A 60,948-nucleotide genomic window follows, 5' to 3' on the forward strand; every position below is an offset into this window, starting at 1 on the left:
GAAACATATTGGGAGAGTGTTAATTTCCTATAATTTGTCAAAATGAAGAAATCAGAAATAACGCAAATTCTTATTGTCTTAAAAATATTTTTGTCTGTGCCTATTGGTAGTCATAATAATCAAAATATGGTGGATTATATGGTTGAGAAAATCTCTTGTCAAATAAGGGTTTTTTCCCCACTGTTTAAAGGTAAGGACTTATTTAATAATAACTTTATGAAAAGCAATAATTGGAGATGACAATAAAGAAGATTGAGATTGAAGAGAACATGGGATTTTAGAAATAATAATAGAATATGTATCTCTTAAAATAAATTTATAAAAATTTTGGGTTTTTATAATATGTTTTAGAACATAATGTCAATTTGGTAATAGAAAATTATTAATGAATTCTTGAGGATTGGTAATGTGCTGTAATTTAGATTCAATGGGAAATACTGAATGCCAATGAGTTTTGAAAATAACAAGAGTTGTAAAAAACTGAGATAATAGTAGAGGATTGATAATATGAGAATAAGTAGAAGAAGAAGTAGAAACAATTTTTGAATATATTGTTAATTTTGGAGAAGTAATGGTGAGAATGAATTATAAGATGGTCTGATGTTTTATCGTAATGTTTTCGATACCGTGTAATGTTTTGGAGTGGCAAAATGACAATGTGAAGGATAAGAAAGAGATGGCGGTCTGGCATAGGAAGATTTAAACTTTACTCTAGACTTTGAGGATGACATAATTTTTTCTGTAAGATTTATCGAGATAGAAAATAAAGAAGAGAATTATATTCTCCTTTAATATGTTTAATATCAAAATAAAAAATATTTAAAATAACTTGTCATTTAGTAAATATTTATATAGCAGCCATATTTTTCACATCTTTAATAAAAACTTCATTGATTGATTTACAATCTATTCTAAATAAAAACTTTTGATTCAACAAATCGTTTTAAAATTTGAAAATACATAATACAATAGCTAAAATATGTTTTTTAATAGTATTATAATTCTTTTGAGCATGATTCCAACATCCTTAATGAAATTTAATAATTTGTTCGGACTTATTTGATAATTTTTGTTTCATAATTCATCTATAACTAAGATTAGAGACATCTATTTTAACCATTTTAAAAATATGAGGAGATGAAAGTCATAAGTATGATAATTTATTTACATAAGCTTTTATCTGTTTTATAATATTTGTATGCTTTTCTATTCATGACAGTGGATTCTTTTTTAATATTTTAAATAATAACTTGTATAATAGTTTGAGAAATTGATAAAAATCTACAACCTAATTAAGACTTCTTAAAAATTTTTGTAATTGTTACTTATCTTTTATTTCATCAAAAAATTTATTAGCAAATTTTATTGCTCTACTAATTGGTGTAATGGTTCCTTGATAGATATCATGTCAAAGAAATCTAATTTTATTCTGGAATAATTTTATTTTTGATGTTGAGACAACTAATCCGCTTTGTTTAATAGTTTGAGCAAAAGTGTTTAAATGTTTATAATGTTGTTCAATAGATGATGAAAAAATTAATACATTATATATGTAAACTATTGAAAAATGAGTAAATGGATTAAATATTTCATTCATAATATTTGGAAATTCATTAAGGGCATTTTTTAATCTGAATAGTATAATATTCCATTCATAATGCCCAAATGGGACTGTAAATACCGTTTTATATCTATCTGACTTAGCAATTTGGATTTGTCAAAATTCACTTTTCATATCAAATTTTGAAAATATAGTAGCATCATAAAGTCGAGATAATAAATCTTTTTTATTGAAAATAGGGTGTCTTATCCATTATAATACTTTATTTATTGACTTATAATTTATGACTAATCTAAGAACACTTCTTTCTAATTCTGCTTATTTCTAAACATAGAAAGTAACACAACTTTACGGTGATTTAATTTTTCTAATTAATCATTTTAATAACAAATTATTAATTTATTTTTTTACAAAATTCTAATAATTCATTTTTCATTTGAATTGGCCTAACTTTAGTAGGAATATTCTTTTTAGAGAAATTTTTTTCATAGGTTAATTCAACTATGTGTTGTTTTTTATTCCAAAAAGCATTAGGTAAATTAGAGCATATTTCTTTTTCAATTATAATTTTAAAATTATTAATTTTTTGAATTAATAATGGATTTTTTAATTGTTCTTCCATTCTTTTGTATTTTAATTCTTGTTTTAGAAATTTTATATGTATCCCTTTTCTTTGAATTTTATTCTTAGTTAAAAGATTAATTTCTTTAACCAATAAAACTTCTTTTAAAGCATTAATTTCTTTTGAAATTGGAGGAAATAGAAATTTAAATTGAATTTCTTTACCTAATATTTTTGTATAAATTCTTTCTCCTATTACAAAGAAATGACAGAGTAAGGCAAGTAAATGATTTCCTAATATTATTCTGGTATTGATATTTTTTATAAAATAAATGTTATTTTAAAGCAAATTCTATTATTGCAAATGTGTGCATTTGATAGTTCATAATTTATGTTTAATTTTACTCTATTAATTTGAGATAATATCTCTTTTATTTTTTTATAATATTTAAAATGTATTATTCCTTCTTGTATACAGTTTAAATCTGCTCATGTATCTAATAAAACAATTGTTGTAAAATAAAATTATTTGTTAATAAATATAGTTACTTCAATATACTATTTTTGAAATTTTATTTTATTAAAAATATTAATAAAATTATCTTGTTATTCTTTAATAACTATTGGTGAGTTTTCTCATTGTTCTTTTCTAGGAGAATTATTATTATTTTCAATTTTTAGTAGAATAATTTCTTATATCAATTGTTCATATGGAACTTCTAATTTATTATTAGAGGGTTTGAGATTTCTAATTTTTTTTATTTCATTAATTTATTTTTGTAGATATTTTAAAGTATTTTTTTTCTTTTTGTTTTAAATCTATTTACTATTTATGAGAAATTATATCATGAAGGTGTTGAGTTAGGTGCTAAAGTAGTTTGTTTAATAAAAGTATCTTTTAATTTTTTTTAAATATTATTTTCTTTCGTGTGGATTACTAATTTTATCTATTAGTTCTAATATAATATTTTCATATGTTGATAATACATTAATGGTTTTACAAATACAATTATTTTGATCTAAACAATCACAAATATGTACATCATTCTCTTCTAATTCACTACCAGAAGATTGTTATGAGGGATTTGATTATTTTAATTGATAAAGTTCTTATTCTTTTTTAAGAGTTTTTATTTTCTTCACTTAAATATATTATTAAAATATTTAATAATTTTTCTTTTATTGTTTTAGGTAAATCTAATTCATTAATTTGTTTTTTAACATTACAATTTGATGAATAATGTCTAACTTTTTCACATTTATAACAAGCTATTTGTTTTTCTATTCATTTTTTTGTATTTTTTACAGGTTTATTATATATTTGTTTATTATATTTTTGTTTATCTTTTGTTTTTTTATAAGGTCTTTTATATTTTTGTTTTTAATTTAGGTAATTTTTATAATTTATTTTTACTTTTTTATTTCTTCTAGATGGAGGTAATAATGGAGTATAATCAAATTATTTACAAAATGTACCTAATTCTTTCTTAGCAAATTTATTTTCTTTATCCATTTTCTTTTTTAATATTAAATTATTACACAAAATTAGACCAGTTATGTTAATAGTAGTTATTATATCACCATATATGATATTAATAAAATCAATAGTATCATCTGGTTTTACTAATAATTCTAGTACATTTTGGGTGAAGTAATATGGAAGCCTGGCTATGAACTTTTTCTTCTAGTATGGTTATTAACAATAATTTTTTATCATAACTTTAGTTAGAAATACATTTTTTATACCATCTAAAATAAGATAATTGAGGACATCTTAAATTGATTAATAAACCACTAGTTCTTTCTTTAAATTGAATAAGATCACAACAAAATGTTTGGTTAGTATAAATATTAAAGTATTAACAACATCTTTTATAGATTGATCATCTTCTGTTTTAATTTATTGTATATTTTGATCATGTTTATACTGGTTTAATATTCTTATTCTTTATTATTATTATGAAAGATAATGATCCCACTAGTACTTTAATTTGCCAGTAAAATCTGTAACCATAATATATACTACTTGATTATCTGTTCTTCTACTAGTTTTATAAACATTAGCTACCATAATCATTTCTTGAAAATTGTTTAATATTTCGTATTCAGATAATTCATTTATATTTCATTCATATAATACATTTACTGAAAAACATATCTTACTAAATGTTCACTTTCTTGGAATTGCATGTCCTATGGGGCCTCAGATATCAATTATAAGAAATAGAAACATGATGTTTAGAGTCTCTAACAGAGAAGGTATTAAAGTGATTATTTCTAATTTTATTTAATTGTAAATTTTTAAATTGATTTTCAATATTACTGATTTCAGAATCAGATAAATCATGTAAGTCTGTTTTACTTAATACATTAATATGAGATTATTTAGAAGTGGATATAGTATTAATACTTAATCTTTCTAGTTTATTATAGATTTGTTCTAATAAATCATCTTTAGTTTTAGAAAAATTAAATTTTAAATGAGACGGAATTTGATGGGGAATAAATAAATGAATTTCTTTTGTTTCCTTGATGGAAGTATTAATAGGAGATATTTGATTTTCATTTTTTTCTAATTGTTTACTCATAGTTTTTAAATATAAATTAGTATAATTATTTTTTTGGATTATATTATCAGTATTTTTACTTTATGATATAGAATTAAATTTCTTTATTGATGATGTTAATACTTGATTAATCCTTTGGTTATACTTAATAGCTTCAAAAGAGGGTATTCTTCGTAAACAATTTGATTATTATATTCTTTAGTACGTTGATTGGTAGATCTATTTATGGTTGATAATTTATTTTATTTATATATTTCAAATCATGTGAAGAAAGGTATATTAATTTGTATAATTCTAAATAATCATAATATTTCGTTTGGATATAATATCTTTATAATTTTGTGAAAGTAGAGAAAATTGTTAATCTTTTTTGTTTATTTATTTTTCATATAATATTTTTTTAGATAATCTTTATTAATTTTAAATTCTTCTTTACTTAGGGTGAATATTTGAGTATCATATCTAACTACTTGTGAATGTGTTGGATAAGAAGGTTCTTTACTTTGTTGAAGATTTTGAGAGGTGGATGCTATATTACGATGATTAACAGTATATATTGGTGTATCAATAATATTTTCAGGAATAATTTCCACGATTTGGATATCCAGATTTTGAGATCTAATATCAAAATTTTGAGATCGATTTTCTAGCAACTGAAGTAAGGATAGATCTGAGTGTATGATAAATAGAAGGTACTAGTGAAGAACAATGTGATTGTGATAATAATCTCCTAAAAGGTTAAAAGGTAATTTGGACTGTTCCGTCTATTTTTTTATCTATGTAATTTAAATCATTTTTAGAATTATTTTCTATTTTGGGTAATGTAATAATATTTTCTAACTGTTATTTATTATGGAGTGTAATTTGATTCCAATTTATTTGTTTACTAAAATTTGGTATGCTAGATTGTAATAATAATGTGTAGCATTTTGGACTAGTAATAAAAACTTGTATCTCTAATGTTGTTTTCATCAGTTTATAATAAATTCTATATAGTATAGTTAAATGATGTATTCCTGTCATCATATGATAACTATTTATTTTAATGTTTAATGTTATAGCATGTAAAATATTAGTATCAAATAATAAAAGTGAATAATTAGAATAACAATTAAAATAAACTGGATCTTGAAAAAGAATAGACTCTACCATTCCAAGCAATGAATCATGAGAATTATAATGTCTTCCGTCTCTTAGACAGAGTAATACTGAAACATTTAATCCGTTTCTAGTGAGTGGTTTTATAGCCACTTGTACTAATCCAATACGTATAAAAAAATATTTTTGTTTTTTATGATGTTTAATAACTTTTTTTGTTAATAATTGTAATAATTCATAATCATTATTTAGACTGATAGTTTTTTCTATTGTTTTAAGGTTATAATTAGTAAGAAATGATAATTTAAAAAAGAAAGTAGATTATTTGTATATTTGATTCTTAAGAACATTAGGAATAGTCCAGTCTTGTAAATTTCTTTTTTATGTCTGTGATGACCCGCCTTTAAGTGTATTTTCGCTGAAGTATTTGTTTTTATTTAATTAATATACTAGTTATTTTATTTTAATGTATTTGCGTTTTTAAAATTGGGTTTTAATTTAATTTAATTTATTTGAGGTTGTGTTTTATTTCTTTAAGTTGTTTAGTGGTTTTAATCTTTTTGGCGGTTTGTTTCGTTTTCCCGGAGTGAGGATTGGACCTCATCTCTTTTCACATCTTTTTCCCTTTTTCTCTTTTTCCCTTTTTTCTTTTTCCCTTCTTTTTCCTTTTTTCCTTCTTTTCTTTTTCTTCTTTTTCTTTTTCTCTCTCCTCTCTCCCCGATTCGGACCCCCCCGAGCTCTCTCTCTCTCTCTCTCCTCCCTCTCCCTCACGCCGGCGCCACCTTCTCTCTACCCTACCGCCGCCGTCCGGCCACCAACCGGACCCCCACCGGTCCCATTCTCTTCCTCTCCCTCCGGTGCACCACCCCTCCAAAACCCACCCCCAACCGGCCGGCCATTTGGCCGGAAAAAGCTTCCAAAGGGCGCACGGATTTCACTCCGATCCGCCGCCGTCGCTCCACCTCCGGCCACCATTTCTTCACCACTTCATCACCAGCCTCTTGCCGTCCTAACCCACCCATTTCCGGCCTCCAACGACCACCGGAGCAGCTCCCATGAGCTTGTTTTCCGATTTGCCATTTTCGGCCATTTCCGGCCATTCCGCCGCCACCCACGGCCGTCCGTCACTTCCAATAGCTTCACAACCACCTCTAGACCATTCCCTATCAATCCCGTGTCCTAATTTGTCCCCGTTCAAAAGTGGGTTTTTCAGACCCACGGCCACAGTGAATTTTCACTGTGACGTTGCTGTTTTTCCGCCGTTTGCAACGCCGCTTGTTTTCTAAAATTGCCATATAGCGCTGTAAGTATTTTCCAAACCCTATTTTCAGATTTTAATATATATTGCTCATTCATTTATTTACTGTTGTTGGTTGTTGATTCCGGACTGAGTCCGAGGAGTTTCGGGGGTCGGATGGATGGAGGACGGAGTTGTCTGTTTTATTGATTTATGTTGGTTGGTTATTTTATTATGCATTGTTATGGCATTACATGGTGCATGCACGTGTGTTTGTGGGATTTGTGTGAAAAGCCTGTGTATTGGCGTGAGTGGTTTTACGGGTGCGTGTGTATCACGAGCCCAAGCCGGGATGGGTTATTATCTCGGTGGAGCTCCTCTGGTCACTCGGGAGCGGAATAAACTGAGTGATGTCCCCTGAGTTGTCGAGAGAGATGACGGGAGCGGGGCTAGGGGATGCTTGGCTACGAACGCGCCGGGCGCGGAACCAGGCATCGCCTTACTCACCGACTCCGTGGCCCTTCGCTGGCGAGGGCTAGAGGATGCTTGGCTACGCACGCGCGGGGCGCGGAACTGGGCATCGCTCGTTAGGTGTCATATGCGTAGTGGTACTCTACGGTGTGACACTGGAGCCAGGGTGTGCGGATGACCCCTAGGGGAGGTCATGGTGCATACGGTTAAAATTGGATAATGGTTTATGAGGCCAAATGGGACTTTTGGCGTGGGCCAGATGGACTTCTGGCGAGGTTTTGGGCCGGATGGACTTCCGGCGAGATATTGGGCCAAATGGACCTTTGGCGGCCAAATGTGGCTTTTGGCGTGTTTTTCGGAAAGGATATGTTTTTGGGCCAAATGGGTTTTTGGCGTGTGTGGAAAACTGGTGTTTTTGGGCTTTGTGCATTGGGCATGTTTCATGCATCTTGTTTGAGTTATATGTGTTTTTATCTGGTAGTGTTTGGGTTTACTTACCTGCGGTACCATTCGTGGTTCCGTAGCTTTTGGTGCAGAGTTGGAGGACGAAGAGGAGGAGGCTGAGCCCGAGGATGCGGCTCCGCCGGGTTGCTGATGCTATCTTTATATTTGTTTAAAACTGTATTCGTGTTTTGTAATATTTATCTATGTATGTTTTAAACAGCTTGTATTAAGTTAAGAAAAGAAATTCTGGTACTTAGTTATGACTTTCTTTATCTGCTGCGTGTTTATCTGTACACATCTGTTGCCTTGCACACACACTCGGCACCCGTCGAGGGGATGGTGACCCGGGTTGTCACCATCCGGACGTCTCAATTTCCCCGTGTTTGGGCGTGGGGATTTGGGGGCGTCACAGGTGGTATCAGAGCGGTTTGGCTCTGGGTAAAACCACATGTCCCGTAGGTAGTACCAGAATGTTTTTAAAGTTGTGTTTTAAAAAAAAAAAAAATTATGTTAAGTATTGTTATGTTATTTGTTTTATTTGTGTGAGCTTGTTTGTTTGTTTTTGTTTATTTAGTCATGTTTTGTCATGCTGGTTTCTTTTATTTCTTGCTGCGTAGTGCTGTTTTTGTTTTGTTGGTTTTATGATGGTTTTATTTGTTTTCTTAAAGGAGGATCAAGAGTAGCGTTGTGACAGGAATATGGGGAGACCAGGGAGACCAAAGAAAAATACTCAGGAACCACAGGATAATACCTCCAGGGATGACTCCATAGCCGAAGCAATTCGGCAGATGACGGAGTTTATGCAACAGAGTGCGAGGTCTCAACAGGCAGGGCTTTGGCCACCACAAGGACCTTGGCCACCACAAGGGGGTCCTTGGCCACCATCAGGAGGGCCTTGTCCACCATCAGGAGGGCCCTACCCACCGTCAGGAGAGCCTTGTCCGCAACAAGGAGGGTATTGGCCACAACCAGGAGGTCCCTGGCCATATCAGGGAGGGCCTTGGATGTATCAAGGAGGGTCCAGTAGCATGGTGCAAGCCGGATGCACCTATGAGCGCTTCTTGGCGCATAGGACCCCACACTTCACTGGGAATGAGGATCCACTTCAGGCTGGAAAATGGATCAAAGATCTGGAGAAGACTTTTGAGGTGTGTGGGTGCACTGAGGCACAGCAAGTACTCTACGCCAGCTATCTCTTGCAAGGTATCGCTTCTGATTGGTGGGATACCAGGAGGGTGATGTTGGAATCTGAACTGGGATCTTTCGCTGCGGTGACCTGGCAGCGTTTTAAGAAGGAGTTCAATGACCGCTTCTTTCCCGCATCAGTAAGGAAGCAAAAGGCAAGAGAGTTCTCCAATCTGGTCCAAGGGAGCGCAACAGTGGAACAATACGCCCGGAGGTTTATAGAACTTGAGCGATTTGCTCCTCATCTTGTTGCCACTAAGGAGATGCGAGCAGATCGTTTTCAGGAAGGGCTACGCCCTGATATACGCCGTATGGTGGTCAGCCTTCGAATATCCACTTTTCAGGAGTTAGTGGATGTGGCCACCCTTGTAGAGCGGGAAAATAATCTGTGTATGGGCTCCCCTCCAGGCCATAAGAGGCGGAGTGTTTCTGGTGAAGGGAGCAGCTCGGGTTCGCCTCAGAAGTTTGTTCAACGGACCGGAACTCGATCTCAAGCATCCACCTCAAGTGTTCGCATGGGAGGACGTATGCCTGTTTGTGGAGCTTGTAATAGAGCTCATGAGGGCGAGTGTCGCACGAGTAGCGGACCCCAGTGTTATCGGTGCGGCCAAGTGGGACATATTGCTCGGGATTGCCCCGTCAGAGTTCAAGGAAGCCGTGGAGGTAGACACGGTGGAAGAACCAACCCGAGACAAGCAGTGCAAGCCCGAGTTTATGCAGTCACACCCGGAGAGGTGGATGATGAGGCACCAGCGACCCATGATGCTGGAGTAATCACAGGTATGGATTAATTTAATTTTTTTAAGTTGGATTTAGCTTTTGGTGCTTTTGGTTTCTTCGTTGTGTTTTTTTTGGATTTCATGGGTTGTGTGTTTGGTTCAGGAAGAGTTCGTTTGTATGAGTTTTATGCTTGTACTTTGTTTGATTCTGGTGCTTCACGATCGTTTGTGTCTTCCACGTTTGCTCGGGTGTGTAACTTGGTCACGGAACCGTTGCCGAAGGCTATGGTAGTGGCGCTACCCGATGGCGAGATGGTGTGGTGTTCCAAGGTTGCGTTGGGATGCCCGTTAAATTTTGAGGGAAGGTTTTTGGATGCTGATCTGGTGGTATTCAAGCTGTTGGGTTTTGATATCATCCTCGGGATGGATTGGCTATACCGATATTCTGCGACTATTAATTGCAGAAGTCGGACAATTAGCTTTCAGCTTCCGGATGGTGATTGTCTGGAATTTGCGGGGAGTAGATTAAAAGAAAAGCCGATGATTATATCGGCGATACAGGCAAGAAGAGAGATTGCATGGGGAGCGGATGCATTCTTGGTTCAGATGGTGTCCACGCCGTCTGAGAAGAAGTCCTTGGCAGACATTCCAGTTGTGGAAGAGTTCCCCGATGTATTTGTGGATGACTTGCCCGGACTACCCCCTGTTCGAGAGATGGAGTTTGTCATAGATTTGGAACCTGGAGCGGCTCCTGTGCATAAAGCTCCTTATCGCATGGCACCGGCTGAATTGAAAGAGTTGAAGACTCAGTTGCAAGAACTGGTAGAGAAGGGATTTATTTAGCCTAGTACGTCGCCGTGGGGTGCTCCAGTTTTATTTGTTAACAAGAAAGATGGAACCCTTCGTATGTGCATTGACTATCGGGAGTTGAACAAAGTGACCATCAAAAATAAATATCCTCTCCCGCGGATAGATGATTTATTTGACCAACTTCAAGGAGCAGCCGTGTTCTCTAAGATTGATCTGAGGTCGGGATACTACCAGCTGAGAATCAGAGAGCAGGATGTGCCGAAAACTGCCTTCAGGTCGAGGTATGGACACTATGAATTTAAGGTGATGCCGTTTGGGTTAGCTAATGCCCCTGCTGCTTTCATGGATTTAATGAATCGGGTGTTCCAACCTTATCTGGATTCCTTCGTGGTAGTATTTATTGATGATATACTGATTTATTCCCGAGATATTGAAGAGCATGTGTATCATCTTAGTCTGGTACTTGAGAAATTGAGAGAACACCAGCTATACGCCAAGCTCAGCAAGTGTGAGTTCTGGTTAGAAGAAGTTAAATTTCTTGGGCATGTAATTTCCCGGGGCGGAGTGGCAGTTGATCCCAGTAAGGTAGAAGCCATTTTGTCATGGCCACGCCCGACTACAGTGCGCGAGATCCGGAGTTTCTTGGGGCTTGCCGGATACTACCGAAGATTTGTTGAAGGTTTTCCTCGCTTATCCGGACCTCTCACAGCTTTGACTCGGAAGAATACAGAATTTGTGTGGTCGGAGAAGTGTGAGAGAAGCTTCCAGGAATTGAAGAACAGGCTGACAACGGCACCTGTGTTAGCACTCCCAGAATCGCATAAGCCATTCGTAGTCTTCAGTGATGCGTCCAAGTTTGGTTTGGGTTGTGTCCTTATGCAGGAAGGACGGGTTGTAGCCTATGCATCTCGTCAGCTAAAGGACCATGAGAAGAATTACCCGACGCACGATCTAGAATTGGCTGCGATTGTTTTTGCACTCAAGATCTGACGGCATTTCTTGTATGGGGAAGCTTGTGAGGTATTTACTGATCATAAGAGCTTGAAGCATTTGTTTTCCCAGAAAAATCTGAATATGAGGCAAAGGCGTTGGCTGGAGCTAATCAGTGACTATCAGTGTGAGATCAAATACCACCCGGGGAAGGCTAATATAGTTGCTGATGCTTTGAGCCGGAAGTCTCATTTGGAAGATGAAGCTGAACCGTCGGAAATGGATTCGTTACTTTATGGGATGAGAAGGCTCCTTATAGAGAGTTCACAGCAAGTGGAGATTTTGTCTTCAGTTCTTGACATTCAGGTAACAGATTTTGAAGAATTGAAAGCTCTCCAAAGAAAGGATCCGAAGCTGCTGAACATCAGGAAAAGAGTCCGAAAATCTCGAGGGCCGTTGCACTATAGCATGGATAGTGATGGGATACTTCGGTTCCGAGATCGCAGAGTGATCCCAAAGGACTCAGATTTCAAGGAATGGATCATGGCGGAAGCTCATGCGGCCCCGTATTCAGTTCATCCCGGCAGTACAAAGATGTATCGAGACTTGAAGAAAACTTACTGGTGGGATGGAATGAAGAGGGACGTTGCCTTATATGTGGAGAAATGCCACACGTGTCGTCAGGTAAAGGCCGAGCATCAGAGACCTGTAGGTATGCTCCAACCCCTCCCTATTCCTGAGTGGAAATGGGATGATATCACGATGGATTTCGTAGTGGGTTTGCCGAGAACACCTAGCGGGAAGAATTCTGTTTGGGTGATTGTGGATCGGTTAACGAAGAGTGTTCATTTTCTGCCTGTTAACAACACTGACTCTTTGGGTAAGTTGACCCGTTTGTATGTCAAGGAGATAGTGAGGCTACACGGCATACCAAAGAGTATAGTGTCGGATCGGGACCCGAGGTTCACATCGCAGTTCTGGAAGAGTTTGCAGGCAGCTTTGGGTACCAAGTTGAAGTTCAGCACTGCTTATCACCAGCAGACAGACGGCCAGTCAGAGCGCACCATACAGACCCTGGAAGACATGTTGCGAGCATGTGCCCTGGAATTCCAAGGGAGTTGGGAAAATCATTTGCCGCTCATTGAGTTTGCCTACAATAACAGCTACCATGCGACCATTCAGATGGCTCCCTATGAAGCTCTTTATGGGAGGAAGTGTAGGTCGCCCATGTGTTGGGATGAAGTTGGGGAGAGTAGGGTAATTGGACCCGAAATAATTCAGGAAATGCAAAGCCAAGTCCGGATCATCAGAGAAAAAATGGCGGCAGCTCAGAGTCGCCAGAAAAGCTACGTTGATACCAGGAGGAGAGAATTGTCATTTGAAGTTGGTGATTGGGTTTATCTTAAAGTCTCTCCCATGAGAGGTGTTAAGCGTTTTGGTAAGAAGAGGAAACTAGATCCGAGGTACGTCGGCCCTTTTCAGATTCTGGAGAGAGTAGGGTCCGTCGCCTACAGAGTTGCTTTGCCAGATTATTTTGGGGATGTTCATGATGTCTTCCACGTATCATCCCTGAAGAAGAGCTTTGGGCAGCAAGAGCCACGTTTCGTCGACCCAGCAGGTATTCAGTTGCAACCGGATCTCACTTACGAAGTTGTTCCGTCGCAGATTTTGGATTGGAAGGAGCAACAGTTGAGGTCCAAGACGGTACCTTTAGTTAAAGTGGCTTGGGGAGATCCGTTAGCTCAAGACTTCTCTTGGGAGCGAGCAGCGGACATGAGGGAGCAGTACCCGTATCTGTTTGAATGATGAAGGTATGTATTTTAATCTTGATCTCATTTGGTTTATGAGCGTTTATGTGGCTTGTTGTAAGTTGGTGGTTGATTTGCAATTTCGAGGACGAAATTGTTTTTAAGGAGGGGAGGATGTGATGACCCGCCTTTAAGTGTATTTTCGCTGAAGTATTTGTTTTTATTTAATTAATATACTAGTTATTTTATTTTAATGTATTTGCGTTTTTAAAATTGGGTTTTAATTTAATTTAATTTATTTGAGGTTGTGTTTTATTTCTTTAAGTTGTTTAGTGGTTTTAATCTTTTTGGCGGTTTGTTTCGTTTTCCCGGAGTGAGGATTGGACCTCATCTCTTTTCACATCTTTTTCCCTTTTTCTCTTTTTCCCTTTTTTCTTTTTCCCTTCTTTTTCCTTTTTTCCTTCTTTTCTTTTTCTTCTTTTTCTTTTTCTCTCTCCTCTCTCCCCGATTCGGACCCCCCCGAGCTCTCTCTCTCTCTCTCTCTCTCCTCCCTCTCCCTCACGCCGGCGCCACCTTCTCTCTACCCTACCGCCGCCGTCCGGCCACCAACCGGACCCCCACCGGTCCCATTCTCTTCCTCTCCCTCCGGTGCACCACCCCTCCAAAACCCACCCCCAACCGGCCGGCCATTTGGCCGGAAAAAGCTTCCAAAGGGCGCACGGATTTCACTCCGATCCGCCGCCGTCGCTCCACCTCCGGCCACCATTTCTTCACCACTTCATCACCAGCCTCTTGCCGTCCTAACCCACCCATTTCCGGCCTCCAACGACCACCGGAGCAGCTCCCACGAGCTTGTTTTCCGATTTGCCATTTTCGGCCATTTCCGGCCATTCCGCCGCCACCCACGGCCGTCCGTCACTTCCAATAGCTTCATAACCACCTCTAGACCATTCCCTATCAATCCCGTGTCCTAGTTTGTCCCCGTTCAAAAGTGAGTTTTTCAGACCCACGACCACAGTGAATTTTCACTGTGACGTTGCTGTTTTTCCGCCGTTTGCAACGCCGCTTGTTTTCTAAAATTGCCATATAGCGCTGTAAGTATTTTCCAAACCCTATTTTCAGATTTTAATATATATTGCTCATTCATTTATTTACTGTTGTTGGTTGTTGATTCCGGACTGAGTCCGAGGAGTTTCGGGGGTCGGATGGATGGAGGACGGAGTTGTCTGTTTTATTGATTTATGTTGGTTGGTTATTTTATTATGCATTGTTATGGCATTACATGGTGCATGCACGTGTGTTTGTGGGATTTGTGTGAAAAGCCTGTGTATTGGCGTGAGTGGTTTTACGGGTGCGTGTGTATCACGAGCCCAAGCCGGGATGGGTTATTATCTCGGTGGAGCTCCTCTGGTCACTCGGGAGCGGAATAAACTGAGTGATGTCCCCTGAGTTGTCGAGAGAGATGACGGGAGCGGGGCTAGGGGATGCTTGGCTACGAACGCGCCGGGCGCGGAACCGGGCATCGCCCTACTCACCGACTCCGTGGCCCTTCGCTGGCGAGGGCTAGAGGATGCTTGGCTACGCACGCGCGGGGCGCGGAACTGGGCATCGCTCGTTAGGTGTCATATGCGTAGTGGTACTCTACGGTGTGACACTGGAGCCAGGGTGTGCGGATGACCCCTATGGGAGGTCATGGTGCATACGGTTAAAATTGGATAATGGTTTATGAGGCCAAATGGGACTTTTGGCGTGGGCCAGATGGACTTCTGGCGAGGTTTTGGGCCGGATGGACTTCCGGCGAGATATTGGGCCAAATGGACCTTTGGCGGCCAAATGTGGCTTTTGGCGTGTTTTTCGGAAATGATATGTTTTTGGGCCAAATGGGTTTTTGGCGTGTGTGGAAAACTGGTGTTTTTGGGCTTTGTGCATTGGGCATGTTTCATGCATCTTGTTTGAGTTATATGTGTTTTTATCTGGTAGTGTTTGGGTTTACTTACCTGCGGTACCATTCGTGGTTCCGTAGCTTTTGGTGCAGAGTTGGAGGACGAAGAGGAGGAGGCTGAGCCCGAGGATGCGGCTCCGCCGGGTTGCTGATGCTATCTTTATATTTGTTTAAAACTGTATTCGTGTTTTGTAATATTTATCTATGTATGTTTTAAACAGCTTGTATTAAGTTAAGAAAAGAAATTCTGGTACTTAGTTATGACTTTCTTTATCCGCTGCGTGTTTATCTGTACACATCTGTTGCCTTGCACACACACTCGGCACCCGTCGAGGGGATGGTGACCCGGGTTGTCACCATCCGGACGTCTCAATTTCCCCGTGTTTGGGCGTGGGGATTTGGGGGCGTCACAATGTCTATTATGCTATAATTTTCTTGATAATATTATCAAGTTCAGATTCTATAAGTATATTAGTAGTAGATTCTTTTGACTTAAATAAAGAATTCATTGAGACAAGTTTCTTAAAACATGAATTTTTTATATTCAAAGAGAAATAAATAGATCAAAATCTTGAAAAAAACCACCGGGACCACCCTTAAAGCTTCTTTAGTATAGATGGACAGACCAACGGATTTTCATAGCTTACCAACACAAAACTCCCAATATACTTTATTTTCTTTTATATAGGTTGTTGTTGTTAAAAAATATCTATATCAGTGAATTTTCACTTCATTTTTTATTTTATAAAACTAGAATACTTAGATGATATCTTATACTTCTAATTTATTTTCTTAAGAAGTTGTAGTAATCTTTTAATATTTCTATAATAGTTTGTCTACTTTAATAAGTATAATATCTTTCTATCATTGAGTAATAATCTAATTTCATTAATGATTGTTTTTTTTTATATGCTTAATTCTTTCCATTAAGTTACTCAATTCAAGTCGTAAATTATATTTTTCACATCTTAATTCATAAAGATTAGTAAAACCAACATTATGAGCATAATATTTCATTATGAAATTCAAAGTAGAAAATAACAATAAAGCAATAAGATTGCAAATAAAATAAAATAAAATATCAATATATAATAACCAATGACTCTAATGCCATATACGTTTGTATAGATAACTTTGTAAATATAGATAGTATTTTCTTTTTTAATAACATCTATTCAATAAGTTTTATCAAAATTAATTCAAGCATAAATTCTAACATCTATTCAGTGTATTTTTTTTTTCAAAAAAGTACATTAAATTTACACATTCTAAAAATATAAATATTATATATTTTTATAAATATATTAAAATATTCAAATCAATCAAAATTAGATTGTTATCTCAATTCATTTTAAACTAGTTATTGATAAAATTAATTGATTTTTCAACTTTTCATAAAAAAAAATTAAACTCATATTAACATATTTTATATATTTTAATATAAAAAGTTATACTTATCTCAACTTAAAAAGTGAACCTATCTTAATATGATCTATAAAATATTATTATTCACGATTTAACTCAACTCTTAATCTCAATATCTAAACATAGTCAGGCTCCGTTTGGGTAATAGATTGTTATAAGACTACTCTACTACTATTTATTATTTTATCATTACTTTTAACCTACTTTTTTTTCTATTTTTTTATTACTATTTAGGCTTAGTTTAGATTGATAAATACTTTTAACTAATCTCATCTCATCTAATAATTACAACTATCACAAATTTTTACATAAAATATAATAAATACTTCAATATTTTCAAATTCTAAAATAATAATAATATTAAAAAATAATATTATAACAATATCTTATTTAACTTTCAACTTTCATTTTAACTCATTATCCAAACTTAATCCTATTCAATATTTTTTCATTATTATTTACAGAATATCTGAAATCACATTACTAATAAAAAAATAATTAAAAATAATGATAATATATTAAAAATAATAAAAAATAATGAAAATTAGATAAAATAAAAATAAAATAATAAATAATAATAGAATATACCTGTTTGTTCCTAAACTATTTCATTTCATCTCATTTTATTATTACAATTTTTTTAAATTTATATATAAAATATAATAAATAATTTAATTTTTTAAATTTTAAAATAAAATTAATATTAAAAAATTATATTATAATAATATTTTATTTAATTTTCACCAAAACATCACATTTTATTTTATTTAAATTATGTAATCAAAACGGACCTTGGAATACTCTACTACCAAAACTAGATGCTATTCTACGGAAAAGAAGTCAACCATTAAGCCGACATGTTTATATACTGAAAAATATCTTCTCCCCCCTATTAGCCATTTTGCCCACGCGGCGACCAATCTTAGATTAAAATAAAAGTGGGGGAAAAGGACAAAAAAATCAGAAAACGGAAAAAATAAAGAAAAGAAGAACCCTTGCAAAGTTCATTGCATTTGCTTCCCCACCTGAACATGGAAACTCCGATCACCGGATATATGGGCCGGTGGACGGAGCTTTAAACCAATAAAACCATCGTGTATCCTTTAAAATCACGGTAAACCCTACCTGCTTGGGTTTGGATGGATTCCCTGGAGGTTTCCTCCTCCAACACCGAGAAGAAAGGATTCCCCTATATGTTACTGCGATGTTCTCTTGCCATTCTCTTTCCTTTCATTAGTTTCTTTGCCCTCTCGTTCTTGTTCTTATTTACGACGATTTTCGTGTCGAATTCATCGGATAGCAGCCCAATTTCCGTGCCCTCCCAGTGCAAGATAGTCTCCAGCAGTGAGTATTCTATTTTTCCCCAAAATGTATTTTTTTTTTCCTTTTATTTGCTTTGGTTGCTTGAAGAGTGCTTCTAAGCTAAAGAAAATGTGATTTGGGATTCTTTTAAAATTTTGAGTTCGTCGTCCTTATTTGACTTAGATATGATTTCATGATATCTTTTTTTTGATAAGTATATGATTTCATGATATCTAATCATGTACCATTTCAACGACCTTAGTTTTCCGGGAACCAAATGCGTCTATATATGTATATATAAATATACACATAATCATGAGTAATGCTAGTTGCAAGCCATTGTGGAGGATACACTCCGTGTCGTTGAGATGTCATGATTTGACTTTTAAGAAAATTTGATAATTTAATTTTACATTTCTATTAGAAATCAAATCATATCATGTCAATAGTATAGAGAGTGTGCCCTCCACACTGAGTTGTAGATATAATTTTTCCATAATCATTGTTAGCGTGTTGTTATACATACTTGAAAAATAATTGTGGAGTTTCTTTTGAACTCGACGTATGGTGACACTTTGATTTTAATTATTCAATGAAAAGGGAATGTATAATAATGTAATACTAGAATCCTTCTTTTGCAATGTATATTATGATTTAGTAGATTTTATGCTAGCTGGAATTGGGCAAGAAACATTAGTAAACTTGTCAGACAATGAGATATAGAGAATAGTTAAGTTATATGTGTCCTAAACGACTCTATAGTTGTTAACACAAGACTCTATTACTATTATAGCCGTACATCGGCTGTCACGAACATATTGAACCCTTTTCCAGAACCATCTATTTGCGATCATCCAGGAAATATTATGCCGAATTAACAATATTTTAGAGCTTCTTGTCATTGTGGTGGTATCTTATATCACTCTAAGTTTTGCTGGACTATTGATGTGTTAATTACTTACTGTCTCATGAATTTAAATGTTTTAGATTTAATTATTTCCTGCTATATGTTGCCTGTTATTGTTATTTATCTCTTTACCTCTGTTTGTGACTATTTGATTATTTCTTCCTTTTGACCTGCTCCATTTTCTCAAATTGCTTATGCTGTTCAACTAATTTTACTAAACACTTCAAATATCATGTTTTACATAATTTGATTTCTGAGCTTGTAGAGCTAATATTGGATCTTATGATGGGATATGGAATATGTGACACCTACAACTTCTGACACTTTCAACACCTCATCCAATTCAACTGGCGTTGCTATTTTTTCCGCCTTTTTCAAGAGTGTTAAAGATAATATAAAAAAAATCAGAATTTCATTAATGCAATAAAATTTGCAGTAACCAATATTAACTTTGCTTGAGTGAACACATGTGGTATCTTTTGTGCTTGTTTCATTGTCATATTTTGTTGTGAGTTGCATTATTTTTTATGCTAATATACTTTGTAAGTTTTATTTGATTAAAATTTTAGTTAATTTTGAAATTTTAAGCATCATGTGTGTTGTAATTAAATATATTCTGCTTGAAGGTGTGGATCTTAGGTCCTCTAAGGTCTGTGAACTTGGATTGTTCAATTATAAAGCCAAGCATGTGTTTTACCCCCTCGACAGGAAGTTTCGATGCCGTTATGATTACTATTGGGCTTCAGTATTCAAGGTAATAGTCACTCACCCTTTTAAGTGTTCATTTTTAGTAATATCCCTTCATTTAAGTATTATTTTACCAAGTAGTAGCACCAATAGAAGCAAAATTGTTGTTGTTTTCCTTTTGTTACAGCATTCTTGAACAGTTCTTGTATTTGCTCTGTAATTCTCAAATCCAACATGCATTTCTCAAGTAATGTTTCTCAAGTTGTTTCTACCTCATTGGATTTACGGTAGTTTTGTGTATTGAAACCTATGATGTGTGAATTTTATGATTATCAAAAGTTTGAGAAGCCGTTGAATGCAACTTTTATTTCTCTTATCCCTAAGAGAGTAGGTGCTTCGGAGTTAAAAGATTTCCGACCTATTAGTTTGGTGAGTGGAATTTATAAGATAATTTTGAAGGTTTTGGCTAATCGTATGAGCACGATGATGGAGAATATTATTTTAAAATCTCAAAATGCTTTTGTTAGAGGTCGACAAATTATTGATTCTGTGTTGATTGCAAATGAGTGTTTTAGATAGTTGGCTTTGGGAAGGTGTTCCAGGGGTTCTTTATAAGCTGGACATGGAGAAGGCTTTCGACCATGTTAGATGGGATTTTCTGGTATACATGCTTAGAAGATGTGGCTTCGGTGTCAAATGTTGTGGTTGGGTTAGACAATGTATTTTGACTGCTATGTTTTCAGTTTTAGTTAATGGTCAGCCTTATGTTTTTTTTTTTTTTATGAGTTCAAGAGGCTTGAGACAAGGAGATCTGTTATCTCCTTTCTTATTTATTCTTGTTATGGAGGCTTTTAGTCGTATGGTGGAGGCTATTGTAGGGGGTGGATTTATTACAGGTTTTTCAGTGGGTTCTTCTTCTAATGGCTTTACTTCCGTCTTACACTTACTTTTGGCTGATGATACTTTAATTTTATGTGATGCTGTTGAGGATCAGATTAAAGCATTGAGGGCTGTACTTTTGTGTTTTCAAGCCATTTATGGGTTAAAAGTGAACTTGGGTAAATCGAAGTTGGTCCCGGTGGGAGTTGTTCATAATATTAATGATTTAGCATCGTTTTTGGGTTGTAGAGTTTCTTCTCTGCCCATGAAATATCTCGGCCTCCCGTTGGGGGCATCGTTCAAGGCAAAGTATATTTGGTATGAGATGGTTAAGAAGATTGAGAAAAAGGTTGGCGGCTTGGAAAATGATGTATTTATCTAAAGGGGCTAGAATCATCCTTATTAAGAGTACCCTTTTGAATATTCCAATGTCTTTCCTTTCTTTATTCCCTTTGCCAGTTAGTGTGGCTAATCGTATAGAAAAATTGTATAGAGCTTTTTTGTGGGGAGGTTTGGGGGAGGAGAAAAAAGTGCCTTTAGTTAATTGGAAAAAAGTATGCTGTCCTATTGATGTTGGTGGATTGGGTGTTCGTAACTTGTGTAGTTTCAATAAGGCTTTACTGGGGAAGTGGTTGTGGAGATTTAATAAGGATGAGGGTGCGATGTGGAGAGGGGTGATTGTCCGGAAGTATGGTAGTGATTGGGGGGGTTGGTGTACTAAGGAGAGCAGGGGGACTTATGGGGTAAACTTATGGAAATTCATTAGAAAAGGTTGGGATAATTTTGTGAAACAAGTTTATTTTGGGGTAGGTGATGGCTCAAGAATTCATTTCTGGTTTGATGTTTGGTGTGGTGAGTCCGCTTTGTTTAGAGCTTTTCCGAATGTCTTCAGATTGGCTGTTAATCAGCAGGCTTCCATTTCTGAGATGATGAGTTTCTCTAATGAAGAGGTGCATTGGAATGTCTGTTTTTCAGATCTGTTTAGGACTGGGAAATTGAGGAGGTTACTGATTTTTTCAAGTAGCTGTATTCAGTGGCTATTAGAAGACATGAAGGGGATCATATTCTCTGGAAAGTACAGAGACGGATAAGTTTTCTGTTAGATCTTTTTATAAGATGATGAATGGTCAGCAAAATTTTTCGTTTCCTTGAAAGAATATTTGGAAGGTTTGTGTTTTGTCAAAAGTTGCTTTCTTTGTTTGGACCGCGGCAATTGGAAGCATTCAAACTATTGACAATTTGAGAAAGCATGGAATGATGGTTATGGAGTGGTGTTTCATGTGTAAGAAAGCTGGAGAATCAGTGGATCATCTTCTTATTCACTGTGATGTGACAAAAGGGTTGTGGGAAGGGGTATTTAGAAGAATTGGACTGTCCTGGGTTATGCCAAAATCAGTGACAGAAATACTTGCATGCTGGCCTATAATTCATTCATTTTCTCAAGTTGCAGCGTTGTGGAAGATGATTCCTTGTATATTATGTGGTGCATCTGGATGGAAAGGAATGAGAGGTGTTTTAATGATAGGGAACGTTCTGTAGATGATCTCTGGAAATTTTTTTTATGTTTTCCCGGTTATCTTGGTTTTCAGCCATTGTTCTTAATGGTGGGGCAGTCCAAGAGTTTTTGTTTTCGCTGTTTTAGTACTTTAATGTTCATAGGTTTTTCTTTTGTATAATTTCTATGTACATGGGCTTCGCCTATTTCATTTGTTGAATAAAATTTTTACTTATAAAAAAAAATGATGTATGGTAATGCACGAGAGGTTCTCAAATTATTGCAACCTGTTGGTTCTGTTGAGCTTCATAGGTTGGCTATCATTCTTAGATGCCCATGACCTACTAGGTCTCCTTCTGGAAGCGTCTTTCAAGGAACTTGTTATTTGGTATGGCATACTAGAGAAGATGGAATATTGTTTGGCTGGATGGAATTGTTTGAATTTTTTTAAAGGTGGTAGGATTACCTTGATTAAGAGCTCCTTGTTGAAGTGGCCTATATATTTTATGCTTCTATTTCCTCTCCCTATTGGTGTAGCAAATCGGTTGGAGAAGTTACAATGGCACTTTTTTTATAAATTGGTGTGGGCAAGGGTCTACTCCCAAATCTCAAAGGGTGGTTTGGGGAATTGTAACCTAATGTAGTTTAATTGAGCTCTTCTAAGGATATGTCTTTAGGGTTATGCATATGAGAGAGTTTTTGGAGGATTGTAGTGGATGATGAATATGATAGCTATGGGGTAGGTCTTTGGAAGAATATTAGGTGTTGGTGGAGTTTGCTCAATTTGTAATTTATGGTTAGATATGGATTGAGGATAAGATTTTGACATAATTTGTGGTGTGCGGATAAAATATTAAAGGAAACTTTCCGTAAATTATGCAGCTTCACTTGTTTTAAGTAAGCTTTTGTAGTTGACAACTTACACTTTCTTAGTTAGTTAACTCAAGGAATGTGGATTTTTACGAAGCGACACAAGATTGGGAGGTGGATATTCTTTGTTTTGAGACTATTTATATGCCATTTGGCCGAGACAGGGTGGCGAGGATAAGCTTTGCTGGGCCCCTTTAAAGCCTGGGGTGTTTGATGTGAGATTATTTTATAATGTGTTATCTTCCCATGATAGCGATCCATTTCCTTGGAACATGTTGGCAGGCGGAGTAAGACTCCATTGGGAGTGGCCTTCTTTGTTTGGACAACTACTTTGGGAAGGTTCTCACCTTGGATAATTTAAGGAAGAGGGAATATTGTTGTAATGGATTGGTGATGCATATGTAGAGGAATGGATAGTTGATTGATCATCTTTTATTGCATCGTGAGTTGGCTAGTATTTTATGGAATTCTATCTTTAAGTCATTTGGGTTATGCCGTTTTGGGTGGTAGATGTTTTGGAGTGTTGGAAATGGAAGTTTTCTTGTTCTCGAAGCGAAGGATTGTGGAAGATGGTTCTGCCTTGCTTGTTGTAGTGTATTTAGAGAGAAAGGAACAACTAGAGTTTTAAGGTGAGCAAGAAGAGGATGGAGGAACTCAAAGATTCTTATTTTCTCTCATTCTGGTTAGGTGTATCTCATGTCTCTCATTCTGGTTAGGTGTATCTCATGTATATGTCCTACTAGGTAAACACCCTTTTGATTATTAAAAAATCTTAACTTATAAAAATATTGCAATTCTAGGAGATACTCTTATATTCCTATTCATACTGTTTTCCTTTTCCAAAATCTATATACAATTAAAAAAAAAAAGAGATACAGGGTAATGCGGCATGTTTTATTGCTCGAAGAGGACTTTGGAAATTAATGCTAAGTGATATCAACGTCAAGGTTGTGTGAAGATGCATTCTGAAAAGGTAAATGCCGGTGCTCAGTTTGCGTCATTGATAAGTTGGCTGTTGCTACAATAATCACTTAGCTTATAGAGTGCTGGAAATTACCGATTTAACTTTGGCCCACTGTGGCTAACATTTGAGTAGAATGTTGGAAGCGGCAGTAGAAGGTAGGTACTTGTCGGGTTTTGAGGTGGGCAATGAGGAATGGAATAGTATGAAATTATCTCATCTTCTTTTTTCCGATGATACATTGATTTTCAGCGAGCCCAATCAAGAACATATTCGATCTTTGAGGGCATTGTTGTTATGTTTTCAAGCTGTCTTGGGTCTCAGGATTAACCTAAACAAGTCTGAAATTGTTCTGGCGGGCGCCGTAGGTAATATTTTAGTTTTGACTAATATTTTGGAGTGTAAGATTGCTTCACTGCTGCTTAAATATCTTGGTCTTCCCTTTGGGGCTCCTCACAAATCTATTTTGATATGGGTTGGGGTTATTGAGAAGATTGAGAGAAGGTTGGCTGGATGAAAAAAGTTATATTTGTCTAAAGGGGGGATAATTGCTTTGATAAAGAGTACGTTGTCTAGTCTTCCTACATATTTTCTTTCACTCTTCCCTTTGCCGGTTGGGGTTGCTATTAGAATTGAGAAAATTTATCATAATTTCTTATGGGGAGGAATAGGAGAGGAAAAGAAGTTTCATTTGGTTAGTTGGAATAAGGTTTGTCAACTGGTTTCTTGATGGGGTGAGAAATTTGAGGTTGTTTAATAAAGCAATAATTGGAAAATCTCTTTGGATGTATCATGAAGAAAGAGATGCTTTATGGAAGAATGTTGTTGCTGTTAAATATGGGAGTGGGTGGGGGGATTGTTGTTCTAATGTGTCAAAGTATTGTTTGAATGGCCGAATTAATTTGGCCTTGAGTAATCTGTAGATTATATATAAGTTTTACAAGAATTCTATACATGGAAAGAATGTAATTCCCGAATGATTTTAGTCCTATATGGAAACTATACACTGTCAAATATGCTAACTGTACAAGCCTAAGTAAATTAAGGAAGGTGAAAATAAGGAAAGAAGAATAATAATGGACAGGGCAGCCCCCCTTAAATTGATGCGGGTTGATCAACAAGCATTAATTTGCTCCATAAGAAACAATGTTGATGGCAAGTAAGAGCTTTGATGAAGATATTAGCAATTTGTAGTTCAGTAGAAACATGTGGAAGAGTGATAATACGAGCTTCAAATGCTTCACGGATAGAGTGACAATCGACTTCAATATGCTTCGTGCGCTCATGATAGATAGGATTGGCCGTGATTTGAATAGCACTCGTATTATTAGCATGTAGAGGTGTAGGATCGATCTCAGAAAGCAAACCTCGAAGCCAAATAATTTCAAAACAAGCAAGAGATATCGCCCCGTACTCAAATTCCATAGATGACTTAGAAACTTTGTCTTGCTTCTTACTCTCCCAGGAGATCAATGCATCACCTAAGAACACACACCAACTAGTGATGGAGCGACATGTATCCGCACAACGAGCCCAATAAGCATTGTTATAGGCAGCAAGGCGAGTAGAATTGCCTGCAAGGAAGAATAAGCCACGGGCAGAAGTGCCCTGAGCATAGCGTATGATCCTACAGGTAGCAGCCATATGAAGATGACGAGGAGTTTGAAGAAACTGGTTGACTTGTTGTACAACAAAAAAATGTCAAGTCTAGTAATGGTGAGATAAACAAGACTACCCACAAACTTTTGGTATAAATTGGGATCAACAAGTAAGTTGCCCTCGTCTTTGCGAAGCTTAATATTTAATTCTATGGGAGTATCAATAGAAGTAGCCTCCTGTAGGCCAGCAGTAGCCACCAGGAACCAAGTCACTAGCATATTTATGTTGATTGAGTGAAATTTCAGAGGGACTAAGATGCACCTCAAGACCAAGAAAATATGTGAGAGACCCAAGATCTTTCATATGAAAGGATTCTGAGAGATGAGTCTTGAGCTGACCAAGTAAAGCATAATTGGAACCAGTGATCACAATATCATCAACATAAACCAAAAGAACAATGCCCATGTCTAATTTATGAAGAAACAATGAAGTGTCATATTTACTCTACTTGAATGAAAATTATAATAAAGTGGTGCGAAATTTATCAAACTAGGCCCTCAGAGCTTGTTTGAGACCATAAAGAGAGTGAGGAAGCTTACACGTGAAGTTGAAGAGGGAAACAATCTTGGGGGTGGCTTCATATAAATACTCTTTAAGATGCCCGTGAAGAAAAGCATTCTTAACATCTATCTGATGTAGTGGCCAATCATTGGAAGTAGCAAGAGCTAGAATTGTACGAGCAATTGTAATCTTAGTCACAGAAGCAAAGGTCTCTTCATAATTGACACCATATTCCTGATTATTCCCAAGTGCAACAAGCCGAGCTTTGTAACGATCTAAACTTCCATAAGATCGGACCTTGACTAAGTAAACCAATTTGCAATCTAGATGAACAATGGTGGGAGGACAAGGCTCAATGTCCTAGGTGTGATTGGCCTTTAGAGCGGCAATTTCTTCCCGCATAGCTTGTCGCCAACAATCATGCTTGGCAACGTGTGAGTAGGATGTGGGAATATCAACTAATTGACCAACAAAAATAAGATTCGTGGAAAGCTGATGAGCAAGAAACACTTTAGTGAACTTAGAAGAGGCATCTTCGACAACAGCTATTGGCAAAGAACTGCCATTGGCAGTTTGAATAGCAAATTGACCAGTGTAGGGCCGAACATGGCACAGAGCAATGGGATTATTTGTCATGTGATTAGAGGCACCCGAGTCCATGTACCAGAGTTTAGTAGAATTGTTACCTTGGAACTCCATTGCTGATAATGCCAAAATTAGCATCTGTTGGACTATGTCAGGTGTGCTGTAATTCGCTGCAGGAGGTGTAGGAACAAAGGAGTCACCCGCAGAAGAGCTAGGAGCCGCAAAAGTCATTGCAGGGGGTACAATAACGGAAGTCTAAAATGCCCGGGCTTGACGATTTCAGGGGCGGATACAACATTCTTTGATAATATGACCCCTCTCCTTGCAAGAACAGCAGTATTTCGTGGAACAATTAGCATCGATATGCCCAAATTCCTTGCAGCAAAAACTTTGTAGGGTGCTAGAATGCGAAGGCGGTCCTCTTCGTTAAGCAACGTAAGCCATAGGGGCGGACCTTGAACTACCATGAGATTGCTCTAGAGTAACTTGAGTACTAAGCCGTCGTTTTTCACAAAGTAACTCACCACAAACATCAAGAGAAGGAACATGAGAGCAATTCAGCAGAGAAGATTGAACAAATTCATACTCGGGGCGGAGTTTCATAAGAAACTGATCACGACGACTAGTCTCGTGAAGACGTTGAATAATGGAAAGAGAGGCACCATGAACATCCGTAGTAACCAGGTCAGAATAATTGTTCCAAAGAGTGAGAAATGCCGAATAATAGTCTTGGATGGAACGATTGTCATGTTGAAACATGGCAATCGCATACTATAATTGAAAATGACGAGCACCGTTATCTTGATGATATACTTTCTTTAAGTAAGTCTACATGGATTGAGTGGTGCGATGAGGCTGCAAGTTGGTGACAGTATGTGGCTCAACTCAGTCAAGAAGCCAAGACATAATCATAGCATCAAACACAGCCCATGAAGGAAAAGATGCAGAATCCTTGGATTTATCAGGATTGGGTGCACAATCTGTGCCATTAATATGACCCAAAAGATCTTTTCCTTTGAGAAAAAGTTCAAATTGAAAAGCCAGGTAGAGTAATTGTTGCCCATAAACTTTACTAACACAGGTGTGAAGTCCATCGCAAATAAGTAAAAAAATCCTGAGACAACACAGAAACCGTAATAAATAAGGAACTAAAAAAAATAAGAACCTGCGATTGGCACTATAAGAACCAAAGGAAAATCGTAGAAAGCAAGAATCACCACTAGACTGCGACACGAATCCACAGAGAACCACGAATACACAAAGACGCTGTAAGCACCGCTAGAGGGCTGCTCTGATAGTCACCCAACCACAGAAAGTTCTGAAAGACCGAGAGAAGGCTGTGCCAACAGCCACTCAACCACAAAAATTGCTGAAACAGCAAGAGAAGGCTGCACCGATAGCCACCCAACCACAGAAAGTTCCGAAATACCTAGAGACGGCTGCGTTGACAGCCACTCAACCATAGAAAGTGCCGAGAATACCAGACCCGAAACGTGATTGCCGAAAGTCTTGGAAAAAAAAATGGAAGAACTAGGAGACGGCTCTTGATACCATGTCAAAGTATTATGTGAATGGCCGAATCAATTTGGCCTTGAGTAATCTGTAGATTATATATAAGCTTTACAAGAATTCTATACATTGAAAGAATGTAATTCCTGAATGATTCTAGTCCTTTATGGAAACTATACACTGTCAAATATGCTAACTGTACAAGCCTAAGTAAATTAAGGAAGGTGAAAATAAGGAAAGAAGGATAATAATGGACAACAAAACATAATGAAGTTAGAGAAGCATATGGGATGAGTTTATCAAAGGGCATTAGGAAAGGTTGGGGGAGTTTTCTAAACATATTAAATTTAAGGTGGAGGAAGGGAAGAGAGGACATGCTATTGTGGGATCATGTTGGAATTTCAGGTTTTTAGTCAATTCTTTTTATAAGGTGCTTAATTGTCATTTTGACTGTGTTTTCCCCTGGAAAAGCATTTGGGGGGTGAAGGTACCTACTAAAGTGGTGTTCTTTAATTGGGTGGTTTCTCTAGGGAAAGTATTGACCACACATAACCTTAGAAAACGTGGTTTGTGTATAGCTGATTGGTGTGTCATGTGCAAGAAGGATGGTGAATCTGTAAATAAACTTTTTCTTACAGATTTACATTGTGAATCTGTAAGTAAACTTTTTTTACTTTTTTTACGTTGTGAATCTCCTTGCATGTTGGCGTGGTTTTGAGGCAAGGAAATTTGTTGCTGCCAGATGTAGAATGATTTCTTTGTGTTTAATGTGGTGTTTATGGCTAGAAATGAATGAGAGATGCTTTGAAGATAGAGCTTTCTTTCGAAGATCTTTATGTTTTCTTTTCTACTTTTGAGTTTGTGGACTAGGATCTTTGTAAGGAATGATGATAATGTTCTGAATCTGTTTTGTCTTACTTTCATGCTTTCTAGTGTGTAGTAGGTATTTCCTTTGTATACTTCCTGTGTACTTAGATTGTGCCTATTCTTGGTAATAAAAATCTTATTAATTTAAAAAAAAAAATCTGTTTTCAACTTGCTTTCAAGTATCTTGATGATGTGGACTTATGTATTTAAATTACTAAACATCGCCAATTTACTCTAGGGGCCCATGAGGTTTCCTCTGTGTGTGCCATTCAATTTTTTTAATCTGCATTAGTCTAAATGAGTGTTTGTAAACATAGGTAAATTGTGTTAGTCTACATCAAGGTTTCTTTGCAACGTTTTCAGGTGGAATACAAAGATCATTCTTTAGGTCAGACACGATTTGCATTGGCGGAAGCTCCAAATGAAGCCCTCCCTCTTAATTGTAGGCCTAATTTTGGTGTTGCATGGTTGACCAAAGATAAATTCAAGGTAGGAGTTGCAATTCTTCTAGTCTCAGTCATGATGTGGTACATGCTTGAACTTATTATCATTTTTTTTTTTCAAGTAAAGAAATTTTATTGATCAATGAATAGGCATAGCCAGGTACAAGAAAAAAGTATGCCCTAATTATATAGGCACAATAGAGACAAGAAAATCATGTAGATCCAGGCCATTAAAGTCAACAAAAATGGCCCAAGTATATAGAGTTCTGATAAAGAAAGCTTTTAATTTCTTAATTTCTCCAATGATCTCTCATTGTCTTCGAATGTCCGATCATTGTGCTCTTGCCACAAACACCACATGATGCATATAGGGACCATCTTCCACATGGCTTTAATTTGTTGAATGCCTCTCAGATTTGTCCAGCTGGCCAAAACTACCACTACTGTCTCAGGTATAACCCAAGTCAAGTCAAGTCTATTGAATACCTCATTCAATAACACACTAGCTGTCTCACAGTGTAGTAGGAGATGGTCCACAGATTCACCCCCGTTTTTACACATGTAGCACCAATTTGTGATAATCACCCTATGTTGATATCACCATGACTTTATCCACTAAAACATCTTTGGCACTTGCAACCCAGAAAAGTGAAAGAAATAATAGAGCACTGTTACCATGCCAAATATTAATCCAGAATTTAATCTTGGAACCCTCACCCAAAAGAAATCGTGTGCCGAGTAAAGACCCCCTTATCCTCCTCTTATGTGTTTCCACCACCACACTCCATAAGCCCCTCTCACTTCTTTAATACACCATCCCCCCATAAGCCTCCATATTTGCTCTCAATCACCAACTTCCATAGGGCTTCTGATTCCTTATTGTATCTCCACAACCATTTTTCAAGTAATATATGATTCAAAAATCCTCATATTTCTAATACCCAAACCACCATTGGAGATAAGGCTACAAACCTTCTCCCACTTGACTAGGTGGAATTTGAACTCCTCACCCACTCCACTCCACAAGAAATCACTTTGAAGTTTCTCAATTTGCAACGCCACATTTGTTGGGATAGGGAATAGAGACAAAAAGTAAGTAGATTAGATTATGTACTCTTAATCAAGGTAATCCTACCACCTTTTGACAAGTATATTCTCTTCTATCTTGCCAGTCTCCGTTCCTTTCTCAATCACTGTGTCCCATAATGAAGACGCTCTCGATGCAACCTCCAACAGTAGTCCAAGGTAAGTCATAGGAAGGGAGGCAATCTTACACTCTAGAGTGCTAGCCAGCTATCTTATATGATGAACACTTCTAATTGGCACCGTTTCTGATTTGTCGAAGTTCACTTTTAACCCGGACATTGCTTCAAAACTTAATAATTCCCCTATCTGGGGTTCCAATCGAGAAGCCAGCCACGAAACGATTATTAACCAGTGTTGAGTTCATTCTGCTTAGCGCCTCCATCACAATGACAAAAAGTAATGGAGACAACGGGTCTCCTTGGGCATTTAAAAAAACCTCGTGTGCTAATGAAAAAGTCAGTTGGGCTTTCGTTTATCAAAACTGAGAATTTCACTGTTGATAAGCACTAGCGGATCCACTACCACTACCTCTCCTCAAAACCACACCTCTCAAGAAGGTAAAAGAGAAAATCCCAGTTAACGTGAACGTACGACTTCTCTATGTCTAGCTTGCAAATGATCCCTATAGTGCCAGCTTTTAGGTTGGTTTTGGATGTTGAGAAGTGTTGAGGTATGCTATAATAATAATAATGAAAAAATAGGTAAAAAGTAATAATAGAATATTGAATAGTAGTAAAAAGTAGGTGAAAAATAATAATAAAGTAATGAATAGTAGTGGAGTATGTTGAGAAATGTTGAAGTACTCTGACCACCCAAACACACTTAATCTATTGTCAAGTCATTCATTGGCGATAAGAACTGTATCTAAAATCTGTCTATCCTTTACAAAAGCAGTTTGGGGTTTTGTAATTATCTTCCCCAATACCTCACCTAGATGATTCGCAAGCACCTTGGAAATTATCTTGTATTAGGGGTGGGCAGCGGGGGCCTGCACCCAACTACCCTGCCCCCGCATGGGCCGACGAGCTACCCCACTCTGCAGGGAGATTGCCTAGTGGGTGTGGGGCCCGCTCCGCACCACTATATATAAAAAAATAATTTTTATATATCTATATATCTATATAAATATATTGTATATATATAATTTATTGAAGACTTAAAGTTGTATTCAAGTTATTGAATTGCTTTGGCCTCCTAGGCCAGCCTTTATATAGGAGGCCAAGGCAATACAATAGTCATACTTAAGAGGTAGTACCCCTATCTTGTATACTCCATTTACTAAATTGATGTGCCGAACCCCATTTACTAAACTGATGTGCCGAAACTCCTTAATCTCTGCAGCCCCAACCTTCTTCGATATCAATGCAAGAAAAGTAGAGTTAAGGCTTTTCTCAAAAATTTCAGCCGAAAAATGATCTTGAAACAGCCTCATAAGATCATCCTTTAACACATCCTAGCATGTTTGAAAGAAGCCCATAGAAAACCGTCAGGACCCGGTGCCTTATTTTTAACCATTTTCCTCACTACTTCGTAAACCTCCGCCTCCTCAAAAGGCCTCTCCAACCGACAAATCTCATGTGGTCCAATGGAGTCAAAAACCAAATCCATCAAGCGTAGGCCGCCATCCCACCTGCTCAGTAAGTAACTGCTCAAAGAAATCAACTACATGATTGTGAATTACCTGCTCTTCCCTATTATCAACACCATCAATCTTCAGCATCTCAATGTTGTTGGTTTTCCCATGAGGGTTAGCTATTATGTGGAAAAACTTTGTGCTTCAGTCTCCTTTTAATCACAATGCTCTTATTTTTGATGCCAAGAAGTCTCTTCTAGTAAAATAATCCTCTCAAGATCTATGATCAACACCGTCTTCCTAGCTATTTCATTCTGTGTTATAGTCCGGTCCTCTTTTATCCTCTCTAACTCTTGGATCTTCATCACCTTGCTTTTCTTGCATGCCCCCTATATCACCAAAAGACTGCATGTTCCAAAGCTTTAAATATTTTTTTAGAGCTTTCAGTTTACCCGTAAAGGTGAAGCTAGGGGTGCCCTACATTTGATATGGACCACCACTGTCTGACCTTGTCCACAAAACCTTCAGATTTCAGCAACATTTTCAAATTTGAAATACCGGTGCCTTCTTTGGACACCACCACAATCTAGCATGATAGGTCAATGATCTGAACAAAGACAAGGCATTCTTTTTTGCCATACATCCGGAAAATGACTTTTCCATTTTGGTGATATTGAGATTCTATAAAGTCGAGACCACATCTGATTATTAGATCACATGAAAGAACCCCCGCTAGTGTTGATTGTTGGAGAACCAACGTGGTCTAATAATCAGACGTTTGCATGCTATCGTGAATACCCCTATAAATTCCTCCCTTTTCTCCACGACCCAACTATCCCACATTACCAAAGAACCTCCTGAGGCCCCATTAGCTGGCAAATACTCCCAATCCACGTGTACACAACTCCATAAACTTTGCACACTTCATCTAGTAATTAATTTCAGCTTTGTCTCCTGTAAACAAACAATGTCCGCCTCCCACCCAAGAAGTGAGTTTCTTATTTGGAGACGCATATTGGCCTCGTTGAGCCCGCGAACATTTCATGACCCAATTTTGGGTTTCATTGGGGGGAGGCCAGCCCCTTCGCTTTAGACCTGTCCTTGCTGGAACTACCCTCATAATTCATCGACCATGTTAACCTCTTAAGCTCTCGCTGTCTTTTTTATCCAGCTTTCCTGTATTGTTGATGCCCCACTTCAATGGTGGTAAGCAGAGCCATGAAACTGTTCCTCGAAGCCTTCACACTCCATCCCCACACATTGTTGTATTTCCTTCACCTTGTGAAATACCTTGTCTGAAACGCTAGATTGAACTGGTAACTTATAATTCAGAGGGATAGGCTTACCCATTCTGAATTCCATTAGCAAACCCTGAGTCTCTTCTACAAAAAAATTTTCACCCTCCCCAATAGGTAGTTCTTCATTGCTAGAATGTGATAGGTCATCTGAGCACGCTCCATCCCTTAGACCCTTACATCCATCTTAGAATCATTGAAGAACTGTAATTGGGGTTTCGCTGGAGTATACCCTTCTCCCCCGCATCCCATCGTCGCTTTCTGGCCACTGCTCGATGGTGGAATGACAAACGGTGGTGTCGAAATGCCCATTGGAAGATCTACCGTCTTTTTTTGGACACATGGCGTGAGCTGCCCACCTACTAATTGCTCCACCTCCGTCGTCGGCATCTTCTATTTCCATATCGATGGATCCTCCGCCGTCCACATGCTTCAGGTCGAGATTTCCGCTAGAAGAGTATGACTTCCGCCAATGGATGGAGCCCCTGAGCATTCTCTCTACATGGGTTGGGTTCTTCTGTCAAATTGCCCTGGGCTGTGGCCCAACCCGTCGGCCCACTTGGCTTTTCCTTTCATTATTTCTCCACACTAGCCCAGCCCCCTTACTAGGCCCAGCACTCGAGCCCACCCCCATAACCTGCTGTTTGTTTGTGGCCTTGTTGGGCCTTCGATCACCTAAGCCCGCCCCTATACTTGCCCATTTGTCACTTTCCTTATTTGCCCAATTGCATTTTAGCACTTTTTCCACCTCATCCTGCAGCTTCCACAATTGTGCCTGCATCTCCACCAGCATACTGCATACATCCATGTCTTCCAGGCCGACGTCTTCCTTGCCAATGCCCCTCTTTCATAAAGCAAAATGAGGGGCTCGATGCATATTTCCACTAGTGTTCCCATTTTCAGACCTACCACCGCCGTCCCCTATTTGCGGTTCACGATGAGTCACTATTGGCATGAGCACCTCCTTATAGGACCGTGTTTTCAATCGAAGCTCTTCAACCATTGGCCTCATCTGTGCTCCTCCGTGAGACCCACCCATGTTTTTGCCGTCCTGTATACACTCCCACAATTCCTCCCTCAATCTCCTCCGACCCTTCAGGTATAAAGATAAAGCTACGCCTTCCTCCCTCACTATATTCTACTAATGCCATATATCGACCACGGCTATTCAAGCACCGCAGTGCTATAAAACTATGATATCCTTACCTAATTGTTGTGTAAAACTCCTTTTTTTCTCCTTTTAGACAATCCTCCAAAGCTCTCCCAAGCCATTGCACTGTGGGAAGTCCCAGCAGTAACTCATGCTCCATCTTCCAACCTCTCTCGGTGATACATAGCAAGCAACCTTCCTTCACGAGCGAAAATAACTTTGATTCTATTACAAGCTCTTTTGTAAAACCCATCTGGATACCGCCACTGTGCTACTACGATCGTTAACGTAGCAACATCCTTGACGGAATGGAGCAAAAACTTAGTTTTTGCACATGTACAGAGAGAAAAAACCCAAGGAGAAAGAAAAACTTAACTCTGAACTTATTATCATTCTGGTGACAATGGAAAATCCATATAAATGAGTTACTAGATTTAGTAAGATGTTAAATATCTATGTTTCAACCAATTTTATTTTTCATTTTTCCTGAAGTACATCAAAAGCAGGAAAATTATATTTTGCACCTCTGAACTACTACCTCTTTCTTGATTTGCATCATAAAAAACCAATTTGCACCCTAAACAAACTACCAATTTTTTTAAATTTGGACCCTTGATTGAAATATTACTGTTATGACTGTGTCATTGTTTTATTTTGCATTGATTTAACAATTAGATCTTGACTGAGGTGCAAAATTGCCAAAATTTAGTGGTTTAGGGTGCATATTGATTGTTTTGGTAATAGAGTGCGAATTTCAAGACAATGACTTCGGGGGTGCAAAATCTGTTCTCCTTTTTTTTCCAATAAGTAAATAGGGATTTTATTAATGACTAAATAGGAAGAAACTCCAACACACAGGATGCATACATAAAATTTACTTAGCCTTGCAATATATAATTTCCCTTATAATTAATATATTATTGTAACCTTTTCTTTTAGGTGAATAAAACTTATGACTGCTGGTACACATCTGGGATATCCCAAGTGAGCTTATATCAGTATGGTTTTTTTAATTGCCAAGCAAAAGATCCATCTACAATTGAGATGGTTAGGCGATATTCCATCCTGTAAGTAGATTCTGTCTTCAACTTTATTTTCCAATAATTCTTTTAGTGCTATACATGGCTAGGTTTGGATGGGTATTTCTTTTATATCTGAATCCAGGTGTTCTAATCTGATAGAATTAAGAGCCATAGTCTACCTTTGCAACGTCGAGTTTACGGGTCTGGATCTATTCCTTTTGATTTGAAATGGACTCTGCCTATCTTAAAAGCAGGATTTCTCCATGTCAGAAGACGGCTAAATTTTGCATGTTTTTGCTTGTTCTTCTTTTCTGGGTAATTACAATTTTTTGCTTGTTTAATATTAGAAAACATGGTCGTTTTATCTGTGGACTGAGTTTGTAACAACACTAGAGATGGACAGACTCTGAATTTGTAAGGTTGAGGATCTCCTTGGCTTTTAGACGGAAATTTGGTAGAAACAATCACTATATCAAAGTTCTGAAAACTAATTACCAATAGAGAGAGAAAAATTAAAAACGAGGAATCCATTTTTTTTTGGCAAAGGCCCCCCTTCCCTTCAAAGTCCTCTTAAACATAATTTTCCACAACAACCAAATCGCCTGGCAAGTGGCAACTCCTAGGGCTGCTACATCTCATTGTATTTGTTGTGGCCTTTTTTTTTTTTTCTTTTTTTGATAATTGATAAATTTTATTGAAACGAATGAAACTAGGCAGAGCCCATGTACATAGGAAGTATACAAGATGAGACCTAATTACATTCTAGAAAGTTGACAAGAAAACAAAAACTCATGAACACTCTCCCTTTAATACAATAGCAGAAAACCACTGAAAAAGAGAAGACACAAAGAAATTCCAGATATCCCCCCCGCTGCTCTTTTCCTGTTGTTAAAACATCTGTCATTCCTTTCTGACCATACACACCGCAATAAGCACAATGGTATCATCCTCCAAGCCGCATCCAATTGAGAGCTATTATGATTTCTGTTCCAGCAGGCTAAAACCTCCACCACCCTCTTAGGCATAACCCAACTCAGCCCTACTCTACCAAGAATACCAATCCATAACTCCCTAGCCACCTCACAATGAAGAAAAAGATGATCAATCGATTCACCATCCTTTTTACACACGAAACACCATTCCATAATAATCATACCACGTTTTCTCAGATTATCAATAGTCAGAATCTTCCCTAGTGCAGCAGTCCAAGTGAAAAAGGCAACTTTAGACGGCACACAAACCTTCAAATGCAATTCCACGGAAAAAAAGCATGCTGTTGAGCAGACAACGCTTTACAAAATAACTTAACAGAAAATTTATTACTCCCCGAGTGTCTCCACAGCAGCCGATCTCTCCCATTTGCATCTATCTTTACAGACTACAAAAAACTCAAAAAACCTGCAATCTCATCAAGTTCCCAATCCTGTGCATTTCTAGTGCAAATAGCATTCCTATGTACAGCCCCATTGACACAACATAACACCTCTGAAACAGCAACCTGCTGATTACCAACCAAACTGAAAACTTCAGGAAAAACAGCATTAAGAGGTCTCTCACTACATCACTCATCAAACCAGAACCAGATTCTATTACCAACTCCAACTTCAAACTTGATATGTTTTTCAAAAATATTCCACCGCTTTCTAATATATTTCCAAAGGCAAACATCATAAGACCCTCTACCCTCTTTAGAACACCAACTCCCCCACTCACCCCCATATTTCCGGTCAATCACCTCTCTCCATAAAGCATCTCCTTCCTTATGATACCTCCACAACCACTTCCCCAATAATGCCTTATTAAAAATATTCAAATCTCTCACCCCCAAGCCACCATTCACTAATGGACAAATATCCCTATTCCAAATCACAAGATGAAATTTATTCTCCTCCCTTAAACCACCCCATAAAAATTCTCTAAATAATTCTTTAGTCCGATTAGCCACTCCCACCAGCAATGGAAATGAAGAAAGATAATACGTGGGAATATTGGAAATGGTGCTTTAAATAAGAGTTAATTTACGCCCTTTTGATAAATAAAGCCACTTCTAACCCTACAATCTTTTCTCAACTTTATCAATTACCCCATCCCAAATACTCCTAGCTTTAAAGGACGCCCCCAAGGGAAGCCCAAGATATCTCAGCGGAAGAGAAGCAACTTTACAACCCAACAATTCCGCAAGAGAGTTGACATTCCTCCCCTCACCCACCGGAACCGAAATAGTTTCAAAACACAACAGAACATCTCTTAAAGTTTGAATATGACACGCGTCAGCATCACAAAAAATAAGAGTATCATCCGCAAAAAGTAAATGAGAAATAGAAATAACACCATTACTATTATATCCCACTGAAAAACAACAACCCCCCCCCCCCCCCCCCCCCCCCCCCCCCCGCGCCCAAAAAAAAAGAACTCCCTCCTCTCACAGTAGCCTCCACCATTCTACTCAAAGCCTCCATAACAATAACAAAAAGAAAAGGGGATAACAGATCCCCTTGTCTCAAACCCTACGAAGACTTAAAAAAACCACAAGAGATACCATTCACTAAAACAAAAAACCGGGCAGTTGTAACACAATGTTTAATCCATCCACACCACCTATCCCCAAAACCACACCTTCTAAGCATATAGAAAAGAAAATCCCAACATGCATGATCGTATGCCTTTTCCATGTCCATCTTACAAAGAACCGTATACCATCCTTCAAGCGGCTGTCCAAACACTCATTAGCAATCAAAACAGCATCCAAAATTTGCCTACCCCGAACGAAAGCCTTTTGATGCTTTGAAATGATTTTATCCATCACCATACTCATACGGTTAGCTAACACCTTCGAAATAATTTTATAAATCCCTCCTACTAAACTAATAGGATGGAAATCTTTCAACTCAAAAGCACCAACAATCTTCGGAATGAGAGCAATAAAAGTAGCATTTAAGGATTTTTCAAACTTAAAACCAGAATAAAAATCCCTAAAAATCTGCATCAGTTCATCCTTCACTATATCCCAACACTCTTGAAAGAAACCCATAGAAGATCCATCCGGCGCTTTATCTTTACACATACCTTTCACCACCTGATGCACCTCCTCTTCATCAAATGGCCTTTCCAACCAGTTTACAGCATCAGAGTCAAGTTGATCAAAGATCTGTTGTTGTCATCTTTATATACATCAATAAAAGATCTATTCCTCTTCCTTGTCATGCCCTTCAACAGCAACACATTCCTCAGATTTATCTAGCAGCGAAACTTTCTGGAAAGTGTGGACTGTAAGTACGTTCGATTGGGTGGGCTCTGAATTCACAAATTGTATCTTCCTCAACACTCTCTCTCTCTCTCTAAATGTTGATACTAACTTTGTCAAAGGCATAAAATGGCAGTGTTTTGTTATATTTAACCACTCGCTTGGTGTGGCTAAATTAGGTCTGTTTATTTACGAACACATGATATGGGAAAATTGTGCTATCTTGCATGTAGAGTGTGCACAGTTCATTTCCAGTCAAATAGAGGGTGGACTTTGAGTATGATGCATGGTGTGTTAGAGATATATCTCTATAAGTCATGCTTAAAAGGTTGGATATTCATTTCTACAACAACTTTTTATTGTGATGGCGAGGTAGATACACATTTCTTGTAGCAGTTTAAAAAATGAAGGGCATGACAGATTTGGAAGATATAATTTATGTGAGTATAATGGGGTAGATACACATTTCCGATTTGGGATCATCATCCAAATATCTTCCCCTTTTCTTCTTACCTTTTATTTGGACTGTTTCATTTGTCTTTTGTCTTAAGCTCTATAAACGTTGAGAATTGAAAATTTTTCTTCTTTGAGCATGCTAAATCTTCCTTACAAATATCTCGTTTGTAAAAATAATAATTTATTTTATATTATTATGTTCAATCAAAGACTGAAATTTAAAGTTTCTCCTGAAAGTTAGTCCACTCAATTTTTACATTATGCTTTGAGCATCTCCTACTTGGTTGGAAATATCATAACTAGCCCCACAATTTTCTTTCCTTGGTGATGATTTATTTATTATTATTATTATTTATTTTTTTGTGTTAAACTTCCAGACTACCATATATATTATATTTGTCTTCAATGAGTTATCTTAATTGATAATTTGTCCTGTTTCAACTCCATCTTAATTAAACTAATTCCAAATAAATTGGGATCAACAGAATTTTGCCCTATTTAACTTCTAATTTGATCTAAGTGACTGCAGAAGTTACTTCTTAAAAAAAAAGTGACTGCAGAAGCTCTCCAATACGGTTTGTCTCATTTTGAACTGATGTACTGAAGGCCAGCCATTCTAGGAGACACAAGACTGTTTGGCGAGATTCTTCAGATGTTAGACAGTCATCTAGATTGGGCCCCCATTCCCACTTCCCCCTCTCATGAAAATTCAAAAAGTAGTTATAGCTGTAGGTTTAGATTCCAATAAAAAAGAAACGGACTTGAAAGAAAAATCTGGTTAAAGAGGGTTGCCATACAATCACTCCCTGATATTATCTATGTTCTCCATAATGGTTGGCTAGCATTTCATGTAAATAAATATGTTTGTAATACCCTTAGGTAGGAGAAAAGGATCATGTATGCATGGGTCTTCATGGCTTCTTCCACAGTTATTTTATCATTGGTGGTACTTTAAAATGTCAGATACACAAAGATATTACAGTCCTGGATTTCCAGCATGGGAAGAGAGAAGTATTTGAGGTTGGAAATGGTAGCTGGAGTTGTTACCGGTTTTTTGTCTTCCTTGATCTCCATAAGCTTTCTTAGGCTTATACATCAAATGAAATTATGGTTGCCTCAAATCCATGCACCAAGGGCTCTCCTTCAGGTTGCCAATACAGCGTGCTTGAAGCGTGCTTCATTTTTTGTTGTATACTTCTGTTTTGTTGGTTGGCTTGCCATCCAGTATGGGGAAAAGCTCGGGCTTCCTGAAATTTTCACGGTTCTGAAGTCTTAGGCGGCACTTTTTGCTTCCCCCCCCCCCCCCCCCCCCCCCCCTTCTCTCCCCACTTCAATATTGGACTTGCAGTAACCTAATATATCATCCCTCGTGTAATTTTGTACAATTGAGTGTTATACAATTTATTTGACTCTTGATATGTAGCACAGCAACAACTTAACGTATAGATTTCTTATAAAATAAGAAAGCCATCATCGGAAAGTTTAATATTGTATCGAATGGGTGAGATGTGGTTTGACAGATTTTAGTTTCAAGTATGTGTTCTTTTAGTTCACTTTTTTTTCCCTCCCGACTATTTGGTAAGATCAATGCTTTTATGTCTTGCTCTATTTGATACTATAACTCAATCAATGCCATCCAAGCTTGGTGTACCCTACCCCGGTGCATGCTGCTGAAGTTACAAAACAGGATCAAAATAGCGGTTACTGTTTTCCAGGTAAAACACCCAGAATCACATTCATACATTACATTTTAGTAAGTTCCTTACTGGTACAGCAACATCTGCCTTGGTATTGTCTATCTTATTTACAAACGGGTTGGATTCCTTGAACTTAATTTGAATCTTCACATCTTATCACTTTCTGACCCGATCCTCCCTATTTCTTCCAGTAGGCGCTCTTTTTCATTGACCAATTCCTCATTCTTCTGCTGAAGTTCTTCTATCTGCTTAGTTCGCTCCGAGTCCTTCCTGAAAATTTATGGTAAAAAACCAGGTTAAAAAAGGTCATTACACCTTGCATGCAACCAACAGTATAAACAACACTTAAAAAAATAGGCTGAGAAAGGTATTCGCACAACCTTGGCGACATCCACCAAAGGAAAAGAGAACCACAACTCTAGTACTTAGCCTCACACAAATATGTTACTTCTGTATGCATTTCTCTCTTTATACAAAGATTCAAGTACAATATTTAACCTCATAAACAATTTTTTTCACAACTCTTTTTGTAACTCTTAACTCTATATCAGATAGAAAGCGATTATGCAAAATTTTGAAATTCAGGGAAACTCAAACATTTAAAAAAGTTATATATTTGTTTAATAAAATGGCATTATCATATTGGCCGGTTGTAAATAAGTTATAAAAGAATTGCAGATATATCACTTAGGTCAGAACTCACCAAATTTCACTTGAATTGTGTTTGAGGGGAACAATTTCGATTTCGATTTGGATTTCAAATCAACCATGATTTTAAATTCAAGGTTTTGAAAAGTTCAAAAGATTGTTAGGTTTTGGAGCAAATCCAAATCCAAATTTTAAATATGATCCAAATAAGAAATTTATATTTTAAAGACCCGACTCCAAATCCTCCTTCTAATGGGTGCTATGAACTGTGTTTGTTGGATAATCCCGGTCCACCTGCCCCGGATCATACTCGGACAATTGGACCCTACCACCCTATTTCTCTCTTGTAAATTCACACCCATCATTGCAATCTCATCCGGTAAAATTTACCCAAAAAAACAAGTTGCATGGGGTCGAAGACCCCACACCAAGAACCTCGAGTTCTTTCAAACTCTCTTGCATGGTCAAAAACTTAAGCAAATCACTCAAAAATAGTTTGAAAATCGACAAGACTCCCTCAGTAAAGTGGCAGAATCTAACTGTAAAGAACACCAACTTACATGAAGTTGTAGACAAATACACTTAAAAGGAATTGCTGTCAGAGTATTATAGTCGTAACATATACCCAAAGCTAGTATATCTCATCGTCTGGAACATCAGGTGTCAAGAACTTCATTGGATCTTTACTAATTTCCTCGTAATTCAGTCTTGCTTTCACCCTTTCTGGCACAGGCATTAGAGGAATAATGCTATCCCTATCGATAACTCCATCGATTATTCCATATTCAACTGCTTCTATAGGGGACATGTATCGATCCCTATCAATATCTTTTTGGACTTGTTCGAATGAGCGACCGGTGGATTCTGAAATAATTCTTGTGACATTATTCTTATTATGCATGACTTCTTTTGCTTGAATTTCCACATCAATTGCTTGGCCACTAGCACCTCCAAGAGGTTGATGAATCATAATCCGTGTATTGGGCATCGCCAGACGCTTGCCTTTAGTGCCACCACCTAGGATTATGGAAGCCGTGGATGCAGCAATGCCAAGTGCAACTGTGGAAACATCGGCCCTCACAAGCTTTACGACATCATAGATGGCCATCGTCGCACTGATACAAATAACAACAGACAAATAAATGAGCCAGTAGAAAAAAGTAAAGTAGGGGGACCCAAGACTCCATTTAATCTAACAAACAAGATGGCACCAGGGTTGCAATTCCAGTTCGGAAATCATACTTTTCTAGGTTAATGATTGATGAGTTTTTGGTGACTAAATGAATGTTTTGACTTCAGTGCACCAATTAGCAAAGAATTAACATGGTATATTCGAATTCCAATGGAGGAAAAAAGAAGAAGAGAAGAATAGAAGAATAGAATATAACACAAGCCAATTGCAAAAATCCCGTATCACCACTGTGCCACTACAGGTGCTTACAATATATAAGAATTAACATCACTCTTCACACTTCCTGTCCAATTTACACCCCCTTCCACATCATGAATGGTTGGGAGGTGTTGGTGGGTAGGATCGGTTGGGAGGGGGAGAAGAGGAAGTATGTGGCCTCACTGTGGACACTATTGGTGAGGGATACGCCGGTGCTTTTCATACAGGTGGCAAGTAACAATTTCAAATGCCAAAATGGTTTGGATGGGCAAATGCGGTACTAGTACAGCATATCATCCTCTTATTTTGTGAACCTCATCTCGATGCAGATGGTGGCTTCCAATACCAGCTGATGAATGGGAACCAAAAGTGTAAACTATGATATGATTCAGCTGCGACCAAGGTGACACCGACAATATTGGTACATATGAAGTCACTGTCCTCCATGTAGAACTCCACAAGGGACTTGGGAGACCCAGTGGGCCAGGGGAATCTTGAGGTGCTCATTCCAGACAGAATTATGAGAGTTGGAAATGATGCATAGCACATGACGAATGCTGCAAAGCATCAATGGAGGTGATTTGGGCCAAAGACCTATTGGGCAAGCACTGGGTCTTAATTATTTTCAAATTGAGGTTGCCTTGGAGGTTCAGCAATGCATCTGATTTTCCTTGGCCATGGCAGATATAAGAAAGAATATAAGGGCTGCCTGATAAAGTGATAGGTAGGTGAAGGACGGTTTGAGGTCATTGAAGGAAAGGAATATATGTAGAACACACTTTTTTTCATTGGTTTCTCTGAAAAAGTCAATGCTGTAAATCAAAGTCGGTCAGATCTGGTTTGGAGGCAAGAGGCTGCAAGTTTCTAAAAATTAAAGAGAATGCGAAGAAAAAACATATAAAAGCATTATAATAAAAATAAGAAGATTCAAAAGGTTACATACCAAATTGCCAAAAAAAAAAAAACTATCCTTTGGCTCTAATACACTTTGACTATTCAGCCCAATGTTTCAAAACCACAAATATCCTCTTTCTTGATGTAAAATCAGATTAGGATGCTTGAGTCTACAGTTCATACTAAGCCTAACCTTTAACCACTAGGCTGCATTCTAGCGGATAGCTCTAGAAAGTTATCAGAAAAAGAGGCCACTTTACACATGGTTTTCCCAGACCCAATTCACATTGCATCTAACTGTAGCAACATGTCATGATGATGGTAATAGATGCTATCAATCACCCTATTACTTTCTAGAAAAAGAGGCCACTTTATACATGGTTTTCCCAGACCCAATTCACATTGCATCTAACTATAGCAACATGTCATGACGATGGTAATAGATGCTATCAATCACTCTATTGACAAATATTTAAATTTAACGCAAGCCAAAGAAAATTAGTTAAGGTTACGGTTGGAATTCCTTGAAATCCTTGTAAAGGGCAAGAACTTCTACTTTCCAAGCAATATAGGATCTCACACCACCCTAAGTTTTCACAAACTCTGTAAACCCTACACTATGTGTTCATGTATAAGAAAGTGGTGAATGGGATCACACATTGTTTGGGAGGGAGAATTTCAAGCTCTTTATAATAATTTCAAGAGGCTCCAATTGTAACCTAGACTAGTTCTTTTGAAATATGGGCTTAGATGTAGCTTGGGCCTTCCTTAGGTTGTTGCAAATGGTATCAAAATCAATCCCAACAATAAGTGTGGGACTTGCTGCCACGTATGATGGACTTGGCCTAGTGAGAAAATTGGCAATTTAAAGAGGGAGATTATAATTACCTTGAATTATGTGTACAGGAAGGTGGTGAATTGAATCCTACATTGTTTGGAAAGGAAAAGTTTGAGCCCTTTATATTGATTCTAAAGGGCTCCAATTGTAACTTTGACAAGTCATTTTGAAGTAGGTTTGGATGTGGCTTGGACCTTCCTTGAGTTGTTACAATCACCTCCCTTTAAACCCTTGTCGTTCTTGTCAAGTAATTAATCATATGTGGTAGGACTCTCAAGTCCCCTCATCTTATGGTTGGGATTGGCTCTAACACCATTTGTAAAAATCAAGGAAGACTCTCATGTTTGGGCAACTAGCTTTTTTATAAGTAATCTAAAGAACTAGTTAAGGTCACAACTGAAAATTCTTGAAATCATTATACAAGAACTTCTCCCTTCCAAGCATTGTGGGGTTTTATTATAAAGGATAATAACTTCTCCTTCACCACTCTCTCATACTAAAACTTGGGTATTACATTTTATTATTGAAGTTTCAGAATCCAAGCCCGTGTAACAACATGGCATGTTCTATTTGGGATAAGGTGGCTAAATTTAGTTTTACTTAGATCAAAATTCGTTGAAGTGGAAGGGTAAAGTTCAATCTGGATGTGAGGTAGCTACTATAATTAATAAAGAGCTACTGGAGCAAAGCAAAAGCCAAAGTTACTTTCTTTATTTTTTTCCTTTTTTGATTTTTTGGTTGGGGGGGCTCTTGTTTCTCTTTAATGTTTCATTATTGGCAGATATATTGATATGTTCACAAGACTAACCCTTAATATCCATTTTTTCATCTTATTCTCTTCCATGAATATTTTTCTCATTTGTTTTGCACTTGTCATGCGTACATAGTTGACGAAAGAGTTACAGGCATTTTCCGTAGAAGGAACATATGATAAGTGCAGGGTTAATACAACTCTTATCAACTATATGCCTTCCAAAAAGCCAACACCCCTGTCAGCAATGTCAAAGTTGATGCCTCCACATGCTAAAGGAGTATCTAGTTCATAAACCAGCAAAGCGAGTTTGGCAGTTCAAATATGTAATTCCAACATAACCAATTGTTTGGGTATACCACATAGGCAACTCGTATATTTCCCGCACCAAGAGATACTACAACTCCGGATTACTAAGCTTACGCGGTCATGCCACAGTGTTTTTCCTAGAAACTTGGGGGTGTTAATGTTCTAAAAAGAACAAGAGCATCCTTAGCTCGTACAAGTCTCTGAAATATAGTCTACCTCTTCATCATTGACTTTAACTATGACTTGTTGCCTTTCCACTATCTTTTCTCAGCCACTCAAAAAGGAAAATGAAATAAAATAATCTTTACCTCAAAGCGCCACCAGGGGAATTGATAAAAAGACGGATATCCTTAGTGTGATCCTGAGCATCCAAGAGCATCAACTGACTGATAATGGCGTCGGCCACGAAGTCATCGATGCTGCTCCCCAAGAACACAATCCTCTCCTTGAGCAGAAGCCCCATGGCGTCGGATTCGGCGCCTCTCATGGCGGTCCCCGGGGTCTGCGGAGGCCCAGCGGAGAGTTCGAAAGTAACACCGCTTCTTTCTCGTTGCTGAGATTCGAGGGCTAGGGATTTGAGGGGTTTGGGAGAGAAGGTGTGGAGAGAGTTGTGAACGGAGGTTCTGGGATGGCATGCGGGAGTGGAGGGTAGTTGGATCTTGAATGAAGAGAGATGGTGGGGGGATTTGGAGAGAGAGAAGAAGTGAGGGCATAGTAGAGAAGAGGATGAAGCAGAGGATGAGACTGAGAGCAAATCCATGGCGTGGTCCAATTCCTATGGAAGAGAGTTGAAACGCCGAGCAATTCAAAGGAAGGAAGGAGTTTGGATGGGCGAGAAACAAACGACGTCGACTAGAATTGCCGATGACCTCTCGCTGCAGAAAATGAGTCGACGTGTCTTCTTAAACGAAAAATTCGATCTCTTAACATTTTTGTGTAATATTTTATATATTTTATTAATAGGATTGATTATATATTATAAAAAATTAATATTTAATTATATTAGAGAAATGCGTAGAGAATATAATTGCATATAACTAAATTATAAATACAAAATTAAAAAAATAAAATTTAAAAAAGTTTTAGAATATAATATTTAAAAATAAAACTAAATATAAAAAGGGCCTTGTAACTTGTTAACTTTACCTTGATATTTTTAAAATAATAATAATATATACGGTCACTTTTATTTATTTTTGTACACTTTACTGATGTGATTAGTTATATCAATTTTTTAATACACAATTAATCATATCTGTTGTCTAGATGACTACACAAGAGGGGGTGAATTGAGTTGTATTAAAAAAATAATAATTATAAATCAAATATACAATATAAAATATAAACAAAATATGAAATAACAATAAATATAAAGAGTAAGGGTAAGAGAGAAGCAAACTCAGTATGTCAACGAGATTCGGTCTCACTGCCTACGTCCTTGTCTCAAACTACTCTTTGAAGATTTTCAAATTCACTATTCAACCTCATTCAGGTGGAGATAAAAACCTATTACACCTTTGAACAACACCGCTACAAAGGATCCGTGTAGAACACCCACTATACTTACAATTACCTTACACTTGGTGATTCAACTATTCCTTATGTAGAACACTTTCTACACGCATAAGGATTATACACACTATTTTTTTATACAAGAGCTGATAGTGGGTAGGTTATCAGAAAACACTCTTCAATGAGTGAAATAAGAACAATACAGCGCAAACTATATCTTTCTCAAAATGAACAAGGATTAAGGCTTAATTCTTAGAGAAGAGAGAATGAAAGTTTTGAATGAATATTGTATGTTCTAGATATTGTGAATGTAAAACTCTCAAATGATCTATTTATAGGCATATGAGACTTCATATTCAAATTTAAAAAGATTCACATGTCAGAGATAATATCATTCACATTTTCAAAAAATTTAAATAAAAAGTTATTTTTTTTTCAATTGTCAAAGACAACATCATTCATTTTTTAAAAACTTCAAACTTAATCTTTTAATTTTGCCATATGACAAAAAGAGCACATTTTACTTTTCAAAAAAATCAAAGCTAATCTTTTTATTTTTTGTATATGACAAAAAGAACACACTTTACTTTTCAAATATTTCAAACCTAATCTTTTTACTTTTTGCATATGACAAAAGGAGCACACTTTACTTTTCAAATATTCAAATAAAATATTCACATGTGAAAGATGATAATCAATCATTTTTAATATTTTCAAAATTCAACCCTTTAATTAAAGTATGCACATGTGAAAAATGACAATCAATCATCTTTCAAAAATTTCAAATTTAATTTTCAAAATATTCATGCACATGTGGAAAATGTATTTTAATGCTTTATGATAAAATATTAATTTTGACCCTTAATCCTAATTTCGAATTTTTAAGAGATTTACAATATTACTCTATGACTTTAATGTGAACTTGTTCCTTCTTACTCATGTTTGGTTCCTTGATGTGCTTGACTTTATTGTATAGACAACTTAATCTTGAGACTTTTTTATTCTTTGAATTTATTTGTTATCATTAAAATCTATGTGTAGATATATAATTACACAAAACTTAAAATCTTGGATTCAACAATATCAATGAAGTATATAAAAAAATACGTAAAAATGACTGTATATAAAATTTTTATTTTTAAAATATCCAATAATTTTATGCTTGTAAAATCTTAGTAGTCAAAATATGCGTTACTCTTCGGCTGGAGCTAGCTTTATTTATGTATTCATTCATACGAAGATTGCAATCTTTGGAGTGCATTAATTATAAAATACGAAGTGATATTTGTAATGTGTGCAAATGTCGTGTATCTTTCTTTTAAAAGATAAACAGAATATGCAAAAATTGTATATCAAGCATTCGTAATGGCCATGGGCTCGGGAAGGCCATTATTCGGCTATATTTTAGCCAATTCTCTTAAAAAAAAAAAAACATTTTACAGTAAATTAGTTAAATGAAGAGTAAAAATAAGTAGAGTTATTTTCAGAGGTTAGATCTATTGAGCCAAATATGCTGGCCATTCAATTTTTTTGCTTATTTTATTTCTTTCGTGTCTTTCTAAGCTATCATTGGTAGAATTGGAGCTCTCTAAGTACTATATGTTCTGTTGTTACTAGAGAAAAACAAATCAACTGAAAAATTATCATATTACATTTAGTTGGTGTATGTCTGTCAATTACTATATGTCATGCTATTAATACTTTTCAACATACTCAATTACTATTCATTACTTATAACCTATTTTTTATTATTATTCATTACTCTTTATTACTATTCAATATTCTATTATTACTTTCTACCTGCTATTCACAACATCCCTCAACACTTCTCAACACTCAAACCCAACTAACTCTTATTGTGTGTAGCATATATGCATTTCATTCCATTCAACCCAATTCAAATTAAAGCCGTGTACGTTTATAAATAGTTACGTTGGATTAAAAATATATTTGTTAAAAATTATCATTTTTTTTTATGTGCATATGTTTTTTTAAATAATTAACTTAAATAAACTTTTCCAACTACCATAAGAATAAAAATTGTGAATAAAGAATAGAAATAAATATTTAAATGGAATAAAGATATATTTAGAGAATTTGTTATTTAGTGTTGTTGAAAAGTGAATCACTCAACTAAAAAAAGCGAGTTTTCTAATCAAAATTTAGCTAAATTGTAGCTAGTTCACTACTAATGCTCAATTGCATTTAACATTGCTAGTATAAAATTGTCTTACCCGTCTGTAATGCCATCCTAATAGCGAATTCTTAAATCAATTCTAATTATAGAATATGCTAAGCGGATTTTTTCAAGAGATTCTAGACAATCATTTTACTTGTAAGCAACTTTATCTTTAGCTCAAGAGCCGTAAGAGCATGTCAGGTAGGGAAATCTCAACTAATGGCACCAATGATCTATAACTTTCAGCAATTTGTCATTTATGCAGAAATGGCCTCATTTTCTGTACTGGCCACATATTAAGGTATTCAATACGTATTCAATGCTGTCCATTGCTTATCACTTTTGATAGTAAGAAAGAAATACATTTGTCACTATGAAGTGAAACCACCAGTTCTCAACAGTTGTAGTTTACTTGTCACCTGATCTGCTACTTGTAATCGATCCTCCAGGATCCATACCGTTTTTCTTTCCAACTGTCGACACCTAGATGACACAATTCATAAGAAAAATTATCAAAATTTGATTCCGCCAACAGGTTAGAGAAGTTATTTAATTTTATGCCACTTTTTGTTAAATTACATCAACCAATCAGAAATTAGAGAAAGATGTCCTTGTCGCAATACGAAAGTCTAGCCACTTCACTGAATCCAGAGGCATGTCAGTGAAATCAGGGGTTTTTGCTGAGAATTATTCTCTCCTTTACAACAGTTAGGCCAATAAGTTTACTGATAGTATTTTCAAAATGTAATTTTTTTTGTTCTTGTCGATTTTCAATCTTTTCCAGTTTGTACAGGCTGTAGTCTTACTTAAAATGGATGCAACCTAATTTTGAAGCCTATATAAAAAAATTTGTTGATACATTTTTAAATAGAAAAGCTACGGAGGAGAGCTACTAATTCAAGCACTGAGTTAATGGCTAAAAATTTACTGCATGCCCGGTACCAAAGACGAAAACAGCAATAATGAAAGAAGTCGAGCGTAAAACACTCACCTAAGAACTCTCGTTACCGAGCGGCATGGACAAGCGATGTCTAAGTTGACGGAATCCCAAAACGGCTCCGGAGAGCATCCATTGATTTCTCATAGGATTGTGAAAGCTCGGTAATGGATGTTTTGCTCGCTGAAAAGTTTAAATGAAAACAAAAGATATCCAAAAGGGATGAGATTAAGGTTTATTAGCTGCTGATACAAAATTAGTGGGTAACGCTTGTTAGTATATACAAGATCACTATGCTTGATATTTATTATTTCATCACCCATCAACATGTGCTGATGGAGCTGGGCTGCTGGATGATGCATACAAAAACCAGTTTAGATTTTATTTACAGCTGACACATGCATGCGCAAACATGACCTCCTGCAAATGTGCATGGAGCTGGGCAGCTGGATGATGCATACAAAACCAATTTAGATTTTATTGACAGTATACAAATGCTTGCGCAAACATGACCTCCTGCATATGTGCAAACCGTCATACATAGGGGAATAGATCCAGCCTCCAGATTTGGGATTTGTAAGTGAATCAGGAGCTATTATGCAATTCCGGATTAAAGTCCCCATTCGTTGCAATGCATCATGTACTCGAAATCCACTAGTCATTAAGGCATATGCAATTTGCAAAGTTCCAAATTTTCTTAAAAGCAGAGTCAAAACAACATACCACGGGTTGCACTGGCCTGTGCATCTGCCATGAACTCTGCATATGAAGCCTGAAAAGGGATCATTAGTCACACTTGTTGAACAACTGAAAGGCATAAGAAAAAATCAGCTATTGTTTGTGATTGAGGAAACACCTTCATTGCTTCCCGGCTTTCACTGATCCGTTCAAACATCTTCTTATATTCCTTCTCTGCTTCATCCATCACTTGTTGGCACGCTTGAGTCTGAATCTATGGAATTAGAATGAGAAACAGAGAAATAATTAGCGGGAAAGGCTTTGCTAACATGGTTTTTGTGCAGGTAACAGCTTTCAGAAGTTGATAAGTATTGTGCAAAGGAGCTCCTCGTCTAAACCAGGTAACTAAAACAGACAAAACGAAAATTTAACGAAGTTACAAATATTTAATTAAATAAATATTTAATTAGAGCAACGAAGGGGCTAAAGTGTAAAATCACTAATTGTCTAAAAGCGGGAAATATTTAATTAAATAAATACAACTGAAGAGTTCGAATTTAGAAACTATTTTGATAACAAGCAAAATCATACATTGTCTTAAAAGCTTAATCTGACCAGAGTAAGTAGAATTTATTATTATTTTATATGTTAACATAAAGTATCCAACGAAGAATGAAGCGTATGATGCGTTCTTTCTTATATCACAAACATATAGAAAAGATCCATTTTTACAGACATGTGAAAGCAGTTCATGCGAACTTAAGGAAGTTTGAGAAATGGTAAAAGCATAAGATCAAATTGAACAATCCAAAATCCAAGAATTCAAGCCTAGTAAAACCATAATTACGTTGGAGAGCTAGCGAGATTTTTTTCAAAGCACTCATCGGTGAACTAATTCAATGTCTTAAAATCAGAAATCATCGAATATCCTGTTATTCCTTTAGATATATCAATTTTTAGATTAATCAGTTTGGAAGCTCAGAAAACGAAAGAAAAGTAGAGAAAATTATTTCAGGTTTCAGAACAATCTTTTAACACTGGGCGAGAGAGAGAGAGAGAGAGAGAGAGAGAGAGAGAGAGACCTTGAAGCGCTTGTGGAGGCGAGACTGGGAAGCGTCGAGGTCCTTGAGGATCTCGGAGTGTGAGTGGTCGATGTGGTGCTTGAGATGGTCGAGGCGTGAAGATGCGAGGTCCTTGAGATCGGAGATGCTGCTTAAGGCTTTCAGGGGAGTAGGCAGCAACGCGTCCTCGTCGAACTTCGAGGCCGAGGCCGAGGCCGTATTCTTCTTGTTGGTCATAAAGAAAGCCGATTTCGGAGACACGTTTGGAGGAGAAGGAGAAGAAGGAGTCGGCATTGGCAATGGCGTTTCCAGAAGCTCCGTCACCGAGGACTTGCGACCCCCTTTCTTCTTCGTCTCTCTCTTTCTCATATTTTCTGTGCTTAAAATTTTTGGAGCAGCGTTTTCTGTACCATGGAATGGGCAGTGGCGGGTATTTGTATTTGTATTTTTTTATGATTTATTTTTATTTGGACGAAATTATGATTTATTTTTATTTTTTTAAAGGGAGGATAGAGTACCGACTACCGAGTCACCAGGCAACATTTCTCGAGAAAAGGAGGAGTTTTATATGCTATATTACTAGGAAAACTATACCCTTCCCCTTCCCCCTCAAGTGACCGCTGGTCTCGGTGTTTTTTTTTTTTTTAACTTGGTAAGAAAATAATTTTAAGTGTATTGATAATTTTTTTAAAAAAATATTTAAATATATTTAAAAAATATAAACAGAAAAAAGAAAAAAGAAAAAAAAAATCACCTAGCAGTTAGCTTAAGCGGTGCATCCTGAGCGGCAGAGTAGCACTGCTCATATTACTATCTCAATTTTATTTTATTATGTAAAATGTGACATATTAATCACTATTAAATTATTTTTTAATGAATAATTTTTTACCATCCAATGATAATTAATGTGTCATAACTAACATAATAGAATAAAAATATGATAAAAGTATGGTGTATAGCATTACTCCTCAATATTTTCTGACGCAATATTAAAAAAAAATTCTACACACTATATTACTATCCTATTTTTATCTTACTAAATAAAATGTGATATATTTATCATTATTAAATGATTATTTATTACATGCTTCTTTATCATCGTGATGAATGTGTCACATCTTTAAAAGAAAGATAAGAGTGTGGTGTGTAATATTACTCAGTATTAAATAATAGACCCACAAGTAAAATATAATAAATAGTTTTTAATGATTTAATATTGTATCATAGAATGATGATAGGATAATAATAAAAGTAATGATGGGTCTAACTATTATATTTTCATAAATCTTAACTTGGATCTAAATTGTCAAAACTAAATAATTTATGATGTAAATAGACCGCTTTGATTATTTTAAAATGCAAATTAGAAAAAAGGTGCTAATTTTTTTGGGCAAAAAAATAAAATTTCCTTTTTGAATTTATTTGTTTTTGTTCCTTATAAACTCGGCAGAAAATTCATATATATATATATATATATATATATATTTTTTTTTATAGGACTAAAAACAAAAGGTTAAAAATGGGTTTGGGATTTTCAAATAATGCTTTCCATATACCAAAAACAACGATTAAACTAATAAGGAAGTTAAGAACTCAATCAAAATGGTTCGCAACTATTAAAAATAATTTAAGGCGCATATTGTTTGAACGGAAATGAAGATTTCGTAAAAGAAATAAAGCTAAATGAAAGATTAAACTAAAAAAAGAAATAATATTTATAGTCATGGAGTGTTCAAAGACTATGTAGTTTTTTTAAAAAATGTAAATAAATATGAGATTAACATGAAAAAAAAAATTAATTTTTTAATAATAGACTTTACTCTTTTTCAAAACAATTACACGGTGCTTATAAACTCTATGACTGTATGTAACATTACTCATTATGCCATATTCTTGAATTGGTAATATTTTCCACTTTTTCAAAATTAAAATTTATGATTTAATGAACCATAGGAACAAGCTCAAAGTTCTTTTTATATTTTAAAGTATTGAAATTGATTTCATATAAAAGTCTGAAAAGTTTTTTTCATCAATGGTTTAAAATCCAAATGTCAACCCTTAATAACCAAGTAATTTTGTTTTCCTCTTTAACATGGGAATTGAGGGTCCCATCATAGGTGTCCTTCCATGGACAAAGCAGACATCATACTGTTAACAAAAATCAACAAACAATGTGCTAATGAAAACAAAATAATCACAAAAATTTCTCCAACTCCTTCGGTGAAATTCTGTTAGGATAAAGTAGTTTATATATTTGTTCTCCCATGTAAATGCATTTTCTCTTTTGTCTAAAATAATCAATACCAGCCGGTTGGAAGTTACCAAACCCAACAGCAGAAGCACCTGCCATTACCATACACACAGAACACTTGTTGTTACCATACATACCCAAAAATCAGCATGAAAAGATCACCACAGGCTGCATGATTCTTCAGCAAGCAAATAAAATCTTGAAGCCAGGTGATATAGCAGCCGGCACATTCACTGCCACAAGGGAGCTCTTTCAGCGACAATTGCAGTTTTCAATAGTAAACAGGTCTTATATGATTCTGTCAGCATAGCACTCCAATGTGTTCTGCCATTACATTTCTTCTATTATTTCTTCAATGGTACCTGCATTTCGGTTGAGAACCATTAGGGAGAGAAGATTACAGTTGATCACATTAACCCTCTCTACATGTGGCCATGTCTCTGTGTGTCTCCAAAGAGTCCTTAATTTGGGGAGGTTCTTCAATTCCAATGTCCGTAAGTTTGGAACTACTGGATCTGGAGCCAAAGTTTGAATTGAACGATGACTAAAAAGCTCTTCTAACTTGTCACAGGAGCTTACTTTGAGAACTTCTAGGTTTGGCAGGGCGTAAATGAAGTAGCCACAGGAGAGAAGAAATTTCATTTGGGAACATCGAGTCACTTCTATTAATTTTAGTAAATCTGAGCCCAAGATAGCCAACAAGTTCTGAAATGCTTTCTAGGTAAGTCAGGTCTTGGAGATGAAGTTCCTCTAAATTTGGTAGTAGGTCAAAGTGAGCAGCACATCCTCCTGCTGGCCGTAAACTGCTGTTAGAGCCTGCAATGGTAAGTGATTTTAAACTAGCAAAGCAGCCAGCACAGGTAATGACCAAGTCTTCTAGCATCTCATTAAGTCCCCAACAATGACTTAAGACCAGGGAACTTGCATTACTGAGCAACCGATCAATCCCTCCTCCTTCAGAAAGGTTAAGACTACTGATAGTTACCCTCCTTTTGTCATGTCTAGTTGGTAAGGAGTTGGCAGTTGGGCCAATAAAGAATTGGTACCTTCTTAATCTATTTATCCAGGAAAGATCTTCAGAACTGAGATAAGGGATTCTCTTCAATCTGATGGATAAGATGCGTAATCTCTCAAGGCATCCGAGCTCTTCAAAGCATGTCAGCTCCTTTTCCACCGCTTCCTTCACACTCAAATGGTAACCACTCAATGTCATATCCAGAATCTCTAAAAAAGACAGCCTGGATATAATTCCAGCTTGAATGGTTTCTAGATAGTGTGTGCGGGATAAGTTTAGTTGCCTTAAGTTGCACAAATTTTCCATACCTCTAGGCAATTCTCTGATACGAGTGGCAGTGAGATCAAGCACTTGAAGTCTACTAAGCCCTTCCAGTGGGGGTAATTCTTCAAGATAGAAGCAATCCCTTAAAAGAAGAGCACGGAGGTCACCAAGCTGAAGTAGAGAAAGAGGTAATGACTGGATGCGGCTTCCACTTATATTCAGGACCCTGAGTGCTTCAAATCCTTGCAAGAATCTCTCAGGAATTCGGTCAAGGGGAAGATTACCTTGTAGTAGCAGAGTTGAAGCCTCTGCACATTCTATAACACAATCAGGTAGCCTTGTTATCTTGTTATTCATAAAAGAAACTCTTTTGAGAGAATTTGACAACTCAATTGCAGAAATCCTGTTCAAGCCAATCCCTGAACGAACAAGGGATTTATGCCCATCCTCAGCCGATGATGCAATCCATATAGCAACATCACGAACAACATCGTGCATCTTCACAGTGCCCTCACGGGCACCATCTTCTAATAAACAAGAGTCTTTTAGATTTTCAATCAAAGCAATTCCTCTATTAACTGAATACTCACTGTTTTCATGTTCATCTATCAAACCTTCTGCCAGCCAGTACCTTACTAGTTCGCCTATTTCAATTGAGAAGTCCTCAGGAAACAAAGAGCAGTACAGGAAACAAGGTTTTATGTTTTTACCTTCTAATGAGTCGTAACTCCACTTCAAAGGCTTAAAGAGCCTGTCCTCAACGCCTCCTGTACAAGGCACTGACCTTTGCAACTCATTTAAAGCATGCTTCCACAGCTTGACCATTGTCTTTCCTCTCATAGCAGTTCCCATGGTGATGATGGCCAAAGGCAACCCACAACATTCTCTAGCAATTGCTTCTGCAAATGGCCTAATGTTTTCTAAACTAACAACTTTGCCTGCATTTCTAATAAACAATTGCAAACCTTCTTCATCATTCAAAACATCCACTTTAACGTCTTCATCTGTCATCATGTCCCTACAAACATCCCGAGACCGAGAAGTCAGCATGATCTTACAGCCCGTATGAACTTCAGGCAGCGGGATTCCCAAACTATCCAAGTCAATTTTCTCCCAAACATCATCTAGAATGAGTAGAAAATTTTCCTCAATCTCGAGTCTTTGATAAATTCGACCAGCCAATCTCTCTATGCTTTCTCCTTTTCTTGCCTCCAAATTCAACCTCTCAGCTATTTGTGTCTGGACCTTTTTTATGTCCAAATTCTTGGAAACGGTTGCCCATATGACGATGCCAAAAGGCTGCATTGAAGTACCATTGAGCTTATTGTTCAAGTTTCTCACCAAAGTAGTCTTGCCTATTCCTCCCATTCCCCAAATACCAATCCTTCGGACTTCAGGGTCAGACAATAGAGTCACAGTTTTTGCTAATGTTTTTGATGCCGTTGTTTCATCTTGAATTGAAGGTCCAGGAATATGCTCCACAGCTCTGGGGACTGAATAGTTGACAGCCACAACACCGATATGGGAACTTCCAGATTTTAGGAGCCATTCTATCCGTTTGAGCTGTCCTTCCACTTCCCTGCTTATCCTATACCGTTTCCTAGAATTTACGGAATGCCGAGAAAGCTTTACTTCTTGAAACTGATTGACTTCAATAAGAAGCTTTTCAACCTCATTAAGCCACTCAATAACTTGAGTGCTTAGCACTTTTCCTTCTCTCTCAGCTGATTCCATTTCAGTTTTGACATTTTCTCTGAGATCCATAAGGGATTTCTTCTTCTTTTCCAAGAAATCAAGGTATGATCGGAATTTGACTGTGCTCTTGATCATAGAATAAACAGATCCAAAGAGAGGCCTGCCTATTGCTACCACTGCTTCAGCAACAATTGAAGCCAGCACTTCCATGCTATAAATTTTGTTTTGAGAGATCTCAGAAGGTTTTTGCAATGTTAAGGAAACAAGTCCGTCTATGAAAACCACTGCGGAGACTTTCATGAGATGAGATAAGAGTTAAAAAATCCTTTTGTATTCAAACCTTTTTGTGTTGAAACCTTTTTGCCTTGGCTTGGCAATGCCACTCTAGGCACTATTCGAGTCTTGACCCAAGGATGGCTTAAATAGCTGGGTCAAGAGTGGCAACTAAGGTTACCATTCAAGGCTCTCCATAAAAGAAGATGGTGAAATTGGATTTATTTGAATTTAAAAAATTATAAATTTACTCAAAAGTGTTGGTAAAAATGATGGCAAAACTATTATCTAAAAGAAAATAAATTTGAGGTAGAAAATTTGACAAAAATGTAAAATAAGATAAAAGAGTGTAAAAAATTTACCCCAAAAAAAAGTTTGAAAAAATGGTATATTAAATAAAAGAGGGCAAATAGTTTACCTAAGGTCCTAAACAATTGAAATGGTATGAAGAAATCAGAACAAAAAATGCTAAAAAAAATAGCATGAATTGAAATCTTTAATCTTTTATATATATATTAGGTGAAAGCAACGTGTAAAGCACGTTTGCCTAATTTAATTATACGATTATTTTTAAAAATTAATATTGTTTTTATTAAGAATTTTTTTTATTAATAATGTAATGATTTTAGAAAAAAAAAAATATAATTTCTAACATAAAAAATTTTACAATTAATTATAATTAAGTAGATGACAAATAATTACAAGCTTTCATTTTTTTTTTCTTAAGTAGATGAGAATCACAAGATAAATAGTGTTTTATCTTGGTTTCTCCATGCCATTTATTTACTACAGATTAAAACCAGAATAGTTTCAAAATATAATCCTTAAAATTTTTCTGAGTATATGTTTCAACATGAAAAGAGTAGATGAAATTAAAATTATGCCGTAGAAAATCTGATTCTCACAATAATGGCATGTGAGAAGTGGGGAAAAGAAAAGATATAAAAGATCAAAGTGAAAATATAAGTTATTCATTTCTTTACAAGGCCCTTACATCTCCTTCACTTTCTTGCTTGATGCTAAACACTATAAGCATAACTTTCAATTGCATGTAGGTCACCTCTCAAGTTCCTTGCTCTGCTGCTTTCGAAGGTCAATAACATCAGGTGTCTCAACACCAGTAGGAGTGCTGAAAAAAAAAACACGTATAAGTGATAGAAAGTGCAGTATACAAATACAAGATCAGTCAATGATCTACAATAAAATATTTAAGCACACAGGGTGAAACATGAAAAGACCATGATCACAACATTTGAACAAAGTAAAGCTAAATTTGCAATGGTTATTCTGATATGATCGCAAGGGACAGTCATTTCATCTGTTCTGTTTCTGTTTCTTTTACCATTTTTTTTTATAAGTAATCAAAATCCATTCCATCTTTATGTGTAATGGGCTAGAAATTTCAATTCTCAAGAATTATATTAGGTAATTTGATTAAAATATTTAGTTAACCATAAGAAAGTATATAAGGGTACAATTAGTGGTTGTACCTAAAGGCATACGTTGAAATAGATTGGCACAGAAAATGGCCTCCAAATCCCTATATATCGATATAAGATTATTCATGAAAGGCGCAATTATTAAGTCTGTCAACCATAAGAAGATAGATAAATCATTTGTATCAACAAAGAGACAAAAAATAGCTAAGAATGATTCTCTTACTAACCATTAAAAGATACTAATTAGAAAAAGTAAAAAAATAGAGATCTAGGATGCCTATACTTGGTTTTGTATGTAGAATATCTTAATTCCCAAGTGGTTTTCATATTTTTTTTGTCATGTGTTTAGAGGTACAACCATCTTAGCACAGAATGAAGTAGAAAAAGGAAAAACAGAAAACGTCACAATTTAGCATAAAATATTCACATGACAAAAAAAAAAAAAAAAAAAGAAAAAAGAAAAAGAGACACCAAACTAAAACATTTCCTTGTTAACTTAATCATTAAAAGGAGGATCTGTATGCCAAGAGTGGCAATAGTACATGCAATAGACTCCTCTCCCCTTTTTTTTTTCTTTTGCAACTATATGCAGTTGATTATGAAATCAGGAATGATAGGAGTAGGAAAACCCTAGAAAATACAAAAAATATTAGCTTTCTCTTCATCAAGCTTATATCTAGGTTTTCATCTTGTACACTCTCTGTGTACTTGATTTTTACCTATTTACTGGAATAGAATTTCTTATTACCTATAATATATATATATATATATATATATATATATATATATATATATATATATATATATATATATATATATTGGCTAATGCTCAACTTTCCCTAGCAAAACCATAAGCTCAATACCAAAAAATAAGCAAGAAATCACCCTGACAACTTGAATCAACAAAACAAAAAGCTCTACTTCTTTAAAATATTACCACAAACCCATTACAGGTGAGGGCATGGGAAAAACATATTAGGATATTATAGGCCTAAACATATCCCATACCTGTATCTTTGCTATGGTCTTTGCATCAAGAAACTTTTGTTCAGCAGGCCAAAGCATCTTTTTGAAGCCAGGACCAGCATTGACAAAGTACATTTGATGCAATGTGTGTGGATTTATTGAAACAGTTATATATAAACAATACAATATTTGAAAACCAAATATAATTGGGAAAACTCCAATATCTCGGGATGGTAACTATTGTCAATTTTTGTCATGGCAGCCAAGAGATTTGCAGTAGTCTGGGTAGAACAAAATGTAATTATCAATTGGCAACTAAAATCTTGGAAAGAAGTACTTGCAATTTACACAAAGAACCAACCAATAGTAGAATAAAAAGATTTTTTTAAGTTATATCCATAACATAATTAGTATTTTATTCTTGTCCAGGCCTATTAACAATGTGATTTAGAGTATCCTAGCATGATGGCAGTGTATAGAGCAGCAACGCTGAATCCAGATCGGATTGAACACTAAAACGTATTGAACAACACACACTAGTGGTAATTTCCACCTGCCCCCCCTAAAAAAAAAAACAACAAAGTCAGCAAAACTTTACTGAGATTCTCCCATGACTGACCCAATTCAATTTGACAAAGACTTTCTAGCAGAAAATTCAACTTACCAAGCCCTGCACATCTAATATTGTTGTAGGAACCATTCAATACCTTTTATATATATTGGTTTGCCCTGATTGTGATGTATAATTACTAATCAAAGTAAAAAAAAAAAAAAATACCATTTATTAACTATTTATTTAATATCAAAACTCTATAAACATTCGTCTTTCAACAAGACCAAAATCGGGGGGTAAAATACAAGAAGACTTCCCCAGTCCCAAACTAAAAATAACAATAAAAAAGAAAAAATAAACAGAAACAAAAGTTTAGAAAAGCAACTTCTCTATTCTAGAAACCCAATAT

The 60,948-nt window shown here is 36.4% G+C and overlaps 4 protein-coding genes across 5 annotated transcripts; 1 reads left to right on the top strand and 3 right to left on the bottom strand.

The window, feature by feature from the left end:
* The first annotated feature begins 17,620 nt into the window (after positions 1–17,620).
* On the top strand, positions 17,621–40,682 carry LOC122280625. 2 transcript variants are annotated; one of them, XM_043091597.1, is made up of 5 exons: positions 17,621–18,042; positions 19,534–19,661; positions 29,284–29,409; positions 35,407–35,534; positions 40,153–40,682. In XM_043091597.1, the coding sequence occupies exons 1-5, from the start codon at positions 17,838–17,840 to the stop codon at positions 40,463–40,465; spliced, it is 900 nt and encodes a 299-aa protein (XP_042947531.1). In that variant the 5' UTR covers positions 17,621–17,837; the 3' UTR covers positions 40,466–40,682. The 2 variants fall into 2 exon arrangements, with proteins under 2 accessions (XP_042947531.1, XP_042947532.1); XM_043091598.1 differs by lacking the exon at positions 40,153–40,682 and adding an exon at positions 40,069–40,087 and having other exon boundaries at positions 17,623–18,042.
* A 1,293-nt stretch (positions 40,683–41,975) lies between these two features.
* LOC122280624 (ATP-dependent Clp protease proteolytic subunit 4, chloroplastic-like) lies at positions 41,976–46,613 on the bottom strand. Its single transcript, XM_043091596.1, has 2 exons — positions 46,025–46,613; positions 41,976–42,649 (listed from the first exon to the last, which is right to left on the bottom strand). The coding sequence occupies exons 1-2, from the start codon at positions 46,474–46,476 to the stop codon at positions 42,166–42,168; spliced, it is 936 nt and encodes a 311-aa protein (XP_042947530.1). The 5' UTR covers positions 46,477–46,613; the 3' UTR covers positions 41,976–42,165.
* A 3,023-nt stretch (positions 46,614–49,636) lies between these two features.
* On the bottom strand, positions 49,637–52,626 carry LOC122281940. Its single transcript, XM_043093820.1, has 5 exons — positions 52,105–52,626; positions 51,201–51,296; positions 51,068–51,116; positions 50,399–50,527; positions 49,637–49,890 (listed from the first exon to the last, which is right to left on the bottom strand). The coding sequence occupies exons 1-4, from the start codon at positions 52,450–52,452 to the stop codon at positions 50,439–50,441; spliced, it is 582 nt and encodes a 193-aa protein (XP_042949754.1). The 5' UTR covers positions 52,453–52,626; the 3' UTR covers positions 49,637–49,890; positions 50,399–50,438.
* Positions 52,627–54,260: 1,634 nt separating this feature from the next.
* On the bottom strand, positions 54,261–57,699 carry LOC122280581 (disease resistance protein At4g27190-like). Its single transcript, XM_043091538.1, is given in 2 exon segments — positions 54,261–55,010; positions 55,012–57,699. Coding segments are annotated over 2 exon segments (2,943 nt in total). The 5' UTR covers positions 57,609–57,699; the 3' UTR covers positions 54,261–54,664.
* Positions 57,700–60,948: the final 3,249 nt, after the last annotated feature.

The sequence above is a fragment of the Carya illinoinensis genome, chromosome 11 (genome assembly GCF_018687715.1).
Source record: "Carya illinoinensis cultivar Pawnee chromosome 11, C.illinoinensisPawnee_v1, whole genome shotgun sequence".
In the NCBI taxonomy this organism is placed as follows: Eukaryota; Viridiplantae; Streptophyta; class Magnoliopsida; order Fagales; family Juglandaceae; genus Carya; species Carya illinoinensis.

Excerpts from the sequence above, each read along its gene's own strand:
- LOC122280624 (XM_043091596.1), bottom strand. The coding sequence starts at position 46,476 with ATGGATTTGCTCTCAGTCTCATCCTCTGCTTCATCCTCTTCTCTACTA. Across the intron at positions 42,650-46,024 it reads TCCCCTGGTGGCGCTTTGAG|TGCGACGATGGCCATCTATG; the intron begins GTAAAGATTATT and ends TATTTGTATCAG.
- LOC122280625 (XM_043091597.1), top strand. The coding sequence starts at position 17,838 with ATGGATTCCCTGGAGGTTTCCTCCTCCAACACCGAGAAGAAAGGATTC. Across the intron at positions 19,662-29,283 it reads ATTGGGCTTCAGTATTCAAG|GTGGAATACAAAGATCATTC; the intron begins GTAATAGTCACT and ends CAACGTTTTCAG. Across the intron at positions 29,410-35,406 it reads TGACCAAAGATAAATTCAAG|GTGAATAAAACTTATGACTG; the intron begins GTAGGAGTTGCA and ends CTTTTCTTTTAG.
- LOC122281940 (XM_043093820.1), bottom strand. The coding sequence starts at position 52,452 with ATGAGAAAGAGAGAGACGAAGAAGAAAGGGGGTCGCAAGTCCTCGGTG. Across the intron at positions 51,297-52,104 it reads GCCTCCACAAGCGCTTCAAG|ATTCAGACTCAAGCGTGCCA; the intron begins GTCTCTCTCTCT and ends CTAATTCCATAG. Across the intron at positions 51,117-51,200 it reads AAAGCCGGGAAGCAATGAAG|GCTTCATATGCAGAGTTCAT; the intron begins GTGTTTCCTCAA and ends ATCCCTTTTCAG.